Raw genomic sequence first — 72,089 nt, forward strand, 5'->3', positions numbered from 1 at the left:
CATCGAAGCATTCCAAATTCAATGGAATTCTTTAGGTAGAAGGATTTGGAAAGGGACACCTTTGAGTGTATAGTATAAACCACATATTGAAGTTTTCCAATCATTGATCTATATGTAGTCTAATCTACCTCTTTTGAATCATCATCATTGGAAAGCTTATGTCTAGTAGACATAGGTGTTCCATCTAGTCTAGAATCCTCCATTCCAAACTTCTTCAGTATCTACTTGATGTATTTTTATTGAGTAATATAGATACCATCCTTCTTTTGTTAAATCTGCAAGCCAAGAAAGAATTTGATATCTCCAAACATTGACATCTCAAATTCCTTACTCATTTCCTCATAAAAAGATTTGCATAAATCATCATTTCCAGTAAACAATGTAGCATCCACAAAGATTTCTGCCAACATAATCTACTTATCTGGTCCTTCTTTGATGTATAGATTGTTGTTATCATTAGTTCTTTGAAAACCAATCTTTATGAGATACTTGTGAAATCTCTCATACCAAGCTCTTGGGGCTTGTTTGAGACCATACAAAGCTTTGTGTAGTCTGTAAACTATGTCCCTTTTGCTAGGATCAACAAAACCTTCTGGTTGCTCAATGTAGACTTCCTCTTCTAAGATTCCATTCAAGAATTTTGATTTCAAATCCATCTGATACACTTTGAATCCTTTGTGTGTTGCATATACAAGGAGTGTTCTAACACCTTCAAGTCTAGCAATAGGAGCAAACATTTCTCCATTGTCGGTACCTTCCTCTTAAGCATAGCCTTTGCAAACTAGCCTTGCCTTATTTCTTGAAACTTCTCCATTCTCATTCAACTTATTTTTGAATACCCATTTTGTGCCAATTACATTCTTATCCTTGCGTTTAGGAACAAGAGGCCAAGTCTTATTCTTTTCAATCTAATCAATTTCCTCGTTCATTTCTTCAATCAAACTCTCATTCTCTAATGCATCTTTTATAGATCTAGGTTCAAATTCATTAACCTTTTAATTTATTCCTTGTCATTGTACCAACTATCTGATCTCCAATGATTTTCTTGGGTGCATGATGCCTTATGACATATCTAGCAAGTTTGGGCTCCTTCTTTCTGAAATCACTAGGTTCACCATGATCTTTTGAATCATGTTCTAGTCCCACTATCTGTTACTCGAGTCCATCAGACTATGACTCAATTTCCTCTTGCTGAAACTTGGGTCCTTCTAACTGCGATTTAGGTCCTTCTAATGACTCAAGTTGTACTTGTTGCAACTCAGGTTGAACTAGAGATTTTTGGGACTTGGGTGGTGAAGGCTACCACTTGCTTGAATATTAGGTATAGTATTAGGCTCATAGTAAACAAAGTTCTGTAGTCTTCAGGTTCCTTATTGCTTTGTTCTTCACTCTTTTCTACAAACTCATCAATCTTCTCAAGTGCACTTTCTATAACTTTATGAGTAGATAGTTTCATACACTTATATGCTTTGCTCTTATTGGAATATCCCATAAATATGCCTTCATCACTTTTCACATCAAAATTTCATTTTCTTGACTCCTTCATAATATAACATTTACTGTCAAATACTTTGAAGTAACACCCATTAGGTTTATAGCCATACTATAATTCAAAAGGTGTTTGATTTGAATCCTTCATCAACTAAACTCAGGTTAGGGTATGAACTGCAATGCTAATTGCTTCCTTCTAGTATTTGATAGCAACATTCTTCTCTATCATTAGGGTTCTTGCACAATCCATGATTGATCTATTCCTTCTTTTAGAAATGTCATTTTGTTAAGGTGTGGCAGGCACAGACATTTGTCTTTTGATTCCTTTTTCATTGCATAATTCATTGAATTCATGAGAAATGAATTTCCTCCTATGTTTGATCTTTAACATATCAGTTTCTTTCCTATTGTCGGATACCATTTGAACTTTTGAAAAGCTTATGATGTATCCTTCAAATACATAACATTCATCATTCTTGAATAATCATCAACAAACAAAATAAAGTACTTATCTCCTGTGTAGCTTTCTATGCCAATAGGTCCACAAAGGTCTGTATGAACTAGCTCTAATCAGAATGATAGTTCTTGCTTTTAAAACTTGTCTTGCCCATCTTACCAATTTGACAATTCTCGCACATGCCCATGTCAGGTTTCTTCAGGCTTGGAATGCCTCTAATCCTTTTGTTCTTGCTTATGTTTACTAGGTTTTCAAAATTCACATGACATAACCTCTTATGCCATAACCAACTTTCTTCTACTTGAGCAATGAAACATGAACTTCCATTAAGATCTAGGTAGAATAGATTACTTTTTGTTTGCTTGCCAGTCCCAACTAGATTTCCTTTCCCATCCAGCAAATTGGCCTTTCATTCATGAATTCTACCTTGAATCCAATGTTAATCAATTGAGCCACACTAAGTAGATCATGCTTCAGTCCTTCAACCTGATAAACATTATCACATATGAGATCATTGGTTAGTGCAATACAACCTTTACCTTTTACATAACATGGTTCATCATTGCCAAATCTAACACTTCCACCATCATAGTGCACCAAGTTCTCAAATTTAGATTTGTCACTAGTATGGTGAGAACAATCACTATCAATAATCCATGTATCATTCTTACTAATTTATGAGATAAGTGCCATCTTATCATTCTTGTCATCTGATTCATCCTTAACAACAATATAGACCATTTCATCTTCTTCTTCACTACTTTCAGAATCTTTAGCAATGTAACAAGATTTCTTAACTTTGTCTTTGTAGTCCTTGTAGATTTTGAAGTCCTTCTTGCCTTTGTACTTGTTATTCTTATTTTCTTCTTTGCCTTCTATGTTTGGACACCTTGCAACAATGTGACCAACTTCTTCACAAGAAAAGAAGATCAAAGGAATTCTATGTTTGTACTTTCCTTTGCCCTCGAGAAATCTTCTTGTGAGTAATGCTTCAATGACTTCAAGATCTTTATCAGAACCATCTTCATCCTCATTGTTATATTTCCATTTAGATTTTGCATCTTTCTTCTTTAGTGATAGCTTGGTTTGAAATGCAGACTGAAGGTTGCTAGAGTAAGGAACATAGTTATCATAATTATCTAACTCAAATGTTGTCAACCTTCTCACTACTGCATCTAATGTTATATGATTATTGGGATTGCATCTCATCTCTTGAATTGTTGAAACTCTAATTGCATATATAGGAAGAAGTGTTCTAAGAACCTTTCTTACCACTGCCTCATCTTCTATGTTTTCTCCTAAGGCTATGATTGCATACATACTAGCTTTGATTCTTTCATTGTATTTTGTTATGTTCTCATCTTCTCTCATCCTCATTTGATCAAATTTCCCTCTGAGACTTTCTGCCTTAGCACTCCTCACATTATTATCTCCTCGATAGATGGCTTTTAGCTTGATCCACATCTCATGAGCAGTATTAGAGTCTTTGACTTCATCAAATTCAACATAGCTGAGAGTTGAAGCGATATTAATCATCATAATGTTATGATTCTTCTTTTCTATAATTTATTCAACAATTATAGTTCCAATAGGTGCCACATACTTGGCATCTAGGTACTTTAGGCCCGAGTCTCCAATGGTTTCTAGATGCAATCTCATGAGTTCCTGCCATGCCTTGAAGTTATCTATGTTCAGCTTAGGGATCTCCCTTCTGTAAGACATCTTGATCTTTAGCTTAGGTCTTTGAAACCTTCTTTGCAAGCACCAAATGCTCTAATACCAATGGTTGGAAATATAAGAGGAGTAACTACGAGGGGAGGGGTACATCAATTACCACAAAAATAAATCCTAGATCCCTTAGATGTCAATACAAATCAAAACCAATCTATCTTGAAACTGAATATACTGATGTAACTTGGTTAGCATTAAATCACTTAGCAAATACCAAGAATATTTGTTGCTCGACAATTATTGAAATAAATGCTTCTTAAGATGTTTAATGTTTTTAACCATAGTTAACTTAGTCGCAGAAAAAAAAAAAAAACATGAACACATATAACATCGGGATTTAACATGGAAACCCAATTTGGGGAAAAATACCAATTGCAACTAGTTATTATTTTTCACTCTTTTGAAGTGAGCCCTATTAAGAGCTAACCCTATTAAAGGTTACAAAACACACTATTAGGTTTGACCCTAATAAAGGATTTAATCACCCTGTTAGGAGTGGCCTTGTTAAAGTTTTTTAGACACTTCAATCTAGAAATGCCACTTTGTTAGAGGGTTTGACAAATAGTTGTTAAGCTAACTTTGTTAAGAGATTTGATACACTGCTACAATTATTAGAGAGTAACAATGATATGACATGATTGCTGATGCAATTGAATTGTTGATTTCAGATCTCTGTTCTAGCTTGAATACTTGATCCTCCTTGATCAGATAAAACTTTGCAGCTTGGTCAACTCAGGATACTCTACTATTCTTCCAATTCGCTTCCTTGGTTTATCTTTTTAGTCCCATGCTTCTCTTTTCAATCCCACAACTTGACCTTATACTTATATCTTTTGCTTTATCAAGTCAACTTGAATACACTTACAAATATTCAATATTCATCCCTTAAGTCGGCTAGACTTAACAAATAAATTCATTAAACTAAATGAATTGATTTAAGAAAATTCTTCATTAGCCGACCCAACTTAGTCAAGACTAACTCAAAAAAGACTTTCTCTAGACTTCCTTTGTTAACCATGTGAACTTGGTTAACATTGCATCCTGAACTGGATTTCCTCTAGTAATTGAGTGAGCTCAATTAACATTGGTTTTGTGTTAGCTTCTCTTTGACGCCTAAGTGAACTTGGTAGACATTGTCTTCCTGCAAAATTCCTTTGGTACCCGAGTGAACTCGATAGATACTATCTTCAAACATGATTATCTTTGGAATACTCAACAGACACTAGGAACTATCTTCATCGCCTGAGTGAGCTCATTAGACATTGATTGATAAAGACTTGACATTTTGTGTAACATCAAATACAATATACAATTGAACAATTGTTATCAACATTGATAAGGATGACTATAGAATGAAAGTGCTCATGATTTGGGAGGAGTTGAAGTTGGCTTTGCATAGACACAAATTTGTGACTAATTAGGCCATGGTGGTGATTGATTGAAGATCAACCTAGCATACTACAAAAGTGAAGGACAATGATGAAAACTTGTGACACCCTTGTTTCTACTAAGGTACATGTGGTGAATAATGAGGTAGAGGAGGAGTTCAATTTTTTGGTGGGTGGGGAAAATGTTTCTTTTCATTTTTGCAATAGGTAATGGTTTCTTGATTCTTGCCCCAGAGATGGCTTATTTTGGTTTAAACGCAATTGGCACCTTGATGTACTTGAAGTTTTATTGGGTTTCCCTCTGGTTTTATTAGTCGATTGAGAATGGGGGTGGGGTGGTGGTCAGGTGGATAGTGACTTGTGATATTTTGTAGGGTATGTGATTTTGGACAAAAACTATCATTATGGGTAGTTGCCTGGGGTGGCTGGGATGTAAATGGGTGGTTTTTTTAATTGACTATCAACTATTTGAAAATGTAATGATGAACATTGTAATTATCATTTAATTATTAATAATATCTATACACTTAAATAAACACTGACAAGGAATGTCATGTGGTGGGTGGATTTGATAGTGTCCAATGATATTTTGAAGGGTATGTGATTTTGGGCAAGAAACACCATTATGGGCATTTATATGGGGGTGGTTCGAATGTAAGAGAATGATATTTTATTGACTATTGACATTTTGAAAATGTAATGATGTACATTGTAATTATCATTTAATAATTACCAAAATCTATGTACTTACATAAACATTGACAAGGAATTTTGAATGATATTTTATACATTTTGTGAGTTGTAAAATTGAGAAACAAAATGACCTTTCTCTACTCTATATCCAGGGTAATCAAATAATATATATCTCAACATTAACATAAACTAACATCTATTAAATGATTACGAGTTGAAGACATTAAAATATCGATTTAAATGTAAATTGTAGAGAATGCATGTGATAATGAAAGTGCTCGACTTTATGCAAGAGGAAGAGGAATAATATTGATTTGCCACTAAATTTTGGATGTCTTGGGATTGAAAAATGATCATCTATGTTTATATTTTAGCTTGGAATGTAAATAGCCTACTATTCTGTGAGAGCTTGATCTTTAGGTCCAGGTCTTTTTTCTAGGTGCACATTTGCCTTACAACCAACAAAAATGATTTAATCTTTTCTCTCTTGCTCTTTAATTCAAATTGTCATGTTTGTTTGTCTTGCTACATAAATCAATACTAACTATAAATACCTTTAGAGAATTGCCAAATAACTATGGTTTGTATTCTTATAGAACAAACCCATAGCAAACAACTAACTTTATAGTGATGCCAATGATTGAAAACAATAATATTCATGTACATGCACCAAAGTGATGTGATGAATAGCTACATCTATTGCAATGCACTAATTAAAACATTGGTACTATATTCTTTTAGATATGAATGACTTAATGAATAATAATAATCACATGATTAAAATGAATATCTTTAATCATAAGTATATAACAACAAAAATCCAAAAAAAATCATATTTCTTTTATTCTCCACGATAGATATATAGAAGAACATGATAAAATTTTATTTAAAAACCAATTACGATATGCAGATTTTATTTTAAGAAAAATAAAATCAACATGAAAAATAGATGTACGTATTATTTATTATTTATAATAATAATACATAATTCAGAAGGGAATCTTATTTTAGATTAAAAATATGTAAAATCAAGATGAAAGTATAAGCGGAAACAGCAGGGGAATGCAAATTTCAATATTTGTTCCTCCAGAAAAATGGAAAGGGAGGGCAAAGGAGATTGAGTAATCGTTTTCGAGTATAGAGCAATGGTAGAGTTGCAGGGCAGTTAGAAATGGGTAGCGTGGAGGGCAGTAGAAATACGTGTTGAATAGGGCGGAGTGACATGTATTAGAGGGGATTATAGTGGGAGGTGTCTCCCTTGCCCTTGTCCTTGCCCTTACCCTTACCCTCGACCTTTTTGCCCTTTGATTTTTCCTGTGCCTTTGCCCTTGCTGTTCAACACGCAGGGACGGAAGCTTTCTTCCGTCATGCACGTCGTATGAATTGTGCAATGGTGGACAGAGACGGGAACGGAAATATCCCAAGCTGGACACCATCTTCAACTTGATGGGCGTAGCGAGCAGCAATTTTACAGATGGAGAGATCGCTGGGTCAAATCCCCGGCTCCTCCTCTTGTTCCATTGAGCGTCAAAGGTACGACCATCTTTCTTCTCATGATAACAACATTGACAAGAGATTCATAATGGAGAGGAGCACCACTGGTGGACGAGGTGCAGCGCCCGTAGCAGCGGAGAACAACGTGCAGAGGGGAGGCCCTCTTCTCGAGAGGTTTCGCTCTGTTATTCTCCGAGAGAAGGTAAGGCGGGAGGTAGAAGAGGATGAGGAGGATGATGATGATTTTGAGGACGATCACAAGAGAGAGAGACCGCGGAGATTGGTTGACGAGCAAATTGTTGTTAGCGTTTACAAGAATGCCCTTGCCGAACTCACCTTTAACTCGAAGCCTATCATCACCGATTTAACTATTATTGCCGGGGAGCACTCTCATGCGGCTAAAGGCATTGCTGCCACCGTTTGTAATCACATCTTGGAGGTACTCTTATGTGCCTTTTTTCTTTAAACTTGTATAAAACTCCTCTAAAAATCTTACATACATTCCCTTTTTTCTCAATTGGAAAATGCAACTAGATTCCACCGCCCGTTTTCATCAACATTAACGAACCCTTCTGAAGAGTGAAACAGAAAGCTTCAAATCCTATTATGACTACAAAATGCTCCGGATACTAGGGCTGTACTTTCATGTATTTATTGTAGTGCATGGTCAGGCCACATCGTTATCCGCCATTCATGTACCGGTACGACTAACTAAACCACAGAGCCATTGAAAAACTTGCGGGGTCAGTTGAAATCACATACTTTTAAACTTAGTTGAAAGAAATTAAGTAGGCCCCTTTTCAGGTACTCAGCGCAAGAAAACAGAAGGCTTCCTTTCAGCTCTATGGTACATTTTTTTACGCAAAATTATTTTATCCTTGTGCACCAGGCATCTTAAACATTTGGTGGACATTCTTTGGTTCTTTATTTTAAAGAAGCTTTCTTGAGAAAACCCTAAAACAATTAAATCATCGGCATCTATCAATGATTTTGATACAAGCTTAATTTGGAATGGACATGCATAATTGTATTTTGCTCAATAACTTTTCGTATGTTTTCATCAATATGCAAATAATTGTAAGGTAGGGGAGGGGATGGATGGAAATGACAAACATGGTGTGTTCGAACGAAATATTAGTAGAAGTTGGCCTAAAATGAAAGTGCCCAGGTTGACGAGTACATAGGGTCTGAGGTTAGAACTGAAGTTTATTGTTTAGACACAACCATGTGGACCGAAAGATTTGAAAAAAACTCCATTGGGTGAAATTAATAAGATACAGATTTAATTGTCCTTTGTCAGTTTTTTATATAGCCAGAATACTACAAAAGTTGGTCTTTGGAGAGAAATTATCTACTTATTACGTTTTTTGATAGCTGATGATAAAGTCTGCAGTGCTAAAGTATAGTGGGGATTATTTTGCCTCTGCCTATCAATAAATTAAACTTGTCTATCAAGAAGGGCAATTCCCTTATAATGAATTTTCATCTCACAAATAAAGATCCAAACATTTTTATAAATACGGTTGGAAATAGAGTCTAAAAATAGTGATTTATATAGTCTATACAATGAAGTTTAGATTCAGTAGAGCAAATATTGATGTAGTTTTTTTAGTACCAATCTTAAGCTTTTCTATCAGGATGGTGTCTTTCCAATGAGTGACTTTCCATCTGGCGAACAAAGATAAATTTATGCATTTTTAAAAACATCATTCAAAATAATGAATTGGGTACAAGCTATACAATGAGATCAAAATACAGGGGAAATTGCTAGAAAAAACTAAAAGGTATAGATGAGAATACAAGAATACGCTATAAAAGTTAATTAAAGTCTCATGGTGATGTTGACAATTGTTTTGCTAATGCTTGAGAAAGAAGTGTAATTGACAGTGACATTTATAATTTCTTTGTTATAATCCTCCAATTTACTTTTATAATGATTGGGCTAATTTGTTATATGTCTTTCATTTGATATATGCAGATATTTGTTACTTGTAATATATGCATAATTTCTAGTGAAGTAAGCTTGTATAATGATGGAGATGATTCCTTTAAAACCTACAACCAACATGCCATCTCATTATGGAGGGGAAAGATGGTACATATAAGGATTGCAAGTAGCTAGGAAGCCATTTCGGCAGAGACATCCCAAGTGGGGCTGGGAGGCCAGATGACGGGTGTATTTGTGTGTTCCTGGGCTGGGTGGAATGGTTCAAGATGCTTTGTATGACCTCCCAATTGGTGCTCCATAATGATGATGGATTGTTTGGATAGAAATTTAAAGGAATCCCCCATGTACACTCAGAATGTTCTAATAGTGAATTAGAATTCTATTTGTAACTTTGTTGAATTACTGGGTTTATTTACCTTTTAAAATTAACCCGGTTGCAGATTCCAAATGAGGGAATTAAGTTGACAATCACATTTACCAACATCATACATACCTTATTCAAGAATTCCAGGGCAAATTGAGTCCAGTCCCAATAGGGGACATTATATCAAACCTTATTTAAAAAAGGGCACGTTACACTCACTGCTTACATATAAAACTTGATTGTGGTGGATCTCAGTTCACTACCTTATTGACCATATATGTACACTGGACCAATTGAAGTGGATTTCACATGCTGAATTATGGGACAAGCTGTGTATGCTCGTTCTTTTCCAATCAGCACACATACTCATCCTTGTAATTCCATTTAACCTACTGTACTGAAAAGTGTTCATTAATTTGTCTAACAAGGCATTTTATCTCCAGTCCAACTCGTCAAAAACTAACACTACTATCTTCTGATCAAGGAGCTTCTTATTTATATCGATCATTAGATCCATCATTACTTAAAGTCAGAGCCCAGTTGACATTAGAGCATTGTTGGTTTTTTATTTTTTTTAATATATTAACCTATGCACAAGACAACTGAAGGAAGACGTTAATAGGCGCATAAGGGATTTTGTTGAGGGACCAATGACTCTTGTAACATCTATAAAGAGATATATTGGAGTAGCAAAATGTTCAAACAAAAAGAATGTGTGTCTCCCTATAGGATGTTGAGAAGGTAACCAACATGACTCAGGGAACGCATTTACCAATCCTTCCCATTATTCTCAGAATCCCTATCTTTTGCCCATCTAGTTGACCTCCTTCTGTGAGCGCATACATCACTTTAATGTAATGGAGAGGTGATTGTAAGAGACTGCAGACTACCATTGAATAGTTAGAGAAGCATTTTCCATGTTAGTAAGAACAAAGTGGGAAGAATTGATTGCAACTTTCTATATTATACAAATTAAGTATATGGAGACTGCTTGTTTATCAATAGATAGTGGTATTAATGGAGTGTCTCTGTTCTTTCTAATCATTTCATGAGTTCCTTGTTTAGAATAGACTAGGAAGTAGATTAGTCAAGTATAATACATTGTATTTGCATAGATCATGACAATGATCAAGAATTGCTTATTGCTGTAATTGCATGTGAGTTTTTCTGCATTGATGGTTTGGATCATACTTCATTATCCATCATCTTGATGAAGTGAATGTAAGGTAGATTATAGACAATTGTTGTCTACATGGAAGGGAGAAGAGAGGGTGTTATAAAATGAGGGGCCCAAAAAGAAATAATAACAGAAGCTTGATGATTGGCACAAAATATAGAAAAGTTTACCCATAGTAGTTTAAAATTTTCTTATTATAGTTTTTTAGCATACAAAAGGGTGTGTGTGTGTATAACCTAAAAGCATGAGTTGAGATCAAATCACATAGCATCATTTAAACAGCAAAACGACCATAAACTTGGATATTTAAACATAAATGATAGATATTATATAATATTTCAGTATCAAAGTAATATTATCAATTTCAACAATTATTTTTAATTTTTAAACTTATAGTCATCAAACGGATTCTCTAAATCACCAACATGTCTTCATCGTTGACATTAGGTGATGTAGGAACATTAGGTCCACTTGTAATAAAAATGTATTGGCTCTTTTGGACTCCTCGAATGCAACTTGTGGGCAAGTGGAAGAATCCAAGTTAGTATGTTTAGGTTCTCTCTCTTGCATCTCATGTGTTAATATTTAACGCAGAAATATATAAAAGACAATATGAAAAGTAGAAAACTGGTACAAAAGACACAGCGACTTTATCATGGGAAAACCCTTCCACTAAGGGAAAAACCTAGCCACACCAGAAAAATATTCTTTCATTGATAGTATTAATTTTTTTCCGAGTACAATGCTTTCCGCTGAATACTATACATATACATATAGATAGATAGATAGAAAAGAATTGAGAGACTCTTCATCTCACAACCGAAGGTCTCTTCAATTACTCAAACAAGTCTTTTTATATTTCCAAGTGCACCTCTTTGCATGATGCATGACACGTCTCTTCATATGATAAAATGTCAAATATTTAGAGTGTTACACCTAGCACATATTGAACGCCACGTTGTATTCACTTATGATATCAGAAATATATTCTCTAGCTGTTGACTCAATTTCAACATATAGTAACATCAGAGATAAAGATCTTTATCGCAGCTACAATCTTCAACACTTCCTCTTAGCAAGAGAGAGATCTTTAGTAAGGCAGACACACATAGCTGCAACTGAAGAATGCAATGATAAATTCTCATCATATAGACTCCCATCAAAACATGTTATCTCAGCATAACATAATTCACCATTGTTACTTCATAAACCCATAAAATTAAGGTCATGGAGTCACACACATGACTTCCACCATGCCTACTTGCAGAGGGTGGAACGAGGACTTTCACCTTAGACTTCTTCCAGAGAAGAATGAATTGCCTTCATGCCTACGTGCAGAGGGTAGTTCATCATAACTACTCGCAGAGGGTGGAACGAGGGCTTCCCCCTTAAACTTCTCCTAAAGAAGAATGCATTTCCACCATGTATACTCGCAAAGGGTGGTCCACCATACCTACTCACAGAGGGTGGAATGAGGGGTTTCACCTTAGACTTCTCCTAGATAAGAATGCATTATTGTAACATATTTAAGAATGACTAAGATCATCTCTCAACAGGGACTCCCTCTCAGTAGGGACAACTTTGATCACCACAATAAGATGGTTTGATTTGTTCAAACATGGAGCAGTTAAGACCTATCCCTTTGTTACATAACCTTTGTGAAGTTGAAAAATCTCCTTCTAAAGATCATTTCCTTGACATGATCTTACGTAACCTCCCTCTGAAGCTGAAAAATCTCCCTCTAAAGATCATTTCCTATACATGATCTTCCTCTTTTAATGTCCTTGTGTTCATTTCTACAGTCAACATATAATCTCATTGCTTCTTGATGTGTTCTGCAACAAAGAGAGACTAATAATAACTCTTAAAATCAAATATAGAGATCAATACTAGAAGCATACACTATTCTTAGTGATAAAAATTTATGATTAATAAACATAGAAAACTTATTTAAAAACTGCATAGAATGAGTTCAACCCCCTCAATTAACTCCATGAATATACAACATCTTTACCAATGCCCATAAGAACTTTGCATCTTCATAACATGAATTGACAACTCTAACAAATGAACTGGCAAGTGATAACATCAATTGACCACATGACCATGCTGCTAGGTTATCTTATGATACTCGACATTACACACATGAAGTCGAGACATTATTTATGATACTGTTCAAGGCACCCCAACCACACTAACAGTGACAACAAAAACCATGAATTGACTTGAATGAAGCCAAGTCACTCCATAGCAGACAAAATGGGGCATGATAATTTGTTGCTATAAGGCTCAATCTGTACAATAGTTTCCAACTTGTTGATGCGCTAAAAAATTTCACCTTGTCACAAAATTCTACAACTTAGCCAATCAAAACCCTTGAGACTCGACCCCTTGCCGTCTTGGAGCTTCCCTATGTATGTTGCGAGGTCGTTGATATCGATGAGTGGGAGATGAAAAGGCAGTGCTTTCGATCCTTGCTAGTTGCACCTCATAATATTATTTCACAATACATTTTCTATTTCCTAGTAGACAACTAATGAAGGATAGCGACATAACCATGGTCACTTAGATCGGTTCATTCCCTCTATTGTGAATTCAAACATTTGTATTCAAACTCCACTTCCTCCATGAATATATCCAAAGATTCCTCCATCCTACCTTTGTCGTGGGGTCTGTTTTTTGCCCTATCTTTCAACTACAATTCCGTTTGATACACTAAGCTTGCATGGAGGAAATATTGCTTCAGATTGCTTTGATGGTGTCGCCTCTGCGTGCTTGTCAAATTCTTGAAACAGTCCCATGCAATCTTTGATCATAGACAAAAAAACAGCATAGATGATGTCATGCAATGTGTGCAGTAGAGACCTCATAGTATGTGTATGAACAACTCCTTGAGGTATTATATGAGTAAATAGTTCGACACTTACGACCCTCCCATCTCCAGTTATATGATCAAAAGGAAATTCAATTCGAAAGGCCCCCTCCACTCGTTTGATTTAAACTATTTCCAAAATAGGCCTCGCAGGAACCTGCTATAGCTTTGACAAGATTGTCTCGGGGCATATATGGCATAAGGTCTGGCCATGGCTTCCCATTAAACAATGAGCTTTTGTGCCCAACATGTTCTACTTTGGGAAGCTTTTGGATTCAACCCATTGAAGCATTATGAAGAAATTTTTCATATGAAGAGGCAAAGTTAAAAAAATAGTACTAGAATGAATGCAGATCAGCTTGGTGACCATAAGAAGCAACTTCAGCATATACATATTGCCTACCAAAAAAAACTTATACAATCTGCACTAGTTGCATGAACTAGAGAACAAAAGAAGCTCCCTTATTTGATGTTATCTAACTAGGCTCTGCTGCCATGCTAATGTTTAGCCCATAAATATAGATAAACAACAATTTCAAAAGTAGAAAATCGGCACAAAAAGGCATAGTGACTTTATCATGGGAAAACCCTTCCACTTGAAGGGAAAAACCTAGCCACACTAGAAAAATATTCTTTTATTGATAATAATAAAAATTGTTCAAGTACAATGTATTCCACACTAGAAAAATATTCTTTTATTGATAATAATAAAAAATGTTCAAGTACAATGTATTCCACTAAATACAATATATATAATATAAAGAATTGAGAGACTTCATCTCACAACCTGAAGGTCTCTTCAATTTCTCAAACAAGTCTTTCCATATTTCCAAATGTATGCCTCTTTGCATGATGTATGACACATGTCTTCATATTATAAAATGTCAAATACTTAGAGTGTTACACCTAGCACACATTGAATGCCATATTGTGTTCACTTAAGATATCAAAAATATCTTCTCTAGCTGTTGGTTCCCAAAATTGCAGATTGGAAATCCAAGATCATGCCACTTCACAGTAGGATTACCCAATCAATTCTGGCCAACGCACTGGAATGACTTCGATTTCCTTGCATTTTATGCTCCGCTACGCCCAGGCGGGTTGACCTTCACTTCAGATGCCTACTGTTTGCTTCAAGGCTTTTCTACAACGAATTTAAGCTTTGGAGTTCTTTGGCTGGCAAGGTCCTTGAACTTGATTAATATGGAGTTATGTGACGGTTTAAAATGAATGTTTTGTATACGGTTTTTAACAACAGATTTGAGGTTTGTAAGAAGGAAGTTCTAGATTTCTTGACTTCAAATATAAATCCAATACTTCAATGATAAAAATACCAGTGTTTTAGCTTATTTGGGCAACATAGTCAATTGCAATGAGGATTGTAACATACTACTTTATAATGTTCTATGCACATAAACTATAAACAGTTAAATAATCAAGACACGACGGATCAAATATATATATGTGATTCTAAACTATGCCAGAGTGCACTTTAACTCCTAAGGTCGAGGAGACAGAGTGGACACAGATTCAGAAACAATAAAATATTTCACAATATCTATGATGATCGAGTTTAATATGCCATAGATGACCTCGTCCACTTATCTAACATAAATTGTTTATAGAATTAAAAAATGATAATAAAGGACGAATCAACTGTAGTTTAAATCTCCATGCCTTTTAATAAAAATAAACAAAGGACTTTTTATTTTATTATTAAAATAAAATATTTGAATTCATATTACAAAGCCATATTTTTTCTCCTTATTCCTTCTTACAATTCTTCTTCTTCTAATAAATACTTCTTTGTCGAATATGTCTTATTATTCTTTCTACCTTATGAATACTCCTATTTATATGTCTTCAACCATATAAGAGCTATAACCTTTGGCAAAAATCGCACTTCTTATAAATGTTTCATATCTTAACTAAAATAATAAATCATATTATAATCTGAATCGCACCCTTTCATTACCATAAGCAGAGTCATCGAGCTCCTTGTCTTAAAATATAATTGCACCTTTCCAATGGCTTACGGGCACCAACAATTTGCCTAATAATTATTGTTATACTTTATCAACACATTAATCTTTATTCCTTCAATTACTTTCGAATGCAACTTCAATATTATTTCCTTTTATGGCAAGTACTTTGTCCATCCATTTTTTAACAAAGATTTTTATGCGCTCAAAAAATGCTCTCCCTTTGGTTTCACAACATTGGTGCTGCTTACAACACGATTGATGAAAGCCTCACCCATATCAAAACAGGTTGCGCTCCATTCACACAGTGTCCATAGTTATCCGTGAAGTGTTGTGGCATGGGACTGAAGGCTTCTTAAGATTTTGACAATCTTCAATCTGAGAACATCCTTTCTACGGCAGTGTTTCATTGGGTACACCAAGAGGAACCTCGATAACCAACGGTTGGAGGGCATCCAGACCATACTTCTAAATAAACTCAGAATCTTTCATAAACAGGATTCCACCTTTTCTTTTCAATATCTTTGTTTGCTTTACCATTTACTTTTATCACCTTTCAGGCATATGATTCGCTTGATATTACAATGGCTTTATTGGGGACAGATGCATTTGCCATTCAGGTCTTCATCCATACTGCTCAGCGTATACCATACATGATAATATTTAAACAAGTACATGCTCTGTTTCATAGACGGGGTTTCTTCTGAATATATGTCGTTGCTTGCATATATGCTTCCTAATTTTGGTGATCATCAAACCATGGCATCATCTCTACAAGCTGTCACCAATGATGCCTTCATTTTATCATTCCATCAAATATCGTTTATAATATTGGTTATTATTTTTGGTATGGTAACTGCTGTCAATTGCTTTCTCTCAAAATAACTGAAATGACTGTATAACTCCATCACAGTGATTCATGCCTGATTAAGCACGATGACAGAGGATGTATACAATACTGGTTGTCGTTGATCATGGGAGTGTCTGCTCTTAATAGCATGAACTGATGCTATGCCTGGAATTGTTTCAATGAGAGCTGTGCATGAAGAAGTAACAAGAACTTCAGATGGATACAACCAAAGTGGCAGACCTGACAGTCATCTGGTTTTAATCTGCTAACACAGTCATTTTCAGTAATCCAATCTAGATAAGGCTTGCATAATTGCGGTTCTAGGTGCATACATGCCTTCAGGAATACAGTAGACAGACATTTATCTTTGAATCTGGAAATTGATAGGTTCATTCATTCAATCTCCTTTTTGCTTGTTATCCAAGCCTTTGTAGATTTTGATTCTTGCCACAAAATATTTGATAACTTTTCAATGATTTCATCTTACTTTTTGACATCAATGATAATCTTTTGACAATATTTAAACACTATGATACAAATGATGACTTCATCAAGTTTCCAAAATCACAAATGGAGGCCTTAATTTTTTGCCAAAAAATAAGGTTCCATCAGACGCAATTTCAACATATGGTAAAATCTGAGATAAAGATCTCTATCGCAGCGACAATCTTCAACATCATGCCCCCTTCCTTGTTGTCATGTTGTTTGTGGGATAGGACTTAAAGTCAGAGTGAACATATACTAAGTTTTCTGCTCTCTTCGAGTGCAATATATATTGATGTATTGAGTGAATAAAAGAATGTGTTCTAATTTCTATCATATACTGGTGAGGAGACAAGTTGCTTGAAGATGGTCTCTCACCTTACAATAGCTCTATTAATCACTACAAAATTGTCAAACACAAGCTCTAGGAGTACATTTGCCCTTCCAAATCACTTTCTTAGCATATCACAGTATATCTACAACCTACTCAACACGAGTCCTCAAGTTCCTCTTTTCAACCTTTCTTGAGCAATTGCATTTGAAGTTGTAAACAAGGACATTTAATGGGTTTGACCACCTACAGCTATTCTCCAATAGAGTTATCATTAGGATTAGTCTCCTATGGTCAAATGATCACAGACTTAAAAGGTTGTAGGGATCCAACCTCTCCCAAATACTAGATCTCACAAATTTGGCTATTGTGTCTATGAGCCCCCAATTGGGCCTCCAAACTCAGTTTTTGATCCACAACTTTGGTTCAACTTGAGATCTCCCAAAACTAATGCCAGATATGGATACCCTTTTGGCTCTTCTACCAAGTTTCCAAGTTCCAAGTCAAGGTTACATTATTTGGTCAGGGTTGCTTTTATAAGACACCTTTTAGGCTTATTAAGCTTGTCTCACAGGGCTGCTGATAGCCCTGCATTTTTTTATCATTCCTTCATGCAATCTACTCACTCCAACACTTCCATCTGATCAAATACAAACCAAACAATCTTTCTACAATGATCAAACCCCTTGATTTAACTATCCAAGAAATCTACACTGTTCTGCTATCCAATTGTGCCTATCACATAGAGATGCCAGGCTGCTAGGGCTCGTTCACAATATTAGTCTCAAGGAGTGGCAACAAAAATGGTTTTAGAATCTTAATATACATACCTGGAGCCTGCAATCCCCCAAATTTCAATTTTTCCATTGGGGATGCAGGTTCAAAACCCATTATATCTCCAAACCCTAGTTGACAAGGGTTTCAAGTTTTAACTAAGCAATAGAAAAATTATTGTTTCTCCCTTATCCTACAACTTCAGATCTTCAAAATAGCTGCAAATGAAAGGTAAAGAGACACTTTACACAGATTAGTAAGTCATTAACATCTACAAATCCAATAACATGGAAAGTATGGACTGATAACACAAGAAATGCTGCAAATTCTTACTGTTTCATTCAGCAACTTGCAAAATCTCCTTCACCACCACATGCTTAAGCATTACAGAGGCTTTACAATGTTTCCACATCGATTGACAGCTAATTTTTGAATTAGTTGCCAGTTGTCACCTATTTTGCAAAAGTTGACAACATTTTGCAAATGTTGTCATTGACAACATTGCAATGTTTTTGCAATTTTTGCAATATACAACTTCCCAAGTACTCTAGGACTCCAAAAAACATGAAATGACTATAATGACCTTGAAAGCGAGCAAATGGGTTTTCCAACATTTTGATACCATTTGACCAAAAGTGCACAATAATCCCTAATTGGTCCTAAAGTACAAATTCATGCCAACTTTGGCTTGTAACTACTTTTGCCCATTACTTTTTGGTCTACATGACCCATGTGACCTTATTACACTTGTTCTACCCTATTAGGATCCCAATTGGTTTGGGCCTTCAATTGAAGCTTGAGTTGCTCCTGTTCCAAATACCTATGAAGACAAAGGAAATAGATGTACTTAGAAGAATATTAGAAAGCTTAAACCTCAAAGATCAAAAAGAAAAAAACTATTTGTCATGTCCCCGCCACGGGGAAGATATCATTGCCCTAGAAAATTGTCTTATCTCTTAGACTTCATGATTTTCTATACTAGAATGATCGATCTGACAGCATGACAATGACTTGATGGAGACCGATTTAGAGAAACAACCATATATTAGACAGTGATCAATGTTACAGCGGCAATATGTAGTTTATAACTTTATATACACTGGTGATGGAAGGAGCATTAAGATGTGAGATTTAGTGAACTATCAATGGTTTTGATTGGTTATGAAGAAGCATCATGAAAGTTTGGTTTGAAGAGGCATAATCCTTTCTGAAAGAGCAGTAACTATCTAAGTGCTATCTCTATCCATGGAGACATTAATATATAAAATTGGAAAGACCATGATGGGAACAAGGCATCAGGGATAGGGATTGAATAAGCATAGGTGCTCAAAAGAGTAGATCAATTCATAATATAACAGCGATCAAGCACATGGATCAGATGAGAAATTACTATTGATTGCAGGTAGTAGCATTCTTGTTAATTTGTGGTATTCATGAGTATATGTTTGATATGGATGCTTAAAATATGCAATTTGCATGAATGCTATCTTACTAGATGTTAATAAACTTGTTACATTTTTTGATTTATCCCCATAAGCAATCATATAGGAATGGAAGGAAATATATTAGAGAGTGATGTAGACATAGGTTCGCTGAATTAATTATTAGAATATTATAGTGTTTCTTTAAGGATCATCTTCGTTAGTCTTTAGTTTAGTAGGTAGTTTCTATTTTTGTCTTTAGTTCACTATTGTTTCTTTTAGAAACATCGTCTTTGTAAATCTATATAAGGAGCTGTTGATGTGTGTTTTATGACTCACCAAACAGTAGAACAAAATACCGAAATATCTTATCCTCTCTTGAATAAAGTCTTGTGTATGCTAAGATTGCTAGAAGATCATACAATGACTTCAAGGTTCCTTTAATGCCAGGTCTTGACTGTGGATAAGATCGGTGGTTGATGTGATTTGCTGATGATCACAAGGGGCCTTACGTGTTTATTCATATTCATTTCAAGCCATACTGGATGTGGGAGCTATTACAATAATAGATAAGACGTCTATTATTAGTTAATGGTTATCTTGTAAATATCTTTAGCTTTAGTTTGCTTTCGTTTTTTGTAATATGGTATCAGAGCTAAATACTTAAATTTTTTCGGAAAAATTTATAATTTCTTCTTGAAATTATTTGTTTAAATTTTTTCAAAATTATTTCAGCTAATTTCTCCAAAACCCACCTAGGGTTTTTCTGCTTGGAGAAATTCCCGAATTACGGGTCTGCAAATTGCGTGGAGATCGTGGCCATTTTTTGAAGACTCGCATTTTTGGGGTGAAAATCTGCATGTTTCTGTATCAAATCTTCATGCTCTTAGCCGTCTCAGTCTGTCATCGTGCTCTGGGAAGCAGATTCGACCATTTTTCATCAAGAAATCTGAAGTTTTTTCAAGCTTTTTTCAGCCAGGGCCGTTTTTTTTCGAAACCCTAATTTTTGGGGTCGAATTTTTTTTTTTGTTTGCAGATTCTTGGTGGGTTTTTCGAGAGCTCAACTGGGTTGTTGTCCGTTTTTTTTGGGTGCCTCGATTTTCGAGCCAGCGGATTTAGAAAACGACAACAAATTCCTTTTGGGTTTTTCGAGCTCTCTTTTGGGTCATTCTCTGATTCTTCTGGGTCTTCCGTATTTTTGCCTCGAAGAACGTGCCTTCATAGATTTTCACAGCTTTTCATTGAAAAACGTGCCATGGCATCTCTGACAAATATTCTGCTCGAGCATAATTCCAAATTCAATGGTCGCAATTATAGAACTTGGAAGCAGCGCATCATCGCAATCTTCGAATATCGAAACACCGATCAACTTGTTCTGGGTGTTAAGCAGCGTCCGACTTCTCCGGGTCCTGATCAAGATACATGGGATCTGAACAATCGAGAGGCAGTAATGCTTCTCAAACTCTCCGTAGCTGATGACCAGCTTTCTCAGATTCCATCCGGCAAGACAGAGGCTGAAATCTGGACACATCTAAAAGGTCTTCATGAGACTTCCGACAAGAGCAGAGCCTTCTTTCTGAAAAACACTCTGTTTTCTATTGTCATGGATGAGCGCACCTTGTTCCAGGCACACCTGAATCGGATTCAGGAAATCTGTGATCAGTTACTTGCCATCGGTCGCAAGATGGAGGAAGAGGATATTGTGGTAATCACTCTTCGGAGTTTACCAAATTCCTATGAGCATTTTATCGAGACTCTCAACATCACATCTACTGGTGTTGATCTAAAGTTCACTGATCTCTGCACCTTGCTACTTCAGCAAGATTGGTGGAAACAACAGTTCGGTAGCAGCTCCAGTTCCACCTCCACTGAGCAAGTATTTACCAATTAGCTTGTAATATGACAGCTCCTAAGGCTGATCATTGGATGGCAGCAAAGCGTGTGCTTCGTTATGTGAAGGGCACTTCTGATTATGGACTTCTGTATTCTCGGAGTTCTAATCCTAAACTCAGTGGGTTCACAGATTCAGATTGGGTAGGCTCTGTTGATGATAAAAAGTCAACATCTGGATATGTGTTCAGTTTGGGATCCGGTGCAGTCACATGGACCAGCAAGAAGCAGCAGGCAGTTTCTTTCTCTTCTACAGAGGCTGAATATAGAGGGACTGTTAAGGCAGGATGTGAAGCTATCTGGCTTCGTCGGATGCTTGGGGATATGCAGATGTCACCAGCAGGACCGACTACTCTGTTTGTTGATAACGAAGGCGTTATCAAGTTAGCACGGAATCCAGTCTTCCATGAACGAACCAAGCATGTGGATGTTCATTGTCATTACATACGACAACTGGTTGAAGACGGGACTATAGATCTGCAGTATGTTCCTACCTCAGATCAGATTGCAAACATTCTCACCAAGCCTCTTGGTCTTGATAAGTTTGTCAAATTCAGAGGACAGCTTGGTGTGTTAGATAGATTAACCATTAAGGGAGGGTATTACAATAATAGATAAGACGTCTATTATTAGTTAATGGTTATCTTGTAAATATCTTTAGCTTTAGTTTGCTTTCGTTTTTTGTAATAGGAGCTATCTTAAGGTTTTTGCAATGAAGCGCTTTTTTTGGATTTTCCACAGAATATGTAGAAATTAAATAGGATGGGGTTCAGGAATTCTATTCTAATCCTAAGGGTAGTGATAACAACAAATAGTATTCTAGTGGACAAATTCCTCAATTTACTGAATTTAGCTTCGCCAAGTTATACTACAACTAAGCATGAACCAGTGCAATCTTCAAGGGTTATGCCAAAGATTTTCATATCACCGCATACACCATCATAAAAAACAATGTATACAAATGATAGAAGTTGAGCATATGCATGAAAGAGGTTTAGGCTAACTTTACACACCGAATTAGAATCACTAAAACGTCAAAAGTATGAACCAAAGGAATTCATCAATACACCATCATATTCTCCATTGTAATCACCACACATTGACTATGCTAAACTTAATCTACTTGAAGAAATTTTAGGAGAACAAGCAAGCACTAAGACACGTCAAGTATTCACCAAACTCCAATGAAAACTTTATTATCTCAGTAACTCATAGCAACAATCTCATAAAAATCTCTCCCTACAAATGAGAAAATGAGGCCTTTATATAGGTCCTCGATTACAACGGGTGGCCCGGATGATCACAATAACCGATGGCCGAGATTATGCCACATCAGCCCTAATTAGGGTTAGGGCAATGGAAAAGAATCTACATTAATGCTATAAGGAATCCACTACTGTAGTGAGTAATAAATGCCCATCATGCATGCTAATTTAAGAAAGAGTGGGGTGTAATAAATGATCCCTATGCACACCCACTCTGCATTTAATGCATCTATCCTTGATTTCTTTGCCTGAAAGATCGAAATCGATCTAATACTATTTCCAACTCCTCTATACTGATGCTTGGTGCAGATTCTTGCTTGAATTCTAGAACTGCAATTGCTCTTTTTGCTTTTCCCAAGCTTTCATCCCAATCTAGTAGTAAGTCCTTAGTAGTGTGCATTGTATTTGAGAAGATGGAGAAGTTCTCAAAATCATCTCTTCCATATACGTTTAGCTGAAAGAATTCCTCTAACTTGACTTCCAGATTATCAGTTGTCATTTCCTCTTCCCTTAATCTTTGTGATAACAAGGATGCAACTGCATTTGATATTCCTTGCTTGATGTTATCAACAATCTTTTTCCATCGACTGGATTCCCTGGTAAAGCTTTCAAACATTTCCTTAGCCATGTTCTTGAATTTTTGGATTTGAACTTTGATCTTTGAACCTTGAATGTTTGGGACCGGATCACTTAGTACTTTGATCTTGGTACTAGAATTTTGGATTTGAGCGTCTTTCTTGAATTTCTAGAACTAGAGCTTTCTCCTCCTTTTTCTTCAAATGCTTTCAATTCACTATTATGCCTTTTCTTACATTTTGAAGAATTCCCCCTTTTTTTTTATCATCATCAATCATTTTTCTAGTCTTGGGTACACACTTGAAGAGGGTGAAATTCAAGATCTGGAGGAGAAATTTCTAGTACTTAATCCTTTTTCATTTTTCCATGAAGGAGAAAGTTTCCAACACTTAGCCATTTATTCTTCCATGAAGGAGAAATCTTCAACACTTAGCCAGTTTTCCTTCCATGAAGGAGAAAGTTTCCAACACTTAGCCATTTTTTCTTCCATGAAGCAGAAAGTTTCCAACACTTAGCCAATTTTTCTTCCATGAAGGAGAAACTTCCAACACTAGCATTTTTTCTTCCATCAAGGAGGAATTGCCAACACTTAGCCAGTTTTTCTTCCATGAAGGAGAAAGTTTCCAACACTTAGCCATTTTTTCTTCCATGAAGGAGAAACTTTCCAACACTTAGCCAATTTTTCTTCCATGAAGGAGAAACTTCCAACACTAGCGTTTTTTCTTTCATCAAGGAGGAATTTCTAGCACTTCGCTGTTTTTGCTTCTATGAATGACAAATCTCCAACACTTAGCCATATTTGCTTCCATGATTTCTAATTCTCTTGCTCGTGGAAATTTTGAGTGGTCATGGATTTTGTCCATGATGGAAGAATTCCGCAACAACCATTTTTCTCCAAGGCTGGAAATTTTGAGTGATCGGGGATTTTGTTCATGATGGAAGAATTCCACAACAACCATTTTTCTCCAAGGCTGGATTTTTTGAGAGATCATGGATTTTGTCCATGATGGAAGAATTCCGCAACAACCATTTTTCTCCAAGGCTGGATTTTTTGAGAGATCATGGATTTTGTCCATGATGGAAGAATTCCGCAACAACCATTTTTCTCCAAGGTGAGACTTTTTGAGTGATCATGGATTTTGTCCATGATGGAAGAATTCCGCAACCACCATTTTTCTCCAAGGCTGGATTTTTTGAGAGATCGTGGATTTTGTCCATGATGGAAGAATTCCACGACAACCATTTTTTCTATTATCTTCATGCCTTTCTACTTTTGGATATTTCATGGGTGATTCCAGAGTTGAGCATTTTTTTTCTTGATTGACTGTCATGCTTGCTCATTCTTTTGGATATAGACACATGTACCCTTTTGGCTCTTTATCAACCATAGCTCTCTTGTTGCAGAAATAGACCTGCCATAAATAGACATTCTAAAAATAGTAAGTTGTCCCAAAGTCAAAATAAGGCCAATCTGAGAGGTAGTGAAATTTACTAAAAATAGACTTTCTAAAAATAGTAAGTTGTCCCAAAGTCAAAATAAGGCCAATCTGAGAGGCAATGAAATTTACTAAAAATAGACTTACTAAAAATAGACTTTCTAAAAACAGTAAGTTGTCCCAAAGTCAAAATAAGGCCAATCTGAGAGGCAATGAAATTTACTAAAAGTAGACTTACTAAAAAGAGACTTTCTAAAAATAGTAAGTCAAGACATTCAATTCTCAAACAAGCAAATAATTTCCATTCTCAGAGCCACATGGACAACACTTTTCACATCTGGCCAATTTTACCAATTCTCATTTGAAAGAGCGAACTTTAGAAGATTTAGCCCAATACTACCAAGAACTAAAGCCAAAAGGACAAGACCAAGAGACAAAAGGGGGCCCCAGGCTTGGGCGATGGTGTGAAAAGCCTACAACAGGAGCTTTCATCTCTTTCGTTTAATACAACTACAATGCATTCATTATTTTACCATAACATGGTATTAGAGCAAATCAATGGGATTTCATAAAATTTGGCAAGTTTTTTAAGAAAAATTCAAGCTTCTATTGATCTGACATTTTTTTGAGTCATTTGTTTTTCTGATTTTTATTTCTAAAAATCGCAAGAGCTATTTTCTCAAACTTTTGAGGTTCGTCTTCTTGGATTTTTGCTGGAAATCACAAGCATGGTTGAAGGTTTTTAGCAAAAGTCTCTGATTTTTTAGGGTTGCATGTGCTGGTTTACCATGCAAAGTCTTGTGTTTTGCTGCCCTTAAAATTTCTGATGGGTTTTCATAATTTTTCTCTTGAAAAAAAATTTTGATTCTGTAATTCGCAAAGTTGCATGAGATTCTTTTGTGGGTTTATAATTTTTTCCTCAAAAATTATTCTGTGGGTTTTACAGTTTTTCTTAAAATAAAACAAAGCTTTGTATTGTTTGGTTTTGATTAATTTTTCAACTCAAATCATCTTGGGTTTTGATCACTTTTTCACCTCAAAAATTATGTTCGGTTTTCCTGATTTTCTCCTAAAAAATCGTGTCTTTTTGCAATTTGTTTTGGGGCATCATGCTCATTTGCAAAGTTTAGAGGGTTTGTCAACTTTTCCCCAAAATTGTGCTAGCGGTTTTCAGTGTTTGTCTCTATCTCCAGGGAAGAGCAGCTTCGTTATCCAAAACATTAGGTTGGAGTTTTGTGATGATTTCTGGTAAGATGTTTTGCTGATTCTGGAAGGGTTAGTGGCAAACTTATTTGGGTGGTAGAGTCAGTGGTAGGTTCTTGTCTCTTGTTGCAAAACATTCTGAAGAAGGGGACGCCCTTCTTTATTCTTTTATGGACAATTTTTGGCTTCTTGGTCATTTTTGCAGAACCAAAGAGGGTCTCAGCAGCAGCAAAATGTTTTGAAGAATTTGTGATCGAAACACAACAGCTAAACAATGACCATTAAGGGAGGGTATTAGAATATTATAATGTTTCTTTAAGGGTCATCTTAGTTAGTCTTTAGTTAATTAGGCAGTTTCTATTTTCATCTTTAGTTCACGATTGTTTCTTTTAGAAACATCGTCTTTGTAAATCTATATAAGGAGCTTTCATCTCCTTTGTTTAATATAACTACAACACATCCATTATTTTACCATAACATTAATTAGTCCACCCCGAGTGATGGAATCATCACGAGAATCCCTCCCGCTTGTGGACCAAGGGGCAAGTTGATTAGGTCAGGTTCTGCACACTCATGGGCTTAGTTTGGCTGAATAGTTTCTCTCTATGATCTGGGTTCTCTTGAATTTATTAGACCATGACAGTGGGCTTTATCAGCCCAACTCTAACACTTTTTTTGCCCCCAACATTCAAGTTCGGTAGTTTGGGGGAATTTTTTTTTTCCATGGCAGCAATTTTGGGCATTTTTTCCTTTGCCACATCCAGTTTTTTGGGCCAACATCCATATTTTTTTGCGCTCAATGTTTTCAAAGACACCTACATTTTCTACAATTTTTATTTCTAGAGTTTATTTTCAAACCTTAATCTGAGTCTCCAATTTTTGCAATGGAGATTTTGTATTTTTCTTGATAATGTTTTTTAATAATTGCTTATTCCTAAAATAAAAATCTGTGGGTGTATTAATAATTTCTCTAAATTTCTTTGGGACAATTTCAAAATTTTTTCCCCTAAAAAGTTGTTTGATGGGTTTTAAATGTTTCATAATTTTTTTTCCCTTAAAATAATTCTGTTGGGTTTTCATAATGTTTTCCCGTTTAGAAAATTTAGTTGGGTTTGCATAGTTTCTTTCCTTAAAAAAATTCAGTTGGATTTAACCCCTTTTCCTCAAAAACAAGAGTTCCTTATTCTTTGCTTTTGTTTTATTTTGATTTCTTTTTCAGTTTTCACCTTAAAAATCATGTCTGGTTTTGGTTAATTGTTCTCCTCAAAAATTGTTTATGGTTTTTGTAATATGCGAAGTTTGCGTGAAATGTTATTTTAGGGCTTTTACCATTTTTCTCTAGAAACAAGATGCTTTGTACTTTTTAAATAATGGTATTTTGCAGTTCATTTTGGGGCGTTCTGCCCATCTGCAATAGTTTGGAGAGTTTCACAGCTGTTATAAGTGTGTCTCTGGTTTTAGAAAAGGATATTTTTGTTATCCAACATTAGGTTGGATGTTTTTGTGATGATTTCTGGTCAATTGTCTTGCAGATGTTGGGAGGGTCAATGGAAGATTTGAGGCAGGCTCTACTCTTACAACAAAAAAATATTATGAGGAAGAGGATCACCTTTGTTTTTTTTCTTGCTATACTTGGTCATTGATATTCTGTAGATCTAGGGAGGGTCTTAGTAGCAACACAATGTTTTGAAGGATTTGTAACTACAAGATACGTATTGTCTTTTGTAGGGTAGTTGATAGAATTATCATTAAGGGAGGCTATTAGAATATTTTTATTTTTTTAGTATCTCACTATATTTAGCTAGTTCTAGTTAATGGTCATTTAGGCTTTCTATTTTAGTTTATCTCAGTTAAGTCTATTTTTAGACTACACTATGATTAGCATTTGTAAACTCTATTTAAGAGTTCATTATTAATGCAATAATCATTCCATTTTCTCCATTCATTCGGTCTCTAACAATTTCAGAATTAAGTAGTCCACCCCAAGGGATGAAATCATTATAGGATGTTCATGTTGCTTATGGGTTGAGGGGCAAATTGTCTTGGTCAGGCACTATGTGCTCTTGGGCATAATTAGTTGAGCAGTAACAAGGCACCCTTTGTGCATTTCCTCTCGAAACTTTAAGTATGATTAATTGTGGGAAATGGAACCATGGATGATTATTAATAAGAATAAGACACACATTGTTATGATGTGCTAAAAACTGTCAAGATCCTCGAGCCTAAATAGAAATTGTTTATTTCTATACCTAGTGATTTACATAGATGGAATAATTATACAGATGGTAGTGTGTACTAAATATAGGAGTAAAATACATTTTTTTTGCCCATGAATTCATTATAGAGAAGAGCAAAGATGGTTGGCCATAGATTATAATTCACTTGATTACACATTGCTACTTTCCTTTGTAGTACGCAACATTTTTAAAAGACTCGATGGTTGCCAAGAGGACCACAATTGTCAACCAAATGACACTTACAACCACTCGAGATTTCCTACCAATGGACAATTAATACATTCATGACAATTAATTTATTGATGTATAACCAATATCATCAAACATAATAATAAGCATTGTATGCTGACTATAGAAACATTGTGTTTTATTATAAAATTATATTTCAAAAACTATCTAACACGGTTGCAGGATTTATGTTGATAACTATGTTACATTCCATAGTTCAATTAATTTTGTGATTTTAGGGCAAAATCTTAGGTTTTCTCAAAAGGGGACATTGCATTATTAAGTTTACTTGTAATGAAACTTTGATTGGGGTTGTAGAATTTGAAATTGTTGGTCATAAAAGTTCCACCAACTGTGAGCATCCTTCTTAAATTTATTGTGAAGAGCTGTAATACGTAGACCATTTGAGTGTACAAAATCAATGAACTCAGTTATGACTATATCTTGCAAATTAGGATGAGGAAAGAGTCTAAAAAATGTTGTGTTGTACCCTTCGGCAACTTCAAAACTTCTAGATGGGGTAACCCTTGTTGGCACAAAAAGAATCTCAGCACTGTAGTATTTTGGGCTCAATGCAAAGCAAAGATGTAAATAGGTTGGTCATTGTGTTCAATCTTCTTTAACAATTGTGCACTTGTTTGAAGTAATTTTCTTTGGGGGCTTGCTCTCTCACATTTATGATGCTTTTCATCTTCTTAATTATTGAGTTGATGCTATCATATCTCATCTATGAAAAGTTTGTCTATATCAATATATTGAATGCTCAAAATGGCCTTGGTAGAACTATGGAGATACCCTACATGATCACGCCAAGAGTCATTTAAGATTATCCGCTTAATATTTGGTGTTCTATTGATGTTGCTCTGTTGCTTTATAGACAATTTTGGCAAATCACCATGGTAGAAAGTGGCTCTCTAATCTTCACAAGTCTTATGAAGATGATTGCTTTAGAGGAAAAACAGGTTTGTACAACTTATTTAAAAATAAAACAATTAGAATCTCAAAACGAATTTTAAAGAAGAACACTACTTCGTTTGCCTTTAATTGCTCTAATTTGAAAATGATTAAAAAATGCTTTGCAAGATGTGGTGGTTGATGAACATTTGGATATCTTGAGACTTAAAATAATTGCTTTGATCCATGAATATCATTCCTCAACTAACAACCTAGCAACTCTATTATTCTTTGCATTGTTCACTATGATTTGAACAATGCTACAGTTTCCCACTTCCTCAATGGCTGCATCGAGAATATCAGCAATAAATTGGCCATCTTTCACTTGCTTTTCGCGGTCCATAACCTTAAAAACATTGCACCTATAATGGACACCATAATGACATTGATCAATGGCAGATTTTGCTTCTTTCCGCCCATTGAAAACAATGGGCACATTCATCTTATGAATCCCTTATGGGCTTCAATGAATCTTCTACAAGCTTGATCTCTTTTTTCCAAAAGGTGCTACGCACCTTCTCTTAAGTCAAACCCTTGTACCTTTTTTGAGTCTCTTTGAAACAACCCATTTGCATAAATACATCTTGCTATGTGTTAGTTGGCAATGTCTAGATTCTCATTTTGAAACATAGTTTTGAAGGTCCCTTTTATCTTCTCTTTGTAGTGGGCTCTTCACTTTCAAGAGTTGTCATAACTAGGTAGCTTTCTACTACATTGGTATTAGATGGGGTTGTTGAGGGCTTCATTGCCTTTTTTTTTTTGTTAATGGGTTATTTGGTTTATGGCCAAGTTCATCTACTTGTTTTTTGCTCCATAATATATCCTATCTTCTCTGGAGGCATAGGTATACCATAATTATGTGCCCTTCAATGCACTTACTCTAGAACCACATAAAATATGACCTTAAAATAACTCCTTATTGTGGTGAAGAATTTCAAAACATGTGTTTGTCTCTATAGCCTGAGGGTGACAAAACAGTCAATCTAGGTTGTTAAGAAGTATCCAACCCATGTTGTTGGTAAGTTAAGGGGAAACATGGTGGTGTAGAAGTTGTGAGAAGCATCATCTCACAAGTCTATCCATGTTTGTGTGAATTAGTAGCATCGAAAGGCTATTTAGAGCTATCAATCTCTTGTGTGGTTGGAAGAATGAGGTGTGATCAATTTGGATCTTATAGGCCCCCTACAAGGTTTCGTGCCAAAGTGTAATGACAGCCCATAGATAAATGGCTAGGTAAATTGGATCTCTTACTAAATGGAGCTTTTAAAGGTGAAGGGCTCTTAAATCACTACCTATTGGACAGAGGAAGCAAAGTGACAGGTTTGGTTTTTGGAAAGAGTTCAATGATTCGTTTCAACTCATTTCTTGTGATAAATATTGCTAGAGATGGGTAAGGATGACGTAAGATACCATCTTCCATTTGTAAGAAATGCTCAATGTAGAGGTCCCCTTGAATTAGATGTATAGCTTGTAATGTGCCTTCAGATCTTGTTTGAAGGAAGGAACTGAGTAGGATTGTCAAAGCAATATTTGAAGGGAGGTAGTCTTCAATAGGATGCTGATGGAAAGGAGCAAGCTAGTTTTAGAATGCCAAAAATGTTGACATCAAATAAGGCCCAATGAAACTTTCGACTTAGAGGAATGAAGAGCTAAGTATAGAGACCTCTCATGATTGGACATTGAGTTCCCTGTGGAAATGAGGTTTTGGATGTAGAGAGTAAGAATATATAATATAGTTTCACGACATAGCAGGTGGAGGAAATCTCAACATGGATGATACTTTGAGGAACAATTTGTTTATATTGAATCAAGCCTTGCAACTTGAGCTTCTAGACCACCTTATAAAAGGTCCATTTGTCAAAACTCAAGCTATAGTCCTAAACTTGAGACCCATAGAAAATTGCAGGCTTGAAGATTGTATCATAAGGATACATGTTGTAAGGGATATCTTGGAAGGGGCTTTGGAAACAGTGACAGATCAAGATGGAGAGGGAGGCATAACACTTGCAAAGGCGTGATTGAGAAATAGACTCCATGTTGAAAGAGGGACAGAAAATTTGGGTTCCCAAGTATGTGTAAGTTACTGTGATCTTTAAGGCTGCCCCCTTGTAGAAGAAATGAATTTGGGAAACAAAATGTTTGGGGATGTTGAAAATCATGACCTTAGTTTTAACAAGCTTCACTACAAGTTGTCAAATTTCACAAATGTGATTAAGTGCATCAACTTGCTGCTGTAATCCCTTGTTATAATGAGAGGAGAACACCATCTGCAAAAAGTAGAATAGCTATAATCACCTCATTCAAAATACCAATAAAATAGCTATGCAGAATAGAAAAGATAACCAAGAAAAAATAGAACAGAACAAGCCTAGTGACTACTACCTTTCTAGTTAGATTCCAATCACTGATAAAATTCTTTTAATATGATGAAGAATACATCATGGACGTTTATAAACATAAAAGACGAATGGTTGGAGGGTTTATTAGTGGAAAATCTAGGGGAAATTATGGAGAAGACAGATTTAGAGGTCTTGGGTCTGCAGCTGTGTTTTAACATAGTAACCAAGTGACAAGTATGGATTTGCAGAGTTCATTACATGCCAGGTTCTTGCTTTAAATTTTTCCTCACTTATGCATGGACATGTCTTTAGCTTGGCATGTACTTTCAAAGTTTCTATACTATAGTTATCATACTAAGATAGGTCCTGATAGAAGGTACTAGAACACGTCTTAGAAGCTCATGTCTTAAAAGCTGTGATAGAAGTGCAGATTAAAGCTAAATCCAGGCTAGGTAGGCCTGGAAATCCTAGATAGGATGTAAACAACAGAAAGTTGAGGATTTCAAACATGTAGAAGGAATCTTTCAAAGTTAAATAGATTCCTGAAAAAAACACCTTGCAATTCACAGATGCAGTTGTATCTATGTATGGCTACTGTAGGTGGTTAAAAAAGAAAGCCGTTGTATTTCCCAAGTTCTAATTCTATTGCTGTGATAATTTTGTCATACCTGAAACAGATGAAAAGAATAATATAAAAAGTGTGTTTGGGACCCAGGGAGTGACTTAAAAGCAAGATTGAGGGATGGAAGTGAGGGCACGAAGTTTTGAATCTAAAGCAAACCATCCTATTTAGTTCTTCACAGCTGAGAATTTTTAACTTCGAGATGAAGCCACATTTCTTTGACCTGACTTGCACTAACTATCGATGTTAGAAACTATGTTCAAGGATGGTTGTTGTTGATGAATATATGCTCAGTGTTAATTAAGTATCTACCTTCAGAGACATATTTTGTTAAAGATAACAGATCTCCAGAATTCATGAATGTTGCTAAAATGCTTCTGGATAAGGTTTTGTTCAAATTTTTAACATTAATGTTTCGGATCATATTCCATGATCCATCATCAAGATGCGAGTTTAAGAATGCAAAAGATGACGATGGATCATTTTTATCCAGAAGCATTTTGGAAACAAGACATATTTTGTGTTTTGTAGGACATTTAGGATTGGGTACTTTAGTGGGAAGGCACGCAAATTTATTAAATGTATGTATAGGGCCTTCTCCCAAAAATAACTAGTTGGGTGAATGGTAGTTGATCTCCAATTCCTTTTGAGGTCAACCATGGAGTTTGAGATTTCAACTAGCATTGAGGGTGTGCAATTGGCCACTTGAAGAAATGCTGTAACTATTAATGTTTGTGCAGATTCAAACCATCTGTGGGATTGAAAAAGGATAACACAAGTGAACATACATGTAGCTGTCTTAGAGTAACTCAGAACTTCTATACTTAGGTACTCTGGACTGCACAGCTTATCGAAGAGTGCCATCTTGATCAACCTCGGTGTGCCAAAACTAAAAGACAAAAATAAGGGATGATGACGGCTGGGTTTGCCTGTTCAAAAAGGTTAAAAATAGTATGATGCTATAATTGGTAGACCTGAAACAAAGTCACGAGAAGGGAAGATGGTGACTTAAAGGCACACCAATGACTGCAAGGCAGTTGTCATATTGAGTTTGGTTTATTGTTTGCCCCAGAGTGACAACTTTGGGCATGGTTAATTTGACAAGAACAGGTTTGACCTTGGTTGAACATGCTTAGCTACATGTAAGACAGGAACTTCAGGAACTGATGAACTAGATTGGAGCTCAAGGAAGCTGGATGAGAGGATACAAAGCAGTAAGAGAAATCTGAAAAAGATAGTAAGGGGTTAGAGGAGTCAAAACCCTAAGGGAAAGAGAATTTGGCAGCTATGAAGATTAATTAAACTAGTGAAATGCAAATAAGAAGCTAAGCATGAAAGGTGCATTGGGCGAGTGCTGCATTTATGCAAGTATAACTGGCATAAGTTAGTAACTTAGGAGTGGAGCTGACATGATATAGAGAAAGCATCCCAAAAGTTGGTATACTTGGCAAGGATAAATCGTAAGACCCTAATGTTCATCATGAAAGTGGGTGGTAACCTTTATGAGTCCTCATCGGTATGAAGTGTGAGAAGAATGATTCGGAAATGATATGAAAAACAGGGAATGCGTCAATTAGCCCTTAGTTTATTGGTGAAGGTGAATGGCTCACAAAGAGCTTACCAAGCAAAGGCTTGGCACTTTGATGCAATGAACCTGAGATTGTGCCCCATGGAAATTAGGCAGAATGAATACTCCTTAGGCCTTGGTGCTGAGCTGAAGGAGATGATCCATCCAAAAGGAGGGCTCACACGGGGTTTGCCAAAACCTATTCACTTAATGAAGTGTTCTCAATTGTGCTTTAGTAATGGGAGGGACTAGTCTGTGTACATGCAAAAGGATAATAAGCATGTAATATGTTAAGTAACCACAATATGCAACAGACTAAACAAGTCATATAAAGCTATAAGAAAACAATATAAAATGAGGGTGTAAAGGGGTGCTTAACCATGGGGAACTTACTAGCACAGAGATCTCCCACTTTTAGTAGATTGTCTCCAAGGTTTAATGGCTATAGATGAAGCCTAGAAAGGTGTGGGAAGCCTGGGAAATCAATTAAATCAGGTAGGAACAAGTACCTAAGTTTCTTATCTGGTTAGTAGCATTCTTCTACTCTTATTGTTACATTCTGTGAGGAAGTAGTCTCCAATAAAAGCTTTATAGTCCTTGTAGATGGTCTATTTAGCCATTGTAAAATCTGCTGTTTTTGTAAATTCCAGGGCATTCAGATTGTATCCTTATTTTGGAAACCAAATTTGAGAACTACTTAGATGTCTGTAAATATTTAAGGCTAATATTCCAATCAGGTAGACACAGTGAGCTGGGTCACGTATGTTTGCTGAATTTAGGGATAAGACTTTTAGAAGCTCTTTAAGTTTTGATGGCTTAAGGAAAAGCCTATAAGTGTAGGCCAAACCTGGGAAATCTAATACATGAGGTAGGGACAAGTGCCCGAGTTTCTGATCTGGTCAGTAGCATTCTTCTACTCTTATGTGCTGTGAGAAAGCATCATTCAATGAAAGTCTTGTTGTCCTTAGGGATGGTTTATTGAGCCATTTGAAGCCTGCTGTAAACACAAATTCAAGGCTGTCAGGCTTGATCTTTGTTTCAGAAATTGATTCTGAGATTCACTATTTCGATGTGTGTCAATATTTAAAGGCCAATATTCCAATCCGGTTGACACAGTCAGCTAGGCCACATGTTTGCTAAATTCAGGGCTAAAATATTTAGAAGGGGAGGTTTGGCTAGGGTTTTCTTGTCTGAAGGGATTTAAAGGGCTTAGGAGGGACAAAAAGTAGGCTAAGTGAGGATCAAAAGTTAAAACGACACATTGTAAGGGTAAAATCATAGTTGCAGGGAGATGGGTCCTTGACCCCCTGGGATGTGTACTGCAGACAGGGACATATCTCCCATACCGGTGACTTCCGTGGAGATTTTTCTGGTTTAGTGATGAGAGATCAAATGATTTTGGACACCGTTTTGAGGGTTAAGAATATAAAAGTGACTGTAATAGTGGAAATGAGTGGGGATTTTGGTGTTACAGTTGCCAAGTATCATAAATCATAGTTACTATCCACTATATTTCCAGATCCTATAAATTATTAAATCATATTGAAAAGAAATAGCAGCTTCTCCAAGTTCCCACATCCCCTATTTTGAAAAAATAACTGTACCAGTACTGGTCCCAGTCTCTGGTCTCCAAGTACCCCCTTCTCCGTGCAACCTTGGTAAAAATTATGTGTTAGATTTTTAAAGTGACAAAGGCATCTCAGATACACTAAGTGAACCATGACAATGATAATGGTGGCACAAATGTTACTGCTGAGCCCACCACAATATACAATGAATGGTGTGTCAATGATGGGAGATGCACTGCACCAACAAAATACCTTGTTAAGGTATGATTTTGAGAGGTAAAATTTGCCAAAGTTGTAAAAAGATGTATCCATGAAATGGTGAGATATGCCACCCTACCAAAGCTTGGAAGATACAGAATTTGATTTTGGTGATGGTATTATTGCTCCTATTTGAGCCCTATGCAAAGAAAGTTAATAAATGCTCAATATAAAAGGACAATTGCTGAAGGGAAGGGCTTTCCCTTTCTAGACATAAGTAGGAGGCAAGAGCCCCTTATCAAGGCCAACAATTAATATGGACTGTGATGGAAAAGAAATGAACAGCAGTAACTAAAGTTAGAAATTGAGAGAGGAAATCAAACCTCCTTTTAGTCTGTGAGTGTTTGACATTTATAGCTACAGTGGGCAATGCAAACAATAGAAATTACTAGTGATGTTCAGGATCATTAATGTTCATCCTTATGCTAGCTAAATGATGTATATCGACGCTGATGACAATTCCTATGCTAATACCTGGAAAAAAGTGTCATTGATGCTTATAGTGGCGCACAATTTGAATCTATTTTGTGATTATCATCATATGTTATTACTGATGATATTTCCTCATCATCAAATATGTGCAAAAGGTATGAGGAAAAATCTGATAGGTAAAAAAAATCAAGATTACAAACTTTTGTCCAAGGGATGGGGGATTCAATTTTACGAGGGACATTCATACCCCAATAACATGTCTCATAACTTCAACAGTGAGTATGGATTACATTTAAATGTAACTGAGGGTTCAAATATTATGATTGTTGTGTAAGCTTGCCGCACACCACAATAAAGGAAATTTGTAACCTCACCCAAGCTTTGACATCTAATTTTTTCAAGTCAAAGCATGAGCAAATTATTACGATAATAGATAAACGTCTATTATTAGTTAATAGTAATCTATTGTAAATATTAGAATGTTTCTAATATTTAGTTAGCTGTAGTTATCTGTTAGCTATTTTAGCTTTCTTTTAGCTAGAATAGAATGTTTCTATTCTTTACAATTGTTTCCAAAGGAAGCATTGCTTTATTCTTTTGTATATATAGACCTCTCGGCCTCTGTTAATAGCAAGCAAGTATTTACCAATTACTTCATAATAATCAAATTTACCACACTGTCAAGGTTGGCATAAATGAATAGGCTAGCTTTATATAATTCGATCATTGTGGTTACAAGGATATGGACTTTCTATACAAGTTTACTTTTATTGGTAATGGTTTAAATGCTGTTGCAGCACATGCCTGGGTGACTTCACCAAAATAAAGTGACTTGACATGCATCAACATTGTGGCATGTGAAATGTCAAGTGGAATAAAGAAGAAATTTTATGGCATGTAGGAAAATAACACATTTTATTTAAACCAAGTTTTGGAGTCAATCTGTTGCTCAAAATACCCTCTGGCAAGCTTGAAATTTCAAGTTTTACAATCATGAAGCTGCAACCTATGAATATATCTATACTTCCCGACTGCAGTTAAGTGATCATATTGCCATTTCTGACTCCGACATAGACGTCATTCTGCAAATCAGCTGTTGGATAATTTGTATGCCATTCCTGTGTTTTTTCCTTCAGCGTGTTTATTGGTTGTCTGCTCAATGACATTTTGAATGCCTGTGTTGCTTGAACTCCAAGAACCTTTTCTTTGTTTAGTATGTTTGTAACTAATGTACATAATACAAAATTATATTTCCAATTATAACTAACATTTTGAATACCTCTTTCCTTGCAATTATATGTATGCTTTTCCTAAATGTATAATTTTATAAATCCTTATCTATAGAGGGTTGAAAGGATTTTTTTGTAATTTTCTCCCCTGAAGATATTTAGGCGCTGCTTCTTGTTCCAAATTTATCACTGCTTTGTCTTTTAAATTTTTTTTGGGGACTTTAATTACAATTTATAATTAAATATAACCTGCTTGCATTTTTTGTACAACATTTTTTTATGGTAGTTTTGGTCATTACCATGCTTCTTGTTCATTTATTATTGAATCTTTTGATATATCCGATGCTTGATCTTTCAGGAGAAAATTATGCTGCAGCTTTCAATTTTTTGATGCTTTGATCAGTATATGACTTCATAAATTATAACTCATCATCAGTCTCTGACGTATTTGCAGGTACCTGTTGAGCAGAAATTGCCTTCTCTTTACCTTCTAGATAGTATTGTAAAGAATATTGGCGGGGACTATGTCAAATATTTTTCAGCTCGACTTCCCGAGGTAAAGATGCTGTGCCTGGATAATTTTGGTTAACTTGCCTGTAGATGCAGCTCGGCCAGCAATGAATACAAAGTTCCTGACTGTAGTTATAGTCTACAGATATGACTACTAAAGCTATTGGCTTTCAGTTTGCACGTTTTTATTCAGTTCATTAGTGTTTCAAATCTCTCTTATGTTAGTCTTATTATATTTTTGACTTTCTTCTTTAAAGGTATTTTGCAAGTCATATAAGCAAGTTGATCCCAGCTCATATCATGCGATGCAACATCTTTTCCGGACATGGGGCGGAGTATTCCATTCACCACCTCTCCGTATTATTGAAACAGAACTCCAGTTTCCTCCTGTTGTAAATGGTCCATCAACTGTCACTACATCTTCAAGGCCAACTGAGTCTCAGGCTCAGCGCCCTGGCAACAGCATCCATGTGAATCCAAAATACTTGGAGGCAAGACAACAATATGAGCAGTCAAGCATGGTAAGTGTACTTACGGTCGACTGATGTTGAATGAGGTTAAAAATATACATTTCAATAAATCTTTGTGATTGGAAAACCTGCACTTGTATGCTCTACATACTTTCTGGTGTTTCTGTAGAGGAATCATCTAGAGTTTTTAATCTATCATGTATATCAAATAAACATTGCTGGAAAGTGTTACATCTGTATGTCGCTTTTTTTTCAGGCTGAAGGTTCAAATTCAGAAAATAACGAGGACTCATCAAGTCCAGAACCTGAGAGATCTGGCAGATCTGTACATGAAAGTCCAAAAGGATGGTCTGAAGCTCCCCGAAGACTACATGTATGCTACCCTTTTACTCTTTTCCGTTATGATCATAATATAGATGCCAAAAAACTGGAAGTTGATTTCTTCAGGTATTCCATTAGCTTTACACTGCATGCTTTTGGTTTGTTAGGCAATCTTTAACTTCACCTTTAAGCAACTCTCATAGGTCCTTCATGATCCTTTGTCCATGACTGCAGTGTACAGATGGAAGTTGAGATACTGTCTTAATTAATGCTTGCAGATTTTGAATATATCCCTTTCTAGGTTAATATTACTGTATATTAACCTCAAAAAAGGTCCTTGTACTGTGATATTTCTCATCTACCTTGTTCTCATCAAACTTTTGTTATTGATTATTAATTTATTTGTGCAATAAGTTTACTCATGCTGAAAGATTAAGGTCTTACCAATTTCTAAAAATTTCAACTCTGCAATAACTATACTTTTCAAGGAAATTCTTTTTCCTGGGTTTTTTATTTAGATTGGATATTCTACAATTTCTTTTTTTCTTTTTATATAATATACCCACTGTGGATATTCTTCTAGTTGCTGGTTGGTTCTTTGAACTATTTTCATCTGTTTGACTTTGTCTTTTTTTAAGTTCATTCACATTAAATTTATGTGATCTATATACTTCTTCCTGTCTTATTGCTATGGATGTATGCTGGTTTCAGCTCATGAGCTTATTATTAATGCAAATTATCCCTAAAAGTATCTGACATCTCTTGTTTTGCCAGAATGCTCATCGATTGGAAAGGGGAGATGATTTTCATCAAACTGTATATGTACAGAAATCTGCTACGCGCTATTTTGACTACGATTTCAGTCTAGGTGATACTATATCTCCTTCAAGGGTTGGAGTTGGGAGACCTTCCTCTCCCTTTTCTCGAATGGGAGGTGGCAGGCCTTCCTCTCCCCTGTCTAGGTTGAGAGGTGGAAGGGCTTCCACTCCACCAAGGTTTGGAATTGGAAGGGACACTTCACCATCAAAGATTGGAGTTAGGAATGCTCCCTCTCCCTCAACATCAAGAATTGGAGCTGGAAGATCTCCTTCTCCATCAAGGATTGGTATTGGAAGGTTGAATGAGAAGATTATTGACCAGGGTAATGGATGGGAAAGGCCTTGGTATGGGAACACTGATGGAGATGGACTTCGACCCCTTGATTCAGCTAATACAGTTGCTGGTTACAGTCAAAGGAATGGCTATGATTGGCAACAGCAGCCAATGCATGACGCTCTGATTGATGCCTATGGAAATATCAGGGGTCAGAGGTCTTTGAGGGGACCACTTTCACATTTACAGCCACCCCCGGAACTCGACATGAAAAATACTAGAGTTGTGTCTAGAAACTGGAAAAATTCAGAGGAAGAGGAGTACATGTGGGAAGATATGAGCCCTAGATTGGGGAATCATGGCAGGGGGAGTGAGAACATGAGGAAAGACGATTGCTTTGTTGGAGACATGAATAAGTGGCCAGGTTTAGGAAGGGGAAAAAGAATGGGCACAGAACCTGCTCTTCCTGACAGTGATTGGTGCATGCATGGATCCATGTCTCACATGGATCAGCCAATGATAAGTGGGAAGGATATGCTACCTCTTAGGAGGGTATGGTTCTCTTGTTACTGCTGTGTATTGTATCTAGTCTTGTTCAGTCACAAAAGAAGTATTTTAATTTTTCAACTTTTTCCCTGTTTTCTTGATTTGTTTGTGATTTTCCTTAGATTAGTTAAGGATGTCTATCAAAATGGTCTTCTGGCTACATCTTTAATCTTATAATTTTCAATCGGAAACCACATATTTTCCTCCATTCACCAGTTTAGTTGTTTTATTAATGATTTTATTACTTGGATACGATAATTGGTGTCTAATCAAATCATGTTTTACAAAATCTAGGAATCAGAAGAGCACCACCCATCCTCTCTTTCACAATCAGGTATTGTGTCGTGGAATGTTAATACTGCCACTGAGACATCATCTTTGCTGAAAAGTAGTGAAGGTGTATTAGGACATAGATATGGACCGGTTCGGCCTCCTCATTTTTCTCATCAAAATCTTAGCACAACTTCACACTCAAGGCTGAAAACTGTTCAAGCATCTCTTCCTGGTTGCAGTGGTGTAAGTACTGGCATTGCTTCTTTCAGTTTAGCTCATTCTGGTGGTCCTTCAGCAAGTGCAGTGAACAATTTCAGGTCAGTGGGTACAGAACTGCGACCGGGAATGTTATCAAAATCTCCATTAAATGTTGGACCCTCACTTGGCAGTGATTCATTGAACTATGAATTTCTGCCACCCATGATGCCAGCATCTAGTAACATTTCCTTCCCAATGAAGCAGCAACCTGAGAGGCATGTTTCACCATCACCTATTCCTCAATCTGTAAGGCCTTCTGCTCAACCAATTCCTGCTGTGCCTCTGTCTGCTCCACCACTGCAAAATCCTCATTTTCAATTAATGCAACATCAGAATAACTTAATGAAGGGCACTCATCCACTACTTGAGGATATCCATTACCATTCTCGAGGTTTGTCTTCACAGTCATCGAAAAAATCGCCACGTCAATTGGAGCCGGTTGAACAAGTCCCTCAGCAGCTTCCCTGGTTTCAGCAGGTGCCGCAGTCTCAAGCACTTCCAGAGTTGAATCAACTTCCATACAATGTTTCTCAAGGTAGCCTTATGCCACAACAGTTACCAGTGCCACAAGAAGTACAACAAATTCCCCTTGCTGCATTACCACACACAATTCAGTCTCAACCATTGATGCAATCCCAAACTGTCACACAAATGCAGTTAAGTGGCGGTGTTTCTCAAAGTTTGGGATCTGTTGTCAGCAGTAGCATGGTGAATTCTAATTCGGGAGTAAATACCATGTCTTCATTAATTCCACTGGTCCCCAATAACTTATCTTCACAGGTCTTAGGGAGAGTACAACCACCTCTTCCCCCTGGCCCACCACCAGCATCATTGTTGGTAGCATCAACATCACAGGTGATGAGTTCGGCAACCGTTCAACAAACCTCGGGGAGTTCTCTTACGAGTATTCTGAGCTCACTTATGGAAAAGGGTTTGATATCTGTGACAGCTGCATCCTCTGCTCCATTTTTATCTGTATCTGCAACATCAGCTGTAATGGCAAATCAACTGAAAGATATTAATGTTACTGCAGCTGAAGCTTCTACTACAACATCCTTACACTCTGTCCTACCCGTTAATAAGTACCTTTCAAAAGCTGCACTATCAGAAGCACAGGATGCTCAGGATCCCATTGGAACTCAATTTAATTCTGAAATCCTCAGGGTTCGCCATGAATCTGTTCTCAATGCATTATATAATGATTTGCCAAGACAGTGCACATCATGTGGGATGCGCTTCAGATATCAAGAAGAGCACAGCCATCACATGGATTGGCATGTGTCTAGAAACAGAACCATTTCAAAGAGTCGCAAGCAAAAGTCTCTGCAATCCACATCTCGTAAATGGTTTATGAGCGCTACAGAATGGCTCAACGAGACAGACAATTCGGCAGCTGAGGCTGTTCCTGCCTTTTCTCCTATGGAAATGATTTTGGATAAAAAAGACGATGAGGTATTTGCAGTTCCTGTAGATGATGATCAGAGTGTTTGTGTACTTTGTGGAGAACTATTTGAATTCTTCTACAGTGATGAAACAGATGAGTGGATGTATAAGGGGGCAGTTTACATGAATGTCCCTGGTGGAAGCACAGAAGGCATGGGCGGGTCTCCACTGGGTCCTATCGTACATGCTAAGTGCAGGTCAAAATCTGCAGGAGTTAATTTTGCAGATTCCGAGGAGGATGAATTGGTGAGAAGACTTGGAAGCCATTGTAATCTTCTTAGTTTTAATTTTTTCATGTTGTTAAGGCGTCATCAGTTTAAAGTGCAAATGAAGAAAGACGAAAGCTCTATACATCTCTCTGACAACACTAAATGCATTTGTGTGCTTAAAATGGAGTCGTTTCGTTCTGAACCGTTGACAGTGATGTGGGTTTTGTTGCCATTTTTTCCTTTTCACTGTCTTCAATCTTCTATGCTATGGGTGATTCTTTATTTATTTTTTCTCAGTTTTGATTATGTTTTATGCCTTCCTGTGTATGGCTTTGGATTGGATGAACAATGAATTTGCAACACTGAGTCACACTTTCTCTTGACACGGACAAATGTTGATAACAAAGCAGAAATATAAATGTGGACGCTCTCTCCATCATGGTTGACATTAGGAAGAATTTGATGTTCATCCGGCACATGCTGAGTTTTGTGCTTCATGTCTCATTTATTTAAACTATTTTGAAGAAATTTTTATTTGACGTCCTGCTGTTCTCAAACTCACCTTTGCCTCCCAGACCAATTACCAGGGGCTTAGATAACCAACAAATTAGTTTGAATAGAGGAGTGCAATCAGCATGATTAACTGTTGTTGCCTTGTAAACACTAATCATATTTGGTTTCTTCCTTTGACAAGGTGCAACACTTTGAATCAATTAATTACTGAGATGGATCAATCAATAGAATTATGTAATGTTTACAATTATAGAACCAGGCTCCCTCCCATAGGAAAAGGATATTGCCAACTTTTCATTCAGGACAGGCTGGTTAGCTTGCATCCTATTTTGAAGGTGCAGCGCACTGAATCACATTAATTATAGAGATGGATTAATCTATGAAATTATGTACTGCTCACAAATATATAACTGGGCTCTCACTTCATTAGCATGAGGATCTTGCTAATTGTTTGTTCAGGCTGGGAGCTTGTTTCCTGTCTCATCTAATCAAACTCTAGTAAGCATAGGTTCAGTTACATTTGATATTTTTATATGACATCCTGCTATTCTCACGCAACTTTGTCTCTCCAATGAATATAAGTTCAGAAAGATGGTCAGCACTTTAGTTTGAAGGTGGAGAGCAATTGGTTGAATCAGCTGTGTGTTTTAAGTCTTTAAATGCACGTTCTTTAGTGTTGCAAATAAGGTATGATATATACACGACCACTCTCTCCAACTTAGTGGTATTTTTATTTATCTGATGTCCATGCTTGCACAGGCTGGGTAATTTGAATGCTGTCTCATCTGTTTAAGATCCTATAGACAGTCAACATCATTCTATATATAAACAGGCATCATCAGACCTCACAAACACTTTTTGGATTTCACAAACAACTTTTGGATTCAAGACAAACTGAACAGCACTATTGCAATTTGGTTGAATCGAGTGAACTCTAGTTGCCACTCAATAGTACATAGTATGTAAATGTTGTTTATTCTTCCTCTACCCTTTGGGTGGTCCTGGTATGTATAACGGGAACTTTTTCTTCCTGTTCTGTTTGTATGTGGATATTTCCCCCCGGTTTGTAGCTCTATCTGAAATCTCCATCTAGCATTTTGCAGTTCTGATACCTTGTGATTGGATGGTTGTTTGTATAAAACATACTCATTATTTCCTTCTAGAACATATTCATTATGAATTTCGTGACATTTCCTTGTAAAAGACTATCTTCATCTATTTATGCAAGTTCCCTATATAATTCCGAGCCTCTATATTTTCTGTATTGTATTATCTTTTTATAAGCCTTATATAATAACGAGGGAGCTTGCTAATTTTAATTAGTGGAAGTTCAATCTGACGTCGTTTTGATTTTTGTCCATTGCAGGAAGGTAATGGCGATTCTGAGAGTAGAAGGAAAAGGTTACGATGTTAATTTTACTGTTGATGTAACTTTGAGGTGTAAATGTAGTAGAATTAATGATGAATCAAATGAAGGAAGCATGTGATTCTCACCAATCTTTGTAACAAAGCGATGGGTGACTATTGTAATTTCTGCGAGCTTCTATGTGCCTTTGTTTTGCGATTTGGTCTTAATTTTGCAATTGAGCTAACAGGATTAGGTTAATATATGCAATAATCCTTTTCTTTTTCCTATGTGCTTTTGATTTGCAATTTAGATTTAGTTAATCTAACTGAGCCACCAGCAGTAGACTAATATATTCAATGGCCTCCGTCTCTCGTAGAATCAGCATTCGCCATGGTATCAATTAATTTGTATTGTTAGCTTCAACAAATGTTACCTGTAAACTATAAGATTCGCAATGGTATCGCTTGTTTTCAGTTTTCTTATCGTCAGCTTCACAAGTGCAATTGACACATGCAACTACATCATTTGTCAGATTGCATATAGTGTCATGATGGGAAGTATAAATTATTGGTTTCTGTAGCCTCTTGGAATGAGAAGGGGCTTTTTAATAAATATGTTATTGCGTACGTTGCATTACATTCAACTGGAGTGTTTAGTTCTTGTATAATACGTTGTCAAATACTCGAAACAATTCTGTTCCTCTACTTGTTAAGAGGCTAGAAAAGGTTGAGAATATTGTTGTTCTGTATATGGTAATTTAACACTTTCTTTCTCGATACCAGGAGATACATAATGGCTAAGCTTTTGTGGTGTGAAGAATGGACGAAACTTAAATAACCATGGCTTGACCCAAAAGTGTCAATTAGAACTCGAACAGAAATTTTGCTGATGCCTTGTCTTCTTTGAAGACTGTTTTTTGTTTCAAGAACGAACAAAATTATTAATATTTAAGATTTTTCAACAGGGTTTAACCCAAAAGCTTCAATGGAGATAATGCAGTAAAGTTGATTACGAAGTTATTACACATAAGGTAGTAATGAGATGTCAAGCCATTTACGTTGTGAAAATAAGCTTGCTGGCCAAAAAATTCATGTATCGTAATTTGATTTCAATATTTTGATCAAAGATCAATCTCCAAACATGGGAAACGAAGGCTGATAAATTACTTTATGTTATGACCAATGGTAGCATGCTAAAAGTCTCGTGCGTATGCTCTTGGAAGGGCTGTTCATAATGGCTTCCATACTAATTTCATTTTAACGAAGGTTAAATTGTAGTTTAGAAAAAACGTAATTGAGTTTCACAACTATATCCAGGCATGTAACGGTTTTTTAATATTTGCGAACATGTGAAAGTTACGGTTGCATTGCAAATTTGCAAGCAGGAGACTCTTCGCTAATTAAAACTTGCATCTTTTCATTTTGTTAATTAAAACTTGCATCTTTTCATTTTGACATAACAAAAAATTAAGACTACTTGTAGCACGCAAAATATTATTATTATTTGCAATCTGTGAGGAACTATCGTTTAGCTGAAAATCACTAAAAATCTATCACATGCATCAATGAAGTTTTGTACACGTGCTCTTGGACGCATCAATTTTGAACACGCAATTCAGAAATTATCTTCTCACGAAGGAATTGTAAAAATAAATCTAGAAGTCTGCAAGTTTTCTTCTGGCAACGCATTGCCATTTGTATGATTGCTTTTTAGTTTTTGCATGTTTTCAATTATGCGTGAATTCTATGTAGACAAGGTATTTCTGGCTACAACCTAAAAGAGGTTGGGTCCTTTAAAGCTATATTTACCACTATCAACTTTATTGTAACATGTGTGTTGCTTCCCACTTTTTGCTTGCGAGCGTTCATAGAATTCTATCTAAAAAAAACTTGAATAGTTGTCACCTTTATTGTCTCACTTATATTTTTCTTTTCCATCAATCTTTGATGAATGAATGAAGTAATGCTTTTTTAATGATGTCCATGAGATCAGAGCAGTCAAAGGGACTGATGAACAACCACACTAGATAATTTGTGAATTCCTTTCCATTTATAATCTTTTGCAATGTATCTTAACTAAAAAACCAGCAGTCCGCTTTATCTTATCCCTTTCAAATAAATTATGCATGTTGTCCGCCCTCAAGATGACATCATAGAGAGATCCATTCAAGATGTTGTTCGCCCTTCAAGATGTTGTCGTATTCCGTGCATTCTGAGAGAATGCCATTCCGTTTCAACTGCTCAAGACCTATAAAATATGCAAATTCTCTGCTCCCAAGTCTCTTTGGGCCTCTCCCATCATCTCGTCTTGCATCTGAGGTCATGAGATTCCGTTCTCAGTTGTGCCACTAATAACTTTGCCTTTCCTTTAATAGTAGCCCCAAGGTACGCTTTTTTGTCAAGTTCCCCAGTTGGATTAAATTCTTCAATATAATAGACTTTTTTTCTACTCATATTATTGTTCCACATGGCACTATGAAACTTCTCTTTGACAAAATGTCTTATGTCGGCATTTGATTGAACTCTACCTCATTTCATCCATATGTTTTTATTGTTGATCAGTCTTCTTTCATGAACTATTGGTTCCATTGAGATTTTTAGATAAGTTCTTTCATGAACTATTGGTTCCATTGAGATTTTTAGATCAGTTATTCCATTGCCGCATCATAATCATTTTTTTTTGGTTTACAACTGTAACTTTCTAGCCATTTATTCTCCAATCGTATCACATTGAAGCTCAGGATTTTAGCTTTCCATCAAAGGGAGCAATCCTTCGCCAAATGTTCAGCTTCATGGAAGCGTAAGTATTTAGAACAGTTGTGCTCGTATATTTATTTGTTAAATCCGTTCAAATTATGTCGCTCATTTTTTCGGGTTAACAATCTGTGGAAAAGAACATATAGATCTGTACAAATTTTGCTACTACTATTTTCAAAGTCATTTTAGAGGAATAAACGCATCTGGAACACATCTTTATTTTGTAACTTGTAATAAAGGGCATACATGTAGCTCCATAATGAGGCACTGGATTTTGTTTCCTTTGTAGGGTTGAAATTAATGTGTTGGCAAGAATGGGGCACATATTATAGATTTGAGCTTTAGCTTTTTCAGATTTGTATTTATAACTCAAAATGAGGAGTGAATGTAAAGTTCGTTGCTAATGTGCTAGATTATAGAAGGATGTGACAAAATAGAACATGCATAACAGGGGCAATACATATTCTTAAGATGCCAAACTACATTATAGACCACGACTCACTACGTACTAAATATATTATATTGTTAGCACACAATATCATAGGTACAACTTGTTACATGTCATTCTTGAATTCCTTTCTCCTATTATTTTTTAAATTATCTACTAATGTAAATACATTATATGAGGGAGTGCCTGTTCGTGACGATCTTTATTTAGAGGGAGTCTCTTGCTTTTTATGTTGTTTAGACATGTTTTAGGTTAACTAGATGTACTATGTTTAGTTTTGCTTTGATTGGAAGAGGAGTTTGTTTGTTTTTTTTCAACTAACCTTTGGTACCCTTGTGGGTTCACCCTTGGCTTCCATCAGATTGTCCTTTTGGTTTTTCAATCTAATGGAAAAGTCTAACTTTGTCTTGCCAAGAATCACTTCTTTATTTAAACTCATGTTTTGTTCTCAAAGATAGGCTAGCTTTTTCCACTAGTGCAACAATCTAAGCCACGAACACCTAAAAATATCTAAAATTTGTTCAAGTGTTAAAAAATTTAGGATAATGGAATCATATTCTTAATGATTTCTTGAAGTTATGGTATATGAGCCCAATTTCCTATGCCTTGTTAGAGAAGATAATAACGACCATGAACATGAAGTGAAATTATTTAACCTGGTTCAAGATAATTTGGTATTGTAATAGTGTTCGTGAATGTTTAACCACTGACTTGAGAGATGTGCGAATCTTAAGTTGGCTACTACTCATGATAAGGCTATTTGGGTGATGAGATCTTTATGTTGCTATTGCACGCTACGAGACCATGAATAGACTTCCTATTTCCAGCTAAGTAGTGTCCATATCTTTCATAACATTTTAAGCAATAGATTTTCATAGTAGTCTACACATGTTGTGATTTTCATTGATTGTATTTTTTAAACATGTTGAGCTTTTTCGTTGATTGTATTTTTTAAACATGTTGAGATTTTCATTGATTCTAGTTTTAATACAATAATACATGTTGAACTTGAGATTTTCACTAATTCTAGTTTTTAGACATTTTAAGATTGTCATTAATTCTAGTTTCTTTAAGAAATTGTAACATAATGCATTTAACATAATAAGCTTTATTTAAAAAAAAATTGTATTATAATTTATAATTATAAATCAACCTATAACATAATACATTTAACAATTACAAACAATTGCAACCCTTTGCAAATGACTCAATGTCAAATGACTTTGAATTCCTTTTTATAGATACAAGGGAGCAATGATAGCTGTAAGTCGGTTTGTAAGTATATATATAATCAGATTATTACTACATAGTACATTAGGTGTACCATTACATTGCCAATTTGCCACATTGCCAATTGTACAATTTTTTTCAAATAGGAGCAGGGAAATTTTTTCCATTTGCTCTATGTAGTAATAGTATGCCAGTGCTTAGTTGTCCAACTATCTTGATATGTTGACTCTTGATTCCTGTAACAATTAACATTAAACGAAGTTGAAATTAAAACCAAAATTTGAAATTAAAGAGCAACTAGTAACAAAATAATTATAGTAATATCGCTTACTAAGTTGTTATTTCTTAGTGCTATCGACTATGATTGTCACTGACACTAACAGTAACAGTTTGAGAAGATGACCCAACTCCAATGATGTTCTTTAGGGCGCTCCATTCTGCATCATTTGGAAGCTCTATTTTTTGAGGTTGTAGCTAAATAGTTGTAACCTCATCAACAATGAATACTTCGAAGAGATATTTTTACATGAATTGAGGAATTTATCTATAACTGCATTCATTGTTGATAGTGGTTTGATGCAACTTGCAATTTTTTCTAGAGTGCTTTCTTCAGGCAAGTTGCCTAAATCAAAATTCATGGTGTTGTGCAACTTTTTCATGTAATCTTCTTTTCCAATGAATTTGCGTTTGAGTAAGCTGGATTTGGTAATCTAACATTTAACAAGTTCAGTATGTTGTGATTCATCTTCATCAAGTCTCTGAAAGCACATTTGAGAGCTTTATCTATTTTCATTAATTGTTCACAATTGTGATAGACAACAAAGGTCATTACAAAGGCATCCAAGCGATTGTTTATTCCTTACTTTGCCAAATCCTTGTCATTGGATCTCTGTACTTTATTCAAAATTTGCTCAGCAAGATTTTTTAAGGAATTGGCGAAGATACTTCTTTTACACTCAACATCCTTTTTTACATTTTCAAAGACAACTTTGAGATTGCTATTTAAATCAAGCCATTCAAACAAACTATCACTATTCTTCATTATTTTGTCTCAATTTTCTTGTTTGATAAGCTTAACTATGTTTATTATAGTATCCTTGACATGGCGATCTTCGGAAAATGTCGTTATATTTTGTGCAATTACATTCTCCATCTTTTTCATCATTTTAGGCATCTCTATTTCACCCTTTTTCTACATTTCCTCTAGTTTCCCTTGCCAATTAGTTGCTCTCTTCCTCTCATCGTCCAATTTCTTCAAATCTTGGATTGTCTTTGCAATAGTTACCTCTATTTTCTTCTCATCCTTGAGTTCCCTTCTCAAATCATGGATTGTCTTTGCAGTGGACAACTCTTATTTCTTGGCATTGTCCAATTCTTTCTTCAAATCATGGAGTGTTTGAATAGACTCCTCTTTCTTCATGTTCTCCATTTCCTTCTTCAAATTCAGGATTTTCTTTGCAATTGACTCCTCTTTTTTCTTTGCATTCTCCAATTCCTTCTTCATATGGTGGATTGTATTACTGTTTGCAGTAGCACTAGACTCCATTTTCTTCGCATTCTCCAATTCCTTCTTCCAATCAAGGATTGTTTTTGCAGTTGACTCCTCTTTTCTCTTCATATTCTCTAATTGCTTTTTCAAATTGTGGATTGTGTTTGCACTAGACTCCTTTTTTTTCTTCTCATTCTCCAATTCCTTTTGTAAATTATCAATTATTCTTGCCTTAGACTCCTCTTTTTTCTTTTCATTCTCCAATTCAATATTCAAATTGTTATTTTTCCTTGACAACAGAGCTTAGGTTAGTTTTCAATTTATTGTTGACTTGTGCACTACTCTCTATAGACTTGAACAACTATGTAGTAGAGGCTTTTTCATACTAAATTTTTTTTTTTGCACTCATCCAATTCTTTAGTCAATTTTTTAAAGTTGTTCATTCATGTTTTCTTGCTGGACAATTGCCTCTATAGAAAAAGAATTCTTTATCCTGTTTTGCAATTCTTTAAACCTATTGTCTGGTACTTTCTCCTTGGCCTCCACATTATCAAGGTCTACCTGTAACTTTTCTATTTGCTTTGTAAGCCTTTTGTTTTTCCACTCCACTTTCAGAAGTGTAGAGTAGACTATTTTGTTGCTTTCTTTTCATATATTGATTTTGTCAATATTTTTCACTTTTGAGAAATCCATTTGAAGACTGGTAACTTGTACATCGTTATGATTTATTACATTTTTTGGTGGATTATTATCTCTAGCAAGAGGCATAACAGCCATGAAGTTCATCATTTTGGTGTTTGGATGATATGTTGGAAATATATTGTTAGTAGATCCATGACATTCAACAATTGCATCACTTTTAAAAGTCTTCATAATTTCCTTATTTCTTTTGCTTGTCTAATCAAACTTTGATGCAAACTCCTTTAAACTAAAATCTGGGTTTGCTGACACAATTGAGTGTTTGAAAGGTGAATTATTAGTTGTATTGTTGTATGCTCCTCCAACTCCAGTTAAACTTACTCCACCTACAATTGTATTTTGAGGATTACCAATATACTGAAGATGGCCCATTCCAAATCCTAGTTTTTTAGGACTATTTTTAGGATTTTGTACAGAAGCTACTAGTGCATATATTGGTGAAGTAACCGCTGACATTGCTTGCGTTGTAATTTTCATAACTTTTTACTTTTTTGCACAAGGTACATCCATACTAGTGCTAGTGCCAGTGGGATCAACTACAACTGAATTTGAATATTTAACAAATATTGTGTTGGGATGACCTTTAGAAGCAGAAGTATAATGTTTTTTTCCCCTTTCTAGATGAATCATCTTCAATCTCATCGAAGAGTCCAATGATTGGTTTACTTCCTCTTTTGGGTGGGTCTAGCACTGGAATTGGATTCCAAATCCCTTCACCACTTGCACCAATGGGCCCTATACCTGCATAACCCATTTTTTGTATCATAGTTGCCCCTTTATTATATGTTTGTTTAATAGAATCACTCATTTGAATATTAAAAATATGCTTGCCCCTGGTTGACTCGAAATCCTGAATACCTTGAATGTCTCCATCAGACTCGAGGTCCTTCTATCTTTAACTATCACTGTCACTACAACTGCCAAATTCATATAGTACAGTTGGATGCTCTTTATTCCAATAATTGCTGAAAAGTTCATCCTCAATTTCGTCAAAACCTGCTAGGGTCTTTGGTTCACTCAAATTTGGCCTCATTTTTCAAAAATTAGTTATATTGGTTTGACACCATAATTCAAATTTGCATGTCTCTTTAATTGCTTTCAGCATAAAACTCTTAGAAGGTTGAGATGATTTCTTGTAGAAATTTAAGTATGTTAGAGGCTTTGATTTCTGTGAATTTGATATGTGCAATGTCAAAATTCGGGATGACGATTCTTGCATTAAAATATTATTCTCTGTTGCACGTTTCTCCATCTCTTTCTTAACCTCATCCCATTAATCCATTTTTTAAAAACTTTTCTATCAATGACATCTCCTGATGTTGATATTTGCTTGCAGAGTTCCCATTGGCAATAAGTCTTGTTTTTATTATGTTCAGTGGATCATAATTCCAGTAACTGACAAAATCAAAGCCAAATTTTTTTACCAATTCATTTGACACTTTGAAAGCCTTTCTCTCAAATGTGAGTTCTCCAATTGCGAAAGGCAAGGAAGGAAATATCATTTTATTTTTCTGTCCGGTGAACAGTTCATATGTGCTCTCCATCTACCGTACATATTCCAGTGCAAAAACCTTTTTTGTAATATGTATTGGAAGTTTGTATGGTTCAACAACTGAATTGTAACACCTTAAGACATTGTACTCTTCCATGAAGAACTAATCAACCAATTGAATTTGGCTTCCCAATTGAATACAATCTTTACAAGACATGAAATCTAGGCATTGAAGTGCTTGTGATTTTTTGGTAAATACATGCCAAAAAGAAGTTTACAAAATGGTTGTAGTTATTATTGTTAGCAGTCATCCTCATCTTATGTGTCCACTCATATACTGGACTTGGAGTCTTTGATTTCTTCTGGGTTTTCTCATCAAACTTATAGACCTCAATATCAAGCTTGTTGTTCTCTGTCTCAAATATTGGGTGATGCTTTGCTAAAAGAAGGTAGCACAAGTAACTTGTGAACCTAAATGTCTTCACCTTTCCTATAGTTGTACTTTGATTAATCATTACTAATTGTTCTTGCATAGATTCAACAATGTGTTGGACAAAATCATATCTTACATCTACCTTCTCAACTGACTGACCTCGACAATGGATATCATAAATCATTTCAAGAACACTAGCCCCCACTTCCTTGTTTTAGATTAAGGTAAAAACAGGTTTTGAAGGGGCCTCGAAACCCTTTACATAAAATAAAAAGATAGACCATGAAGCACAACCAGGTTTTACTAGGACCTGAAACCAACTGAACATCAAAACTAGGTTTTACAGGGACTTGAAACCAAAAGATAAGACCAGAAAAAATAACCATAATTTACACTAGAACCTAGAGACACAAACAACCAGAAAAACCGCCCAGACCAGCGAACAACACACCAGTACCACAACCAACACACCTGCACAACAACCAACACCTCTCCAAAAAAACCAGCCACAATAAGGGAACTTATGATTTTTCTTTTAATTTAGTGCCTCCCTTGCACGATCAAAGGTTCATATCTAAAGGGGGAGCAAAAGGCTTAGTTTTCTTTCTTTTTACCACAATCCAACTGTCCTCTACCTTTGCAGCCTTAGCAACCCAAGCTCCAGAAGAACAGTGGAACCCAGGGGAAGTAGAAGCCACAACAATCTCCCTAGGAGAACCATAAGACGAACGAACCCCACTTCCTTGTTATTGTCCAATCTGAGATAAAATGATAACAAGGAAATAATATTCTGAACCCATGGCACAAAAATATCATACTCATAAGGAGGCTTATGGTCTATGTCTAGTGTAACAGTAACACTGGTATGATCAGTAGACGACTCTAAGTTATTAAACCCTTAATATGTGAACCTTGAAAAACTTTATCTAGTTTGTCATAAGCCTGTGCTAGTTTATCCAAGTCAATGTGCTTGTTAAAGCTTTAAGGTTTAAACCCTAGCCCTACGTCTATCAGAGTGAAAAATTCACTATCAGTTATGGATAAAATTTCCTTCTGAGTGTTTTGGTTTATAATTGCTTTTATATTTTCATCATAATTCTGAGTGCATAGCATTATAATTTCAAGGCAAGGGAATACTTTGGGTATAATGAGGATTGCTAATCTAGTAATCAAAGCAGCTAGTTTATTTGTCTGTACACGGATACTTTTGTTATATTTGTAATAATTTCTCCCCTTTTGTGGATCTTTCCACTTATTAAATAATAAATGTCTAATTAACATGATTCCTAGATCTCCAAGGATAACAGGATAAAAAATATCATGACATTGTAACGCCCCGCTCGGGAACCCAAGAGAAATAAACCTAACATGTTACAATGTTTACTAAACTATTTTAAAAAAAAAAGTTTAAACAACATCAAGATAACATTAATGCGGAAGCAATATGAACATACACATCAAATACACATAATCAATTACAGATATAGTTTCAATTCCTCAAGGGTTCCTTTACGTTGAGTCACATTTAATAATTTTAAATTAATTAGTTTAAGTTCCAAGTACAATGTCTCAAGATCATAAAGGAATAACAGATACATAATCGCATAAGCAAATGCATAAGTATAAACAATACAATGAAAGTACATCCAATTAATAACATCCACTGCACATGTCGCAGGGTATGTGAGAATAGATTCAGTACATCAGAATACATGATAACATATATACATCATCTGAAAAGAAGTCTCTGAGATAAGAAATAAGAATGATAAAGGTACATCTTCTGCAACGAACATCCAACAGCTAGCAATGTGAAGGGGGACCCAAATGATAAGAAGGCACTACCTCCCGACCGCGTGGTTACCTAGTCAGGCTTCCACTCCCACCGTGCAGGGAAGATAATGAACGATCCACATATGGCTATCAAACATAAAACATTCCTAGGCAAGGTACCCCTAATAGCCAAAACTACCTCAAAGGTAACACATACTACTCAAGAAGATAAAATAATCCAAAAGTAAGAACACTCACTCCAATACTGACACCACATAACCAAACATCATACACGAACCAAGTATAAACCAAATACGAAGATCATAAGATAAAGTCAATGAAAGATATCCACCTCAAGTCAAGAATCATATGTCAAAAGTACATCATCCAAGAATCACCAATCATCATCAATGAAAGTAAATAACTATAATAAACACATCCGACAATAGATACACCACCAACAATAAGTACACCACCAGAGATACACAAAATCCACAAAGATCTACAGAGGAGACTCAGGCTACATACTAGGGAGTGTCATCACATGGCTGCTTGAGTTACCCTGGACTGATCTCTTAATAGACCCCGGACCCTCAAGCGTTGAGTTACCCTGGACTGGTTACTTTGAACCCCGAACCCTCAACATCACACATATGGAAACTAGAAAGCCCTCTCAAGAAGACGAGGCACTCATCTTATTCCCATCCTTAGTCTATACAAGCACTCAAGGCATGGGTAGATCAAAAATCTCTAACTTATCTTTTTAGTGTGTTTTCCCCCATAAATTTTAATTACTAGATTATCACTTATTACATAACTTGCATTAGGTTACCCCGGTACTGACCACTTTGGGTCCCGGACCTCTATGCAAGCCACTCCCAAGTCACGTACCTAGATAACCTCTCCTAAGCACATAAATCACAGTTGTGTCCCATACCACAACAACCATAAAGATCAAACTCGGTTCCTTAACAGGCAACCTGATAATAAGATGGATCTCCCATCCAAGTACACATAAAAGCTCCACAAGGTAAATCTCATAAATATAATCTCAATATGAATCACAAAACACATCATGACATCCAGCCACATAAATGGTATAAAAGAAATCTGACAAAGCCTCTGGTGTACATCCTAGACTGGTCGACATCTAATCAACACCAAAATCCAAAAGCATAGATAGTGCATAGAAAATATAATAGTCTAATAGTTTGGATTTGATTCGAAAACATATAGTTGAGTTAAAGGTAAGGTTCCAGTTTCTAGTTAAACTTATGTTTCAAGTAAATAACTTTCGCAGTTCACCCTTTCAATTAACCCGTTCTTCTTTTTAAATAACATATAAATTTACCCCATTTATATATATTCGAATTAAATGTACAATTACCCTACTTTTGATTTTGAGTCAATTAATCAATATAACTAAAAGGGTGATTATTTATTTAATTATTAAAATAATACCAAATGATTTTTAAATAAGATAATTTATAATTTTATTAAAATAAGAATTATCACTAATTAAATAAATTTACGTCTTTGTTTCTAAATAATTCCCATTATTTAAGTACATCAATTAAATCAAATTTAATAAAGTTAATTATTAGTTATTTATAAAATAACTAAATAATTAACATTTAATTAATCATTAAAACTTAATTACCTTCCCTTTATTCTCCAAATACATAATAATAATAATTAATAAAAACATTTAATTAATTATTATTAACTTCTTTAATTACTTATTCTATCGATAAACAATTAATTATTATTCAAATAATACTAATAATAAACAACGTTATTATTATTAACTAACATATTAATTATTTAACACTTAATAAAAATATAATAATTTAAAACATTTAATAATTTTAATATATATTAGTAAATTTAAAATATTTAATATTTATTAAAAAATATATATATATATATAAATTAACAAACATATATTATTAAATATAAACTATTAGTAAAATTTTTTAAAAATAATTAAAAAAAAAAAACTTGCCTTAATTAAACCGTGCGGCCCATTTCCAAACAGTACTCTGCCCAATGCATGGACGCTACCGATTTTAATGAGGTAAGTGGGTGTAAATGTTAAGTTATTTTATTTATTATTATTTTTAATTTTAATTTTATTAAAAAATGTATTGTTATAATAATTTGTTTTAAAATTATAATTTATTTAATTTAATTATTATTTTTAATATAAAACAAAGCTCCCTTCTCTCTCTCTCTCTATATATATATATATTTATATAATTTTTTTTTTAAAATATAAATTTTATTAAAGTGCTTCAAACACCCTCTCAGATCAAACTTATATATATATATATATATATAATTGATTTCAATTAAATTTATTTTATTAAATTTTATCAATTATAAAATTTAAATAAAACAAATCTCCAATAATATATATATTTATAATTATTTAATTTTATTTTTTTTAAAATTAGTTTTATTTATAAAATTTTATAAATATAAAATTTATATAAACAAATTTCTTTTCTTTCCTTTCTAATAAACATTTTCAACATGGATTTAGAATGGAGAACCTGGATTAATTAGCTAAATTATAAACAATAAAATTTATTTTCTTTTCTACCCAAAACCCGGTTTCAATATCCAAAAGATTCTTGTATCTGCTTGATTTCTTTTCAACCTTATTCATAATAAAATACAATCCTCTAAAGTAAACCCAACGAAGTATCCATCTAGATCCATGTATAGATATTTCTCAATCAAGAACAAATATTTGCATACCAGGGTAAACATTCTGAAAACAACACATGCAAAAGACACGAAGCAGACAGAAACTTGAAAAGCGAAAAACTACTATACAATTAAACCACGAGATCCTACCTAGATCTGATGCTAACCTCTGACAACTAGATGCAAAATTCCTACCGCAAGAAAAATTTTTCAAGCCACGTAAAATTCTTTTCTTTCCAAACCCTTCGAGTTGCTCTCCATAAACCTGTGTCTGCCTTGAAACCTGTGTGTGTCCTGAAATCTGTGTTCCTAATAATGATCCGAAAACTCCTAATATAGAATCTAATCACCTTTTAGGGTTTCTGTCACCACCACTTCTAAAATTATAATTATTTTATTTAATTAATTCTTTCATGCACAATTAATTTGCTTTTAATTAAAATTATTATTTTATTATTCCTTTCATGCACGTTAAGTGAATCATTAAATTACTTTATTTAACTTTCCACTTTACTTCACTTTTAAATTAATTTATTAACTTTTAAATCTCATGCACACTTTTAAAATATCTTAATCAAGTGCACATATTTTATCTTTTAATTAATTTCTTATATTTTAAACTCATTCATGTGAACTTAAATCATTTTCATAATTTAATATCTTTTCACTTCTTAATTTATTTTTGAACGTTTTTAATTTGATAATTATTTATTAACTTAAATAACAATAATATTTAGCATTTATTTAAAAATGAACTCTAAATATATTATTATTAAATTAAAAAAATATTATCACGTTCTAATTTTATTCTTATAACTCTTATCTTCCAATTCAATTCTTTATATTTAATTAATTTCTCAATTGATTAAATATAATTAAATATTCAAAAAGTCATAATAATTTTCCATTAAATTAAGTTATAAATTTAATCTTTTAATTAGACTTAATTAACAAAAAATTCACCAAAGACTCACAAAACAACATACGCATAAAATACTCACGGGTTTAAAAAGGGTTGACAATCTGTTACGAGTCCTCCTTGCAGGACAAGTATTTTGGGCTATGGCTAGGATTGGACCTGATCATTATCTTCCCATTCTCACCATTTGAGTATTTGTAATAGGGCACGCTCATCCTGGCAATTCAGGGAAGTCGATGCCCGGTACCTGCATCCTGCATAAAAGACGAGCATGTACATGTATATAATATATCTAAACTAAACAGAAAATGGCGGGGAGTGGTTCATCGTGTAGATCCTGACTAGCAGGTGACTACGACTCCCTCCCTTAACCACATCAAACACGTCAGACAGAAAGATAAAATAACCACGCACACCATACACATGCAAGTATGGGGTAAGTATCGTAAAAAACACAAGTCTAACATCAAATGCATACATATAATAATGCATCTCTATCAATACAACATAATCATCATTAAAGACATCATGTTAACATTTTTATGAAAGAAACCACATTTATTAACTAGGATCATCAAAATATCATTAACAACACATGAATGAAATCAACTAAGCAATAATAACTGATACATTTGTAATCAAGGTCATGAAATAATATCATAATATTACAAATATAGTATCTCTAAAACTAATCAATGCATAAAATCAACCTAAAGCAAATTGACAATGATAACAGAAATGCGAATTAGGGGCAGCCACTACAGAGATTCATTGGTGAAACTTGGAGTTTGTAGCACTTGCCTAAGTTCTATAATGTCTTTCTTTTCCTTTACGCTTGCACTCATACTAGAGGTTTTTGACTTTGTTTTGCCCATGCCTGCTATTAGTTATTACAAAAAATTCTTCTTCAAGCCCTATTTCATATATGTGTGTCACTCAAAACATAATATGCTCAATTAAATAAACATTGATATCTTAGTGTACAAATACTACTATTATGTGTACAACTATTGAGGGGTAGCAATGTATATGCATAGAGTAAATCATATCAATAATATGTCTTATCACAAATATAAAAGGTGAATACTAATAAGTTCTTTGTATTTTCTTATGAAATGTGTGAGATTGTAAAAAACTTTTACTGTTCAACTAATGGTCTCTTTGCATTGGTTATAGGTTGTATTTTATATAATAATGTGTTATTTTTATAACAATAAATAATAATTTTTTTGTTGAAGTATTTGTCATTTTGAATTATATATAAAAGTTATATATAACAAATATTTATGATTAATAATAACTATCTAGTCCATTTAAGTTACACATGTTTTAGATTAAGATAAAAGTAGGTTTTGAAGGGGCCCCGAAACCCTTTACATCTAAGAGAAAGATAAACCATTAAGCACAACTAGGTACAAAGACCAGAAACTAGCTAAATAGCTAAATCAAGTTTTACAGGGACCTGAGCCCAGCAAATGTGACCGAAAAAATCAACCAAAACAATACTGGACCCTGGAAGGTCAACAAATTGGAACAACAACCTGAAAAACCTCCCAAACCAGTATCCAACACATAAGTTACACATATGTTACATTTCATATAGTTATACAATATTCTATTAACAACAAATAATAATTTTAAATTCAATTATTAGATTTTTTAGATTAAGCTTTGGTCGAATGTTTAAAAAGTCATTTTTTGGACACATCTCACTAGGTGCACTATTTTAACGAGTTGTGTGGCGATTCACAACTTCAAACCTTAGTTGTAGCTTGTAGGTAGTTCAATGTCCATTTTACATTTCTTAAAAAAGAGAAGGTCTTACGATATCCCATGTAACGACTATATGTTGACGAAGTTAGCCCTTACGACTACTGTTCCTCTCCCCTATCATATTGTTGCACAATGCAAATTAAAAGTTAAATCACAAAGTGTAGTAGCCAATTGCAAAAATACAAATTATTTGAAGTTCTTGACAATTTCTAAAATCCGTGATTTGGATGAATAAAATTAGATATGTAAAATTAATGAAACATCAAATTTTCGAAAATATAAAATTATAATTTGTAAATTGTAATCAATTATCATTCATCGATCATTAATTGCTTGATAATGATAACTTGATTTAATAATCGTAGCAATTTTATTTAATGAAAATTGATTTAGATTATAATCAATATTTGCTAAATTGCTTCAGCTTGACAATGATAAGTGATAATTTAATTTAAATTTAAATAATCGTGGCATTTTTTATTTAATTCAAAATATGATAAAAAGTTAAAAATATTATGATGATTATGAAATTTAAATAAATTTACATTTCAAAATAGGAAGAAATAAATAAATAAATTAATATTCAATATTTTATATGAACATTTATATATAAGTTATAATTTGAACTTTTTATTTTCAAATCAAATTTCAATATTATCTATACAATTTAAATTGCATGATCATTGATCGTGATTCAAGATTCATGATTCATGATTCATGAATCATGATGTTACATGTATCATAAGTTTACCTTTAACAATTTTTTTTTAAAATTTAATATTTTAAAATAAATTAATAATAGTTAAAACTATTATAACTAATAACTATTAACTTGCATGGCCCTGGCCCTGGCCCCTACGTTCATACTTCATATATTATCGAATTTTACAAGTTTTGAAATTTAAAGGACATAAATATACATATTACAAATTTACAAATTTTCATTGGATAAATTTGAATTGAATACTTTTTTACTATAAATCGTTAATCAAATATGAAACCATAAAGGGATTGTTGAAAACTTTTTTTTTGTTTCTAACTTTATAACTATTAGCAATTAATTTTTTTATAATGAAGTCACAGACTAACATTTCAATAGTGCATTGAGATGCCAAAAACAAAGTTGTAGACTAACAAGAACAACAATTTGACAAGCCAAAAACTATTACTTTCATTGATAATATTTTAGAGTGTACAATGTACATAATACTGATTCATAGCATAGATATTCAAAATAGCTGATTAAATAAGCCTGATTTTATTATTTCATAATTTACATTAAAGGGCCAGGCCCAATTCGAAGAAAAACAAATATCTTTAAAATATTGTTTTGCCCAAAGTGTAAGGGTCAAGGAAATAGGATTTAGGAAATAGGGAACCAGGAAACAAGGAGGTTGGGAGCATCAACATGCTGAGGGGCCGAGGGCTTGAAGCCTTCAACTAGAAAGGTCTTCAAGCCCCTCCATGAGGAATCTCTTGGAGAAGATGACGTCGCTAAACTCGTCTAGCCATGTGTGTTGACATCATCCAACAACAACCACTTCTGTAGAAAATCCCCTCTGAATTGCGCCCACTTCTGATGGCAAGTCAATTGCCCTTCATTCATGCCCAATAAGAAGGGATGCTTTTGTACAATGCTCCTTATGCCTTGCTCCTAGCACCTGTCTGCTACATTTGCAAAAGGGATGCCAATGCCCGACCCCGATACCTACTCAACCAATAGAAGAATTTTGATATTGTCTTCTAAAAATGTTTCCTTAAAAACATTATGTAGAAGAATTAAAATGTTTACTTGATTGCCTCCAAGGTCGAGAAGAGACACGAAGAAGTGGGAGGTAATATCTGTGGATACACGATACCTCTTATCATTCCTTAAGAATTCATGGCTGAGGACCATGAATAAAACATGATGGATAAAAGGACCTTGGGCATCTTCCTTGCAAACCATAGCTAGGACATCATTAGGTATCATGCCCAAAAAGGGCTTTTGTAGACCCATTGTAGTGCATTTTAGGCGAATTGGCATAGCCATGACTAAGAAACTCTGCAAACCGAATTCAGATTCAAGAATTTGAGAAATGATAATGAAAGAGGAATTAAAGAGGCTATTTAATGGTAGTCGCATTAAATTGTTTGGCGTTCCTATAATTTTCAAGTGTGCGAAATGTACTCGCATTAATGTTGGACAATCAGAGTGCCTGCCAAGGTGGCTGTAAATGGAATGTAATAACTATAACTTTCAATACCACATTTATGATTTTAATCTTGATGTGATGTTCACTACATTCCAGTTAATATTTTTTGTGCAAAACTTTCCACGTGTCTCCATTCCGGAGAATTTCATGCTACTCCATGTCTTTTCAAGCAACTGACCCCAAAATGCATCTTCTATCATTGATCTCTAATTAATCAATGGTTGATAAAAATATTGTATTAATGATATGAAAGTGATGGTAGCCAACTTGGTAATGGTGACACTAACGTCACAATTTTATTAATAATAGACCTAAGATAGTACACAAGTTGAAGTGGCTACTTAGTAGTCAGTACAGTCACTTGCCAATACATGTGCAAATTCACTTTCATATTAAACATTTTTTTAGTTTACCACTAAAGATTAACCAAGACCATTATTATTCATTTTCCTACAAAACAAGTAATTTGCCTCTAACATTATTAATTCATTTTTGGCAATGGAAAAAATAGCCATCATCTATTTATTTGTCATCAAGAAAAAATAAAAATTCACCACATTCAAAATGATTTTTTCTAGGGCAAGAAAAAAGTGGCCAACATATAATATTTTATTTCCCTACATGGAACAAAAAAGTCATCCTCAACATTACAATTTTCCCACCCACAAAATGTTGGATTTACCAACATTTTAGACATTTTTTCAGGAGGGGTTTCTTAAATTTATCCTTGCTTCAAATTGATTTTTAAATTTTCTAATGGAGGTTGGCCTAGCCAAACAATATTAGAACATACATTTTTGCATTTGCGCAAGTGACTTACATATTATTTTTCATTAAGGTTCACATAGATTTTGAAGGGACCCGAAACCCTCTATACAAAATGTCACCTTGAACAAATTATTAATAAACCAATAGCCACTTAGAAGTAGAAGACAACACTAAGATTTTTTTCTTTCTTATGAAAACAAACAATTAAATAAGTTTTTTTATGGCCTCATTAGCCTTACCCTCTAACTGGGGGGTGTTTAGAGAAATTTCCTTTTGATCTTGACTATCCTATGCAAAGTGAATTGATGTTCTCTTAAGGTTCCCCCTTGTTCTAGTACACAATCCTTTGATTTTTTTCGCATTCCTCGAGCCTTCTTCTCATTGATGCTAAGATCAACAACCATTGTTTGGTCTAGGTGGAATCACAAACTAGTTCAAAGCTATTCTTAATGACCTTATGGCTGAAAGTGATCAAGCTGAAGAGGTTATGGAGTCTCTCAAATTTGTTCAAATGTATTCTTCATGACCTTATGGTTGAAAGTGACCAAGGTGAAGTGGTTATTATTGATACTTTTTTGTTGTGAAGGGTAACAATTCTACTCTCGTAATCAATCCTCATTGTTTCCACATCCTTAACCCCTTTTTTCAGTGGGGCAAAAAATGCATTGTCTTCATTCTCTTCCCAAGGAGCCTTATGTTTCTCATTCTCTAATTGACATTGTATCCCTCTTAGCTTGATATTAATTTGGTTAATTTCATAGAAACATTCATTTATTCATATAAAAAGAATCCACAACTACATTACACACAATTGCCATAATATATAGAAGGCATTCACACTCAGACTTGAGCGAGGAATAAGGAAGAAGCTCATAGGGGAAAGGTCTTCCCTCATTGTAATAATAAGGGCTCTATTCTTTGGTGTCTGAAACCATGTTGACAAAGTGCAACTGAAGGGAAGAAACATCACATGGACTTGGTAGAAGGGAGGCTTGTCTAGGATTTGTTAGACTCTTCTTCTTGGAACTAAATGGATAGGGCCTTCCTTCTCAAGAGATAATGGCTTTAAGTCATTGTGAATTCTTAATGATCCCTTTCTAAACATAGGTGATTAAAAACCTCTTTCTTAGAATCCTCATCCTCTTTGGAGGGAATAGGGGATGCCTTGGGTTTTGATTTAGAGAGGGAGAGACTATATTTCTAGTGCTCAACAATAAATAAGATAAAAACCTTGTGAAACACAAGGTTTTAAGGATTTTTCCCATGTTCTTTTACACTAGCAGCAAGAAAAGACAATAGGAAGAAAGGAAAAGAGATGCAAACCTTAAGTCGAAAATGATTAACTAGAACGTAGTGAAGCCCATAGATGTTAGCAAATCTACCATCTAGGTAAAAGTAGTGGATAATACCTTCAAAGCCACCACCCATATTTCCTTAATTGAGTTCATTGCACATCCACTCTTCTTTTAGCTAGGGTTTCCCCTCCCCCATATCAACAAAGTTCTTTGCATAAGTTTTAATTCCTTTCAACTTTTGAAAAACACATTACCATTTATTGAGACACCAATGACTTTAAAGTAAGATCCCCAGTTACCTTCCTTTCATGCCCAAACATATAGAAAATTCTATTTCTCCAATTTTCTATGAACTTCTTTGTAACCTTAGGATCAAATACACAATTCTTTCCACCCTTCATATTCCTCCAATGGTATGGTCCTTTACTTCATCACAATTAATGGGTTTGAGCTGATTTTTATCACCGCCCATTTTATTATTAGCAGCTATGCACCCTTTGTCCCTCAAAATTGTAAACTTTATGATAAACAATCTACTAAACAATGGAGGAAGAAAACTATAATTACCCAATAAGTGTGTGAGAGGAAAGTCCAATATGTTATGTACTTAATGCCATTCATTATTAAAAATACCAATATGATTTTTGCTCATGCACATGTCCCCTATCCAATTCAATCATTTCTAGGACTTCATTGGGAAGAGAATCATACATCTACCACTTCACTTTATCACATCAAATACTGATTTTGGAAAAATGGTCCGCAATAGCATTACTCTCATGGAATATATAAAATATCTCATTCAATAAAAGAATTAATGATATTTGGATTCATCGATCCAATTTTTTATTCGCCATAAGGGGGTTTGGTTTCCTTTTAAACATTGGATAATGTTGTTGGAACCACCCTCAATCCAAACCTTGGTGAAGTTCAACTATTTGGCCAAGGTAATGGTAGGCAACGATTGCTTCAACAACACACTTAGTCTAGCTTTCCAAGGGGAATGCCATTGCTACTAAGAACTCACCATAACCATTTGTTAACACTCTCCCACACCTTGCCTATTTAGGATTACCTTGGACACCCCATCAAAATTAGCTTTAATCCATCCCACAGGTGGGTGTTTCCAAACAATGTTGTCTCTAGACCTTTTTAGAGGACTTGATGGAAATAGAGATGTTAAAACCAAGGTTCCACATTTGCGCAATATGCTATTCACCATCCAAGATAGGGAACCTCACATAAGTTTTACTATTTGAAACAACATAGTGAAAGTTTCCCAGAATGACCCTTTTGCACTTACCAAGGACAACCAAAGATGATAGAAACACTTTACAAAATACCTTGATTTTTTTCTTTCCAAATACCCCAAACAAGATGGAGGGAAAACAACCACAATAGGAAAATAACAAAATTAGAGGAGGGAGGATCCCATAGGAAAAAAAGTACTGGAGGTAAGCCAGAAAGACCATTCAAGTCCCAAAGATTAAAGAGAAAACTCTAAATATCATGAGAAAAAGAGCAATCCAAAATAGATGACAAATATTTTTAATTTTTTCACAACAAAAAAGACATCTAATAGTAATAAAAAACCTCTTTTACATCCCAAAGTTTAAAGATAAAACTCTAGATATCATGAGAAAAAAGAGTAGTCCAAAATAGATGAGAGACATTCTCAAAGTCTTCACAACAAAGAAAACATCCATAACAGTAAAAAACCTCTTTTATAAAGATCATCCAGAGTTAGGATTTTGTTTTAGGACAATCCTATAAAAAATATTATTCTTTGGGATCAATTTAGATTCTAAGCACGAGCCCAACAAGGAGGGGGAGTGATCTACTATAAAGAGAGGCTACAATATAAGACACAAAATAGTTACTTGACAGAGTGATATCCCACACCTAATAGTTAGAACCATTTTCCAAAGCTTGATCGAGTTCAACTTAGATTGTAGTTACAAAAAATTACTATTGACTCAGTGAAAATTCTCCAGTTACCTTGTGGGAGCTATTTGACAACATATATGTCATATCTATTGATACAATCATCCTTACATTGCCCAACCATAGATTATGAAAGCAAAATTTTCCCAATCCAACAATTGTTCCAAAATTGGATCCTCCTAAGCTAACTATCCATCTTAGGCCATTATCCAAAACATTATTGGATCCTTGAACATGATTTCAAAGGACTTAACCTCTAGGTATATCTTGATTTTGGATGAGTTTTGAGATGAAGTTAAGATTCATAAATATTTATTGTGCCATATGCAATTCCATTCACCATTAGTCGCGAACATCCTCCAATCTTAGTAAGCAAAGTTTGTTTGAAGTCCTCCATTCTCCTCATCCCTAACATGTCAAACTATTTTTGTTTACATAGTTTCCAAAGAGACATCCTCTTTTTTGTTGGTTTGTGGTGACTAAAAAGACCTATAAATAAGTGGTGGTGTAATGTGAAATCTTCAGATTGTAATATGCTCTTTCACTAGATAATAAAATTAGTGCGCACCTATTTCTCTAGTGAATGCAGCCCATACTGGGAAAACCATGTTAAATCTGTATGTTGTTTATTTTTGCCATCTCTATTTACATGATCTTAATATTGTTTATTGTTTATATCTAGCTAAAGCTAGCAGTACACACCAAAGAGGTGTATCTCTTAGTGATTTGGCAAGAAATCTTTGATTGAAGTGGGAGAGATAATAAATGAAGGTAGAATTAAGGTTGAGAAGTTTAGAGACCAAAACTATCAGCTATTGAAAATATAAATGGAAGATTATCAATATCAGAAGGATCTTGTAATGTCCCCCTTTTCTAGCCATTTTCTTGATGCGTCAGTAGCCATTTTGGTCATGTCTTGTGGGTTAAGTACAAGGGTTAGTGTGAGATTTGGCCCAATTTCTTTTAGTTCTTGACTAATTGGAGTTGTTTTGGAAGGGGCTTCTAGATACTTAGTATTTATAGCAAGTCAATAGTGTTAGTTTCTTGGCCATTTCATTATTGGACTTGAAGCGTATCGTTGAGAGCTTTCCAACAAGCTACCATGCATTATTTTCCAAGCTTGATTGGTCATTTATTTTAATGCCAAAAGATTTAATATTTTATTATTAAATGAATATATTAATTGGAAGTGGATTAATAAAAGACACAAAAAGAAATATCAAGTTACAACCAAAGAAAATTGAAAATTGAAGAGTCATAGGGATGGGTTACAAAAAGGGCTTTAAGGGACTCATTTTTTTCATGCTTGGATTTAGCTTTGTATTTAGTTTTCTCTTAGAAACTTGAGAATATTTTTAGCTTTCATGTTCATAACTTGAGGATGAAAACCTTTAGGCTCTTGGTGGATTGGACACATACTCGTTTCATTTGCTATGATGAATTCATGATGGAGTTCGCATGTAGAGTTGTAGGTTCATTTATAATTTTACCAATTTGACTGTTGATACTATATTTAAGATTGGATATTTATTATGCTATTGTATTGGTGATTATTATAATGCAAGATTTTTTATAGAGGATTTTTATATGAGCTTTTACAGCTTTATCTACTGGTTAAATATAATTTATTGCGTAAAATTATATATTTACATTCTGAAAATTATCTGTGAGAAATTTGGGAAGAATATATGGTTGGGGATATTACAAATTTTGTCTTGGTATTGAGTGGAAAATTAAATAGTATGATGACTACTTCAAATATGCAATGGGGGGTTCTCAATAGGAAGGGACTAGAAGTAATGTGGTTTTGCACATTGGTGGCTTTCAATATAGAAAAATAAACAACATAAAAAGGTCTAATGAAGGCATTAGGTAAAGTGTATGAGAAACCTTCAACCTTAAGAAAATTTCTTTTTTCAAAACACTTATTTAGTATAGAGATGCAATAAGTTGGGTTTGCTAGTGGTCATTTGAATGAGTTTAACACAATTAGTACTCAACTAAGTTATTTAACGTACATTTTTATGATGAGGTTTGGGCTCTTTTAATTTTATTTTCATTGCCTGAATGTTGGAATGATTTGGCTATGATTGTAAGTAATTTTTTCTCTATTATAAATACTTTAAATTTTGATGATGTTGTCAGTGTTATCCTTAGTGGGGGAATGTGATAGAAAAGCACATGAAAAATATCAAGTAATGCTTTGATTCTAGAGAATAGGGGATGACATAGGGAAAGAGGAAAGCATCTAGGCAATGATGGGAAATATAGAAAAGACAGATCCAAATCAAGGGTAAATGTGGATTGCTGACATTGTAAAAGAACATATATTTGAAGAAATATTAGTGGTCTTGAAAAGGAAAACAAGGAGATGACAAATGTAGTAGGTGGTGTAATAGAAGATGTTTTGATTCTTTCTTCGGATAATATTACTGATTCTTGGGTGTTAGATTCAGTGGCCTCTTTTCATGCCACACCCCATAGCAAACATTTTCTAGACTATGATTAGGGTGATTTTGTACAAGTTTATTTGGGTGATGATGAACCACGTAAAATTGTTGGAAAGGGAAACATATAGATAAAATTATGAAATGAAAATTAATGGCCTATGAAAGAGGTGATACATGTTCTTGATTTGAGAAGAAATTTAATATTATCAAGACAATAAGAGTGTGAAGGTTGAACAATTATATTTATAGAAAATTCATGAAAAGTTACTAAAGTATCATTGGTAATAGTAAAATGGACAAAGTTATGTACACTATATTTATGTATTGGTAATACTAAGTATTGCATTTCCCTAGATTTCATAGGAAAGGTTACAAGTCAATGAAACAATTGAATTGGAAAAATGAGTGAGAAGGGGATGAAGCTTATCCACTCAAAGAATTTATTGTTAGGTTTGAAACAAGTTGATTTGGTTTTTTGTGAAAACTGTATTTATGGATAATGAATGAGGGTCAAATTTCTTAGATTTAGGAATTGGAAAAAGAAGTGAAAAGTTATAACTTGTGCATTTTGATGTATGGAGACCAACCTAAATACCATTTCTTGGTTGTTCTCATTACTATGTTACTTTTATTGATGATGCAACTAAGAGAAAATTGGTTTATTTCACTCTTAGAAAATTGAATGATTTTGAAGTCTTTAAGAAATGGAAAACTTTGGCTAAGAGTGAGATATGAAACAAGTTGAAGTTTCTTAGATTAGATAATGGAGGTGAGTATTACAATAAAGAGTATAAAAGTACGAGAGTAAGAAAACTCCTAGAAACCCAACAAAAAATGGCTTGTTTGAAAGGATGAACATAACTATCACATAGAGCCTTTGCCTTTTTGGGCAGGATGTGTAGAGACTATTTTTTACTTGATAAAAAAGGTCCGTCAAGTTTCTTGGATGGTGGTATTCCAGAGGAGGCATGGACATGCAAAAGGTAAACTTCTAATTACTGAAAACTTTTGGCTATGAAACACTTTTCCATATTGATATAGAAAATTGACCAAAGCTTGAGGAAACATCTTAGAAGTATATATTTATTGGGTATAGCATCAATGATCTAACTTAGTATTAATGGGATTTCAAAAAATCATTAGAAGTAGAGATGTCACATTCAATGAAAAGGTCATGTACAAGGATCATATTTATGAAAAGAAGAAAGAAGAGGATAACACAAAATACATGGTTTTTCATGAAATTCCAGTAAATGTAGTTTCAATAATGCTAGAAAATATTGAGGAACCAAAATTACAACATGTTCCTTAAACTCAAATAAGAAGATCTTCTAGGATAAGTAGAGCTCATGAGGAATATTCTCCTTCATTATATTATACATTATTGATTGATTTTGATGAACTTGAAAGTTATGTAGAATCAATGTAGGTTGAAACCAGGAAAAAGTGGGAGTAGCAAATAGAAAATCAAACTCAAGAGTTAGTGGCTTTACCAAAGGTAAAAAAAACATTGCCTAAAAAATGGGTTTACATGTTAAAGAAAGAACATGGAGGTAAGAATATACACAAGGCTAGACTTGGCCAAAAGTTTTTCATAGAATAAAGTTATTAATTTTGATGAATTAATTTCTCTTCTTGTTAAAATGACTTTAATTCAAAATATTGCAAGTCTTGTAGCCATAGAAGATTTGCATATGGAATATAGATGTCAAGACAATTTTTCTCCATGGAGATTTAGAGGAAGAGATTTATATGCAACAACCACAAGGTTATGAGGTGAAAGATAAGGAAAATTTAGTGCATAGTTTGAAGAAGAGATTGTATGGGTTGAAACAAGCACCGTGAAAATGATATTTGAAATTTGAGATTTATGATTGGACAAGGTTACAAGATATATCATTTTGATCATTGTGTTTATTTTAATAGATTAGATAACGGTATCTATATTATCCTACTATTATATGTTGATGATATGCTTATTTTTTATTAAGGTAAAAATATATAATGAAGGGACTCTACAACCCTTTACAACTTCTCAACAAAAAGATTTTAGTCCAAGCATAATCAACTAGACCACTGTCAAAATAATTGAAACAACCCAAAATAGGGGCTAAAATGGAGCCCATCAAATCTAGATCAAAAGATATTGGCAAATAAAAAATAAAGCAATGAAGTCCCAAACTACCTAGAAGGAAAGGAACCTTCAACCATAAAAATAAGGAAAACAACAGAATTTTCCTTACCTCCCTTCTTTTGGGAGCAAAGCTTCATGTCAAAATGAGTTGAAGAGGAATTCTTATGATGCTTTTGAATAACTAGGATCTACCCCTCCTCAACCAACAAAACTACCAAATGCGATTCTAGAATTAGCAAATCTGTCAGAACATATCAATTAGTAGAAACCTGTAATGCCCCGCCAAGGGATCCAAAAGAATTTAACTAAGTTTTCCAAACAATTTTTCTTTTTTAAAACATGAAAGTAAAACCTTACACAACACTTGCGGAAGCAATAGTAACAATTCATCTGAAAGTAATTATAACATAACAGTTACATACATAACATATTACATTCTTTAAAGATCCCTTAACGTTGAATTACTTCTAATCATATCTATCAATCTAACATTACATCCTTAACAATGAAATAACAAGGATACATCCAATGTTCTTAAACCATATACAAGTGTACATTTTAAATTGCTCAACCATCCACTATACATGTTACAAGGTATGAAAAGCTTAAAAGAATAAACATCCATGTAAATAAAGTACATCATTAATCCATGATGCAATAAATAAATCCATATGTCATACATGGTACATCATCATAGAAGATATAAACATCTATCATAAAGATAACCATGTATCACAAACATAACTAACTAAGTGCACGGTTCCTCCCAACCATAAATAGCATCATTAGACCATCATGGATCCTAGCCATCCCTCCGTCCGTAACATTCCAAAGCACCGAAGAGATCATCGGCTATAAAAATAGTAGGAATGTCACTCCTAAAAACATCCTACTAACATGAAAAGTAAAGCATAAGATATCATCATCTAACATATGCAAATCATCAATGTAAGGAACATACCAGTAAAAATATCCATCATAAGGTATATCGTCTATCATAATGCTCCAAAAATAGAATGAATACCAACCAATAATACTCCAGCCACGGTGTCTCAATGGATCTCAAATGATAAGAGTGGAAAATACACTACCACCCGACCGCGTGGAACCTAAGTGGTCCACTCCCACCGTGCTGAGGAGATAATCTCAAGTCCCAAATAGGATATCAAAATCACATAGCACAAATCTCTAAAGTCCAAGAATCCTAAAAAGTATACTACTCAAAGGTTCCAACACACACAAAATCGACATCTAATTCCCAGAGGCACACAATGACATGTAGGAAACCTACTCTGCAAGCGGGAAAGTGTCATCGCATTTATCTCGTACAAGTTAC

General features: G+C 34.6%; 1 protein-coding gene across 1 annotated transcript; it reads left to right on the plus strand.

Moving 5' to 3' along the window:
- The first annotated feature begins 6,757 nt into the window (after positions 1 to 6,757).
- PCFS4 (PCF11P-similar protein 4) lies at positions 6,758 to 44,528 on the plus strand. The gene is made up of 7 exons (XM_089788069.1): positions 6,758 to 7,693; positions 37,715 to 37,816; positions 38,028 to 38,291; positions 38,497 to 38,613; positions 39,336 to 40,205; positions 40,494 to 42,419; positions 44,262 to 44,528. Exons 1-7 carry the CDS (start codon positions 7,235 to 7,237, stop codon positions 44,307 to 44,309), a joined length of 3,786 nt encoding a protein of 1,261 aa, XP_089644195.1. The 5' UTR covers positions 6,758 to 7,234; the 3' UTR covers positions 44,310 to 44,528.
- The last annotated feature ends 27,561 nt before the right edge of the window (positions 44,529 to 72,089 follow it).

The sequence above is a fragment of the Cupressus sempervirens genome, chromosome 6 (genome assembly GCF_028749045.1).
Source record: "Cupressus sempervirens isolate cs-2001-9-10 chromosome 6, ASM2874904v1, whole genome shotgun sequence".
NCBI lineage: Eukaryota > Viridiplantae > Streptophyta > Pinopsida > Cupressales > Cupressaceae > Cupressus > Cupressus sempervirens.

What these genes read in the sequence shown, in the direction of transcription:
- PCFS4 (XM_089788069.1), top strand. Translation starts at nt 7,235, where the DNA reads ATGGAGAGATCGCTGGGTCAAATCCCCGGCTCCTCCTCTTGTTCCATT. An exon ending in AAGCTCCCCGAAGACTACAT is followed by an intron (nt 38,614 to 39,335) that starts GTATGCTACCCT and finishes TTGTTTTGCCAG; the next exon opens with AATGCTCATCGATTGGAAAG. An exon ending in ATTCCGAGGAGGATGAATTG is followed by an intron (nt 42,420 to 44,261) that starts GTGAGAAGACTT and finishes TGTCCATTGCAG; the next exon opens with GAAGGTAATGGCGATTCTGA.